At 34.4% G+C, this 72,089-nt stretch overlaps 6 protein-coding genes and 3 pseudogenes across 10 annotated transcripts; 5 read left to right on the top strand and 4 right to left on the bottom strand.

Annotated features, from left to right (window-relative positions):
- Positions 1-2,321: 2,321 nt before the first annotated feature.
- LOC143625394 (ATP synthase subunit gamma, chloroplastic-like) lies at positions 2,322-3,286 on the bottom strand (annotated as a pseudogene).
- A 21,917-nt stretch (positions 3,287-25,203) lies between these two features.
- LOC143625393 (heat stress transcription factor B-2a-like) lies at positions 25,204-26,654 on the top strand. Its single transcript, XM_077095734.1, has 3 exons — positions 25,204-25,319; positions 25,508-25,762; positions 25,921-26,654. Exons 2-3 carry the CDS (start codon positions 25,529-25,531, stop codon positions 26,503-26,505), a joined length of 819 nt encoding a protein of 272 aa, XP_076951849.1. The 5' UTR covers positions 25,204-25,319; positions 25,508-25,528; the 3' UTR covers positions 26,506-26,654.
- Positions 26,655-31,587: 4,933 nt separating this feature from the next.
- LOC143625348 (protein SRC2-like) lies at positions 31,588-32,325 on the top strand. Its single transcript, XM_077095700.1, has one exon. It carries the CDS (start codon positions 31,759-31,761, stop codon positions 32,323-32,325), a length of 567 nt encoding a protein of 188 aa, XP_076951815.1. The 5' UTR covers positions 31,588-31,758.
- A 1,495-nt stretch (positions 32,326-33,820) lies between these two features.
- Positions 33,821-35,128, bottom strand: LOC143625392 (uncharacterized). Its single transcript, XM_077095733.1, has one exon. It carries the CDS (start codon positions 34,844-34,846, stop codon positions 33,851-33,853), a length of 996 nt encoding a protein of 331 aa, XP_076951848.1. The 5' UTR covers positions 34,847-35,128; the 3' UTR covers positions 33,821-33,850.
- Positions 35,129-35,620: 492 nt separating this feature from the next.
- Positions 35,621-39,425, bottom strand: LOC143625483 (bifunctional UDP-glucose 4-epimerase and UDP-xylose 4-epimerase 1-like). 2 transcript variants are annotated; one of them, XM_077095798.1, is made up of 9 exons: positions 39,190-39,425; positions 37,180-37,229; positions 36,954-37,089; positions 36,762-36,863; positions 36,439-36,666; positions 36,279-36,360; positions 36,104-36,186; positions 35,927-36,018; positions 35,621-35,839 (listed from the first exon to the last, which is right to left on the bottom strand). In XM_077095798.1, exons 1-9 carry the CDS (start codon positions 39,373-39,375, stop codon positions 35,749-35,751), a joined length of 1,050 nt encoding a protein of 349 aa, XP_076951913.1. In that variant the 5' UTR covers positions 39,376-39,425; the 3' UTR covers positions 35,621-35,748. The 2 variants fall into 2 exon arrangements, with proteins under 2 accessions (XP_076951913.1, XP_076951914.1); XM_077095799.1 differs by lacking the exon at positions 39,190-39,425 and adding an exon at positions 38,191-38,250.
- Positions 39,426-47,763: 8,338 nt separating this feature from the next.
- On the top strand, positions 47,764-48,633 carry LOC143625347 (protein LURP-one-related 4 pseudogene; annotated as a pseudogene).
- A 1,359-nt stretch (positions 48,634-49,992) lies between these two features.
- Positions 49,993-54,903, bottom strand: LOC143625346 (uncharacterized). Its single transcript, XM_077095699.1, has 7 exons — positions 54,669-54,903; positions 53,530-53,730; positions 53,303-53,425; positions 53,174-53,202; positions 51,068-52,985; positions 50,734-50,871; positions 49,993-50,288 (listed from the first exon to the last, which is right to left on the bottom strand). The coding sequence occupies exons 1-7, from the start codon at positions 54,744-54,746 to the stop codon at positions 50,046-50,048; spliced, it is 2,730 nt and encodes a 909-aa protein (XP_076951814.1). The 5' UTR covers positions 54,747-54,903; the 3' UTR covers positions 49,993-50,045.
- Positions 54,904-63,819: 8,916 nt separating this feature from the next.
- LOC143625391 (ubiquitin-like domain-containing protein CIP73) lies at positions 63,820-67,435 on the top strand. 4 transcript variants are annotated; one of them, XM_077095732.1, is made up of 13 exons: positions 63,820-64,533; positions 64,673-64,790; positions 64,932-65,024; positions 65,124-65,248; positions 65,324-65,470; positions 65,558-65,627; positions 65,706-65,860; positions 65,957-66,121; positions 66,208-66,400; positions 66,481-66,531; positions 66,600-66,668; positions 66,752-67,136; positions 67,230-67,435. In XM_077095732.1, exons 1-12 carry the CDS (start codon positions 64,381-64,383, stop codon positions 67,105-67,107), a joined length of 1,695 nt encoding a protein of 564 aa, XP_076951847.1. In that variant the 5' UTR covers positions 63,820-64,380; the 3' UTR covers positions 67,108-67,136; positions 67,230-67,435. The 4 variants fall into 4 exon arrangements, with proteins under 4 accessions (XP_076951847.1, XP_076951846.1, XP_076951845.1 ...); XM_077095731.1 differs by having other exon boundaries at positions 64,932-65,248; positions 66,600-66,629; positions 66,731-67,136; XM_077095730.1 differs by having other exon boundaries at positions 64,932-65,248; positions 66,752-67,102.
- A 275-nt stretch (positions 67,436-67,710) lies between these two features.
- On the top strand, positions 67,711-70,590 carry LOC143625345 (LIM domain-containing protein WLIM2b-like; annotated as a pseudogene).
- Positions 70,591-72,089: the final 1,499 nt, after the last annotated feature.

The raw sequence follows: 72,089 nt of genomic DNA, 5'->3' as shown, positions 1-72,089 counted from the left end.
ACGAGATAATAAAAGAAAGAGCTAGGATGAAAACGGTCAAGCTCCTCGAGGTTCACCGAAAGATAATCCTAGTTGTTAACGATAAAGTGTGTTAAATATAGTCATAACGAAATATTAAGATTTATGGCGGGTTTCGTTGTAGTTAAAAATATTGATAGTTACATTTTCGATAATAAGGGTTATTATTGTTGTCACACACACACACACACACACACACACACACATATATATATAAAGATTATGGAGAAAAAATTAAAGTTCAATGACGAGAAACAACAAGCCTAGAGGTTCGGTTTATCCATTTTACGTTTATTAAAAGTTATGAACATATATTAATATGAAAGGAAGTTGTTTAAATGTGTTTAAAAAATAAATAATAAAAACCGGGTCCAGAAGGGCTCGAACCCGCGCCTGGACCGGTTCCAAGGTTTTAACACAGACGCACCAGCCTGTGTGTTAATCTTGTTAAGATATCAGTTTGCTTAAATAAGAACAATTATTCACAGAACCCTCCTTCAACAACCAAACCCTAGATCTTTAAATCGTTTCAAATGTTTAGTGTTTGTTAAAATTGATTTAGGGTTTTCGTTTGTTGAATAAAAACGACCAAAAAGCAATGTTTAATTACCGTTAATGCTGAAGTAATGAGGGAGAACGTTCGTTTAGGGTTTGCGGCTTTAGTATGACTTCAAATTTGATCTTACGCTGCTTATCCGTTGAAATTATGTTAGGGGTTTGTGTCGGCTGGTGGTAGAGGTGGTGTGTGCAAGTTTAATTGAAATATAATCGAGTATTTATAGTGTTACAAGGTCAAAGGAGCCGCGGTTCGTGTTTGTTAGGTTAGCTGTCAATCATTAATAGTTTACCATGTTTAAGGTGTCGGTAGGATCGGATTAAGGTAAGCTAATGATTTGGTAAGATCAATTTGTCCGAAAATTGAGGAACAAGAAAGGGGGAGGGGGGTCATGGTCGTCGGTGGTGGTAGAGAAAAGGGAGGGAAAGAATAAGATTTTGTTTATTGCTTATTGGTCCTTGATCTATGGCTTTGGATGCAAGATTGGATAAGTTGTTAGTTTGGGGGTTGATTTTGCACAATCTAATAACTAAAATCAAATAAATAAATAATAAGAATAATAGAATTTAAACGAGTCAGGTTTTCGGGTCCGAAAATTGACGAATGTTACAGATATAATGGTGAAAACACATTACCTACACTTGTTATGAAAAATCTATTTCTTATTACTAGCATAGGAGCCCGCGCTTCGTGGCGGGGTCGTACGTGTTAGCGATGACATATTTGTTACACAGTATATCCAGTGACGAAGCCTGGATGAAGTCTCGAGATGGGGGGATTTAAAACATTTGAATGTGAACGGGTAGATTTACATATGTATAAAGAGTTTCGAACGAAAACAGAATAATTTATAAAGAGTTTCGAACGAAAACAGAATAATTTACACAACTGGGCAACAAAACGAGGCGGGGGAGGGGGTCCCTAAATAAGCTTTGCCCATGTATCCATAGGACCTGTTGGGTTGTTGGTTTGATCAAAGCAGACCGTTTGTCACATGTGTTGAAGCACTCCAAGTAGTCTTGTTTCTTTCTTTTAGTATAAATATCTGATTACGTGCATCATCTAATATACTTTCGTGCTTCTGAATGAACTCAAGATCAAATGTGTCAGTTTGTTTCCTGTTTGCAACTTGTGAAGATAACACATACATTAAAAATTAAATACGTTTAAACTAAAATCCTTATAATATAAATAACCCAATTTTAAGTTTATTTATAAGTATTATAAAAACGGACAAAATTTCATTATTTCATATTTTATATAGAATTATTTATGAAAAACCACCATCTCACCAAACGTTTCTACAAAATAAGTCATATCAAACACAAATCACAGCCATATACTCACATCAACTACAAAATAGCTTATATAAAATGTCAATTATAGCGTTCACCGGTAGCTTGGATTGATCGACTACAAAATATCTTATACAAAATGTCAATTATAGCGTTCACCGATAGCTTGGATTGTTCAAACCTGTAACATTATAAACTAATTTGGTAATGCCGTTCTCACAATTTAAATCCCTAAACTTTTTTTTATCAACACTAAATAGAGCAGTTGGAGGATAAACTATAAATAATGACACTTTTAACATACTAAATCACATAATGGCTTCACATCACATGCTCTAAATGTATGATCTCAAAAACAAGACACAAATTAGCTTTTACCTCTTACAATAAAATTTTATGGTATGAGAGAATAATTAAATAATAGTTTATGGTATGAGAGAATAATTAAATAATAGTAATAGTAATACATGTTGTCATGGACTTGATAACGCTGGTTTCTCAGTTTTTTACACATTCATCATCATATTATTTCTAACACAAAATGATCCAATCAATTAACTATACCAAACATGATTATTTTCAAATCAAGCCAATGCATCAGCACCAGCCACAATCTCCAAAATCTCTCCGGTAATCTTCGCTTGACGTTGGAGATTATAAACCTGTGACAAGTTCTTCAACTCAGTTGCATTATCATTCACGTTCCCCATTGCAGTCACTCGTGCAGCGAGCTCACTCGATAATAACTCCTGCAAGGCCCTCAATATCTGACTTTTTAAATACAATGATAACAAAGCACCCAATATCTAAACCAGGTGTTGCTCGAATTCCAAAACTGGCGAAAAATCAATCATTTCAGTTCTAACCACATCGCGTTTAACAGTCAATTTACCCTCTTTTGTGGTCAACCTAAAGAACTCATCTTCAGCAGCATCAACACATACTCCATTAATGTCAAAATCTCTCCTTTTAGGGACAATGGGAATAATGTGTGAATCAAGGGATCTGATTTCACAAGTGAAACGAATTTTGTGTATAGAAGCTCGACTTTGTAAACTTCTTCGATTACAAATAAGTCAAACACATCGTCTGCGATCGCTTGAACTTATTTCGCGGTCGGGAGGTTGCTTCCGTCGAGAAACTTGTCAAACAGAATATTGTCGGTCATAATTTCATCCCTATCTGCTGCCACTGCCACGGGCGGGGCTCCATTTCCATGATAGTATTAGATTGCAGTTGCGGTTCAGTAGAGATGGCTCAAGGTTGATGTAATGGACGAATTCTGTACAAGTTAACTACTCTTAGTTTCAAGGCTTATAATTTATAAAGGTCACAAATAACAATGTGTAGATAAAAGTTACCTTTTTGAAGGCCATGACAAGCTTTGAGAGATTTAGATACAGTTTGGTGCATCTAGTATGATCTGTTTATTTTAAGAATATATATACAAAATTTGAAAAGCTAACAGATATACACATGAATTCATGTCATATAAAAGGTAGCCTGCAGTTTAGCAAGGGAGATCAAATTATCGCCACATATAATATTAGCATGATCATCTCATATAACCTTTGTAGGGTAAATGGTGGGCATCAACAAAACTATGAAGAACTACAAAACATAATCAAAAGAAAGTAAATTCTTCATATTTTATACCCTTGAAAGAAAGGGGTACGAAATAATTTTTTAAACAAGTTGAAAGCCAACAAATAAAAATCAAAAAGGTGCATGATTACGAAAGTACCGCCATCCAACCTTTTCGCCATTTCAGCAGTTGTTTCTCCTAGGCTCGTATGCTAGTGGGTCGGTTCCAAACAGGTTTACATAGAACTGACTATAAGCAAAATTGGATGCAAATGTAAAATACATACATACCTCAAATACTTATTTATTTGGACTGCAGACAGACCAGCAAAAACTCATCTGCAATCAAATTATAAATACAATCATACATTAAAACTGGGTTGCTTACAATCATATCAGGGGTCACGAAACCGAAATAAGCGAAGCGTGGCCAAAGCCTATAGAAATTGACGGTTTGGTTTTAAGTTTTTAAATTAATTTATTTCTCTGTTCGGTTTTAGTTTTGTTATCAACTAAAACCAAGAAACCAACTCGACTTTAACTTATTTAAAGTTTACAAAAAATTAATAAATGGTGTAGACCAAAAATGTTGGTTCTAAATGTGTAAATACCGAACGATCACTGATCAAAAAAAAATTAGACCCAAAGTTCCAAGCCCAAATCCATTTTTTGAGATTTTTTTTGTCCCAACTCCCAACTTTTCAAGCCTAATTAGTAAAACAAAAAAATCAAAACCGAAGCAATTGTAAAAAACGAAATACCAAAATCGGTCAGTTTCCAAAAGCCAAAAATGCAACCCACACCAACCCTTGCACAACCATAAATCCGAGAGATTTATAAAACCTTCCAAGATGGGGATTCAGAGGCAGAATGTATAGCCTCCTTAAAACTGATCCTTGTGATTTAAAAAATGAATGACCATGCAATTGTCAACACCTTCAAGTGGTACTCAAATGATGTTTCTAGGGCTGGAGAATGTGTTGATCTTGCCAAAAAATAAACAATATATATTTATAATTAAGTCTCAACACAAGATGAAATGTCAAACATACGACAAATTATTGAAAGAATTACAATTCAAAAACCTTACTCAACGATTGGCTAATAAAATTTCCACTTCAACCAAGAGGACTTCCTTTCAAAGTTGATATAATAGAAGATAAAAGTGGTTCAACAGCTTGATTAACATTTAACTCTGGATTATCTATGCAAGCATAACCCGGTAGAGTATTTGTTTACATAATCTTGGAAACCTTTTTAATCGCTATTCAGTAAATGTTCTTAGTAGATATGAGGTAACTGCATTAGAAAATATACAACAACATAATTGAAACTAACCGCGATTATGAGAAAGAGATCGAGAGGAGCTTGTTTGGCTTTAATATATCATCTGCGCAAAGATAGAGAAGAGCCACAAAAATCATCTGCAAGGAACCTTTAAAAAATTCAATTAATAAACCTTAACAAGTTTTAACAGAGAGATGAACACAAATGGTTGAATCATCTCAATCCCTGGATGAATTATTTGGATTAACAATATCAATATCTAAGAAATACGCACCGATGATGATGCTAAAAGATGGAGGTTGTTCTCATCGGCGGTTGGTTGGTGAACCTAAACCAAGTCATTAAATAACTGAACCTGCTAATGCTAAACCCTAACTTTGAATCTGAATAAGTTTGGAATCAAAACAAAAACCTCCGAACGACTGGGATCATGTTATATTATCATTAGGAGGTAAGCGGCGCAATAATTGAAGACAAATTCATTTAACAAAGCAACCAATGGTCACCGGAGCAATAAAACCACTACCGGATAATTTAACGGCGTCTCCCTGTTTAATTTTATTAAAGTGGTAGTAAAATTACTATCATGTCCATTTAAAATGTTTTATATGTAATATAGATATAGATAACATTGCTCTCTCTCTGTATATATATATATATATATATATATATATGACATGCTCGTTTAGGCTTGCGAGCCAGCTCGAGTTCAAGCTCATTTAAGCCCGGCTCGATCGAGCTTTTTCACGAGCCGATCTCAAGTTTGCACCCCTTGACCTAACCCTACACGGCAATGGCGAAGGATTCTTAGGGCCCGGGGTTCCCCCCCCCCCCCCCCCCCGGTTTTTTTATGCAGTGGTGTAAATTTAACCGTTTTCGTCCGAAATTTTTTATACGTTGTGTAAGTTTAGCCGTTTTCGACCGAAATTTTCTATACGTTGTGTAAAATTTAGCTGTTTTCGACAGAAATTTTTTATATGTAGTTTAAAATTTAGCCATTTTCGGCCAAAATTTTATATACGTAGTGTAAATTTAGCCATTTTCGGCTGAAAATTTGAGCCCGTCCCATTTGTTTGTGAAATTTTGAGTCCGGCCCCCGATGTCTTAGCCAAGCTTCACCACAACTACACGATCTTATGTTTCAAAGGAAATTAAGTCCAAAGAATATTTATGTGAAAAACATTATCTCACTTTATGTATATTCCATTCTTGATAATAATTTTAATTTAATTGATAAAACCAATTTTGATGGCCGAAATAATCTGATCCAGTAATATTCCGTTGATATACGTGTTTATGGTTCGTGACTTACGTTACATTTATCGGCTCCGCTCTGCAAAAAAAGGAGAAAGGTGTTGAACGGTATTATTATGATGGTTTGTTAGTGCATCTGGAATGCGAGAATCGATACCATCTTCAACAAAGGAATTGGACATCCTTGTAGGTCGTGAAAAGCATTAAAATGTTAGGGTATCTTTGGATAAAAAAAATAGGTTTTTGTTTAAGTTTTTATTATGGACCAATTGATGTAGTCTTCATTTCTAATTGTTGTTTTGTTGTTCGGGCCTCTAGCGTCTTGTTAGTTACGTCTTTTTTTTTCTAAGGGGGGGAGGGGTGGTGGATGTGATGAACTTTCTCATCACACACCCCACCCAATCAAATGGTACCACATCACCAACCTCAAGTCCATCACGTGTGATGGTTTTTTACTAGGGATGGTGGTGTGGTGTGATGGTGTGTGATGGTTTTTTTTAATAAATACTAAAATAAATAAAAAGAAAACAATGTTACATTAACTAAAAAATAAAACAAGATTACATTAAATAAAGACAACTAAATTAAAAAAATCGACAAAAAAAAACCTACGGCCCTTTCCAACCCCACTTGTCGCGTATCTCGCGTTTTCGTTGAAATAGGAGCGATTTAAAGGGTTCGTGAAGATGTTCGTGCGGTTGTAGGAGGAAAGTTAGATCAGCGTTTTTTTTGTTTTTCATTCAAATGGTTGATATACGTCTCCTCACGTTTCATTTTTAAAATATGAGCCTCTTTCCTTCCCTCCTTCGTCTCGGCCATTTCCGCCATCTTAGCCGACTTGTATTCGATGAAGTTTTTGGCCACCACTTCCTTTCCAAGTCTTGACGGTTCCCCATTTTTCTTACGATTCGGTCGTGTGGGTGTGGGTATGTCTTCGTCGGGATTGTCTTCGGGTTCCTCGTTCAAGTTCATGTTTGGCATGTTGCATGACAAGCCACCGGTAGACGTTGTGTAGTCCCCGGACTCGGAAGTTTTTGATCTTTTTGAAGAAGATCCTTTCTTCCTTGGAGCCGTTGGTCCGTTCAAATCGACCAGCGAAATCGGTTCCCACTTCGCGTGATGTCTCGCAATCTCCCACGCTTCCAAGTGGGGAAAATCCTTACATTTGTAAGCTCGGACATATTCGGCCAAAGCGTTCTTTGTGATAGTCGCCTCGCTCGCTCCGCTTTGTGGAGTTCGGGACTACAAAACATTTAGAAAAAATATATATATCAAATTATAAAGATAAAGTAATAGATTATAAAATAAATAAACTAAAATAGTTACCTCTTGGACGTAACAAGCATTAAATTTTGACATTTTTTTATTCAAATCTCCCCACTTGCCAATCATTTGATCCTTGTTTCGTTCAGTTGCGCCGGGAAGTTTCGAGAAATGTTCTTTAATATGTTTCCAAAACGTTTATTTTCTTTGTTGGTTTGAGTGTTTTTTTGATTCGGAGCAATGTAAATAAGCCTTGGTCAAGGCGACCTCCTCATCGGCCAACCAACGCCGAGCACCTCTTTGATGCGGCTCCTCATCCGCGGATTCATCTTCATCCAAAGTTTGCACTTCGTGACGAAAAGCACTTGCAAATTGATATATATATATAACATCGTTATTGTCTAGGGGATCGACGGACATTTAAGACGGTTGAGATGGTTGAGATCCAAACATTTGAAAAGCATTATTTGGGTAATTTTGGGTAGAAAAAGGGGGAACAAAAGGGTGGTTTTGATACGATTGGTTTTGGGACGGTTGATAATAACGTTGTTGTTGGGAAGGTTGTTTTTGGTTTTGGGACGGTTGAAAAGGTTGTGGATAATAAGGTTGTTGTTGGGAAGGTTGGTTTGTGTTGGGTTCGTCTTGTAAGCGAAATCTCGTCGGTTCACCTAGATTTTGTCGAACCTTTGGTCAGGTTTGGGTTTTCTTTGAACCCGACCCACGTTTCTTAGAACCCTCCATTTGATATGTTAAAAATGGTGTGTGTAATAGAAGATTTTGAGTTGGATTTGTGTATGTTTTGAAGATATATTTATATAGGTAAAATATGTTTTTTTTAATTTTCCAACGGCTACATTTAACAGCTAGATTTCTTGGAATTAAACCCATCACATGCGTGATGGTCATCACGCAAAGCCCCTCCATCAAACGTGACAAACTAGTGGTGGCGGTGTTGAAAAACCCACCACGCGTGATGAGTGATCCATCACGTGATGTCCCGTCCCTCTAATGAAAGTTGTCGTTTGAAAAAAAATATATAATGACCTTGGTTTTATAAAGTTCTGATAACTTCAATAAACCTTACATTATTCAACGTATCATGATTATTAAAATTATAAAAGACACTTGGTTGTCACTTAGCATGCTTCTTCCCATCCCGCGAAAGACATTAAAAATCTTGTGCCCTTTCTAGACATTAAGTTTGTCTCACTCTTGTCTTTATTGTCTAGTCTATTACTTTCTCTCTCTTCTTCACCTATAAACTCAAATTTATTATTATTATTATTATTATTATTATTATTACTATCCGAAAACCTTATATTATATATATATTAAAAAGTAACATTTGGTTACTCTTAGTAAACCATTATTCATCAAAAGTTTAAGTATTAGCTACACACGTGTAACGTGTTACTATTGAGCTACTATGTGTTCACCCTTCTCTCCACGTTCTTCCATCTTTGTCTTCTCTTATATGGTAACTATACCACCGCCTCTCTTATTTGAATTGGCCGGTATCTCACCGTGCTGCTACATCTGTCTTTTTGTCTGTTTAGTCACCGACGACGTTTACATCTCCGGTATGACAACGTCTCATATAAACGTTTCTTCATCGTTTTCTAGCGAGAAACTGAGGTGAGATTAAATTTGGTTTCACTTTGTTTAATTTAGTCACTATTGCCAATTTCTATATATATCAATACTAAATAGGTTCTCTTTGTTGCGTATTGTGCATTTCATATTATTGTCACCTTGCATGTTTATCAACTTATCTGACTATAAGTTGCTTGATTTGCAGAATGTTCCATTTGACTTGGTTCATTGGTCAAACATGGCAAGTGATTGAGAACCAGGTTAATAGACATCAGTTTTGTGTATGGCTTTTCATTTTGGTATACATAAATTGAAATACGCAGACATTTGCTACTACTAGAACCAAATAACTATTTGGAGTTAACTTTTGCTACATACTACAACTTTTTTTCCTAGATAGTTAAAGAAAATAATTATGATTGTGTTACTTTAATGTTTGATGTATGATTTAGTATTACTAATTGTGTTATGCGTAGTTACGTTTAAAGTCTCTAATTTTAGTTATCCGCTTGATTGTGTTTGGATAACGTAGGCTTTAAATTAGTCATATGCTTGGGTAATGTCGGTTTTAATTTTAGTTATTTGCGTAATTGTCTTTTGATTATGTAGGTTTCATTTTACTTATTTCCTTGAATGTAATGTAAGTTGCCTGTTTTGTGCATATTAGACTTTCAAGTTACAGACTCAAATCATCAATTTTAATGTAACCATCTTTTTTTATACACAGGTCATACAACTTCTTGAGATGAGGATCATAAATAAATAGATACCGGATACCCCACGCCAGACAACAAGACCTATGCTACTTGTTTGTTGATGTTCACGTACGTGCGACAGATAAATCCTAAGATATACAATATTAAATACCTTAATAGTTCAGATTAGCAACTATTATATGTGTGCATCCTCATGGTAGTAGCGAATACGTAGAAAACACCATCAACGAGCATCTTTTGTATGTTAGGCGGCATATCAAAGGCAGTATATTATGTACGAGTCATGCCAAAACTTTGCCACATATACTGTACCATGCACAACTTTGCTTCTGATTGTTGGTTATTTCCACTTTGGTAAAAACTACACTTCTCTTAATTTGCCTTGCTTCTTGCTTATATAAAATAAAATGGACGTTATGTACTCATGTACCTTATATACACATGCAAAAGAGTTCTAAAACATAAATTAACATAGCCATCTATGTTCAGTTACGACTTAAAGATCAACAAGAAGTACCCGCACACAACACGCGGGTCAAAAAACTTGTTGTTTTTAAAAGCGATTTAGGCGGTTAATGCTCGTTAAAGGGCATTTTTCATAACATCATCATCTTCTTTTAGTAAAAAAAATATATGTAATGGATAATTTCTTAATTCCCCTTCCATTATTATCGCTTCAAAACACATATGAGTTTTATTCTAAAAACGTCAATGACCTTATAATGCCCCAGGAATGGCGTAGGGGCTTTATCCACTCTTATAATGCCAAATTTAGAGTAGACATAAGGCTGTTATTAACAATGACATTATGATGTCATCATACTTCTGGTGCCCGGTGGTCAGCAGGTTTTCCCTTAGGGGTTTCCTCCTGAAGCGTCAAAAAATTGGGACGGTTGAAATCCCGTCACATGACACGGTATGTGTGGCTGTGTGCACCATCCTCGATGACTTACCTGAGCTCTTTTTGTTACTTCAAAAAAAGTTGAGTTCGCCATGACTTACCTAGGCTCTCTTTAATATGTTTTGGGCATCATTGTTACTTACAACAAAGTAGGCTCTCTAACGTATCCTAGATTTTTGATTTTGCAAAATTGTCCAATTGCAAGCCATGCTCTACTCAAGCATACATCAAACTCGATGGTAGGTCTTACGAGGGCTCGCTTTAAGGATTTGTCCATTTATGCCATACGATAATTGGCTTTTATTTGGCCAAACACAACTTATGTCGTCAAACATATATATACGTGGATATGAGCCCTAAGAGCCACACTTTCACGCAATTAGAACATACATTGGAGGAAAATTAGAACACAGCATGCACTTTCACGCAATGTGTACCACCCGGCCATCTCATAACATACGCTGGTGTAAATTTTGGATGGTGCCCAACGAAATTGTGCGACATTTGACTATTATGTGTTCTTGGGAGACTAACATGGTAGTTTAATCCTCATGATGTCATAAACCTATTATGATCAAGTGTTGAATATGGTTATGAAGTAGCGAATGCAAAGTCAAAGCCATGTTAACTTTGTAACTTGTTGCTTCAGCTTCGATATTTATCCGAAAAAAGACATACCGAAACCGATACTCTTTTTGTCTAAAGAAAAACTGTCATTAATATTCGTCGTATTCTTCCAGTTTCGTGTTCTCAATGAAAAACGCGTAAAGTTACACTATTGAGCAAAATTTTCAAATGAAAAACGAGTAAATTTACACTACTGGGCAAAAAAGAGAGGTGGGGAGAGGGATAAATTTGCCAATGATGGTATCGGTACCCATACCAATTTAGCCAACTTGGTACCCGATGCGTAGCGGTACCCAGAACGATTTAACAAATTTGTTATTTGTAACAGTACCAAGATCATTTAAGATTCGGAGGACAAAAAAGGATAGAGTGGCACAAAATCGGGTATCGTGCCAAATACTTGTATTAGATAGTATGCTCGCTTGGTCTATGATAGTTTTATTACGATAGTGCCAATAAACCCAAAGATTTAGTAAACGCCCATAATACTTGTATAACTTATGATACAAAAACATGACCCATTCCCACCAAGTAGACGATAGCCTTCTTGTGGTCGATAAAAATCAGGTTATAATACTGGAAATAAACGAAAATACAAAATAGTCAACGACTAATACAACAAACTAACATATTAAAATAAACACGTGTTGTGGTGGGGAACCGGCGTGCATTCGATCGATATCGGGTTATGTTACGAAACTAAACAAAAAGAAAAAAAACCGCAGCAAGCATACAAAAACATAATGGGTCATGCTATGCATACACCAGCCCCATGGTGTGGGAATAACGCTATACGGCTCGTATAGTGCCTATACGAGTCGTATAGCCCTAACCTATTGACCTGCGTACAAACGTGTCAGTATGGCAGCTTTTTGTAGTCTATACGAGCCGTATATACCCTATACGATCCGTATAGATTTTCCAGCTCGTATAGCCTACGTAAATCATCTAACCTATACGAGCCGTATAGGGTCTATACGACTCGTATATACAATATGTCAGCATGTACTTTGACCAGAGATTTTTAATTACTTTTCCGATCTATACGACTCGTATAGATGGTATACGATCCGCATAGACCAGGTATCAGATTTTCAAAAGGCTATATTTCAAAAGTTGAGTTAACACGAGCCAAAATATCTACACCAACAAATGAAACTATTTTTATAGCAATTATATTTCAAAAGCTTAGATAATTCATATATGTGTTAACCAAAATGGATTGCATTACCACATCTAAAAAGTCGTTACCCCGAAACGCTCATGTCGTAGGTTGTTATGTATATTTTTTATTTTGTAACCAACTCGGGTGTTGTTTTTTATATTTTTGTAGTTTTAAAATTGAAAAAAAAAACTATACTGGTCAAATAGACCCTATACGAGTCATATAGCCCTATACGAGCCGTATAGGGGCTATACGATACAAAAGAATAAAACATGACACTTCTGCTTGAAAATGACTTGACCATGCACCTATACGAGCCGTATAGAGCCTATACGACTCGTATAGGCTACCCTGGTGCATGAATAACCAACATGGTGTATGTATAACCCAAGCCAAACATAATACAACTGGATGGACAATGTCGACGCTAAATCGTATAAAAAGCAAATCTTATTTGGGTAAGTTTCTTAAATAAATTTTTTTTAAAAAAAAGAGAGAAAAAAAAACAAATATATATATGTGTATGTATTTATGTATTGTCTTAATATCCTTTTTTAATATTTCTTGAACACACTTTTTTTGTGTGTTAACCACTATGTATTTCTTTCTATAAATAGTCCCATCACTCTGCCCAGACTTTCATGGCTCATGTGAAGTTATTATTTTATTTAACTTTTTAGATTATATGTAGTTAAAATTTTTGAGCATTTTATGTCACGTGGCATTTCCGTAATTTAACATAGAGTTGCAAAAAGTGGCGTAATGAGCAAAACGCCACAGCACTCCTACATTAATTACATATATTCCCCTCTCTCCCCTCTCCACACACAGTTTCCATAAAATTCGAGCCGAACTAGCGTTTTGTAGGAAACGCTCCCTCGAAAACGCCAAGCCAAAACACGGGAGGAGGGGTGGCGTTTTGGAGTGAAAACGCCACAACGTTAAATGAGTACGCATGGTCTTAAGAAGTAATACTGTTACATATTTATGATATCAATGTCACAAAGAGTTTTATACTAATAATTCATAACGTTATGATCTCAAAATTTATAAACGTAGTTTTATTTAAAAGACTTTGTTTTCTTATTGAAAACGGGTTAACGACACAGTTTGTTGTCTGCTTGTCTTCTATTTTTCTAATATGGTGGGGATTTTATGGTGGAGGAGCCCACTGTAGAGGTGCACAAATCGGTTAACCGGTTAATTTGGTAACCGAATTTTTTTACGGGAAATAACCGGTTATACCGGTTTTTCAGGTAGGGTAGTAACTGGTTTTGACCGGTTAGAGAATCGGTTTTGACCGCTTAGACCTAACCGGTTAACCTGTTAATAACCGGTTTTTAATAAAATAATAACTAAAAAAGTCGGTTAACCGGTTTATAAATGGTTTTGAAATCAAATAATACAAACCGGTTAGTAACCGGCGGTTAGGATCGGTTAGTAACCGGTTAGGATTAGACCGGTCACTAACCGGTTACAAAATCGGTTAGATACCAGTTAACCGGTTTCTGTGTGCACTTCTAGCCCATTGTGGTGGATGGGCCCAATTCTTTGATTTCCAGCCCATGGGTCCAATTGTTAACTTTTGGGCCAATCAAAATTCGGAAAATGATCTACAAAATCATGCCATTGAAGAAGAGTTTGGAGACTTGAACTTGGATGATCAGAGTTTGGATTTTAGTTTTGCAACACAATATTTTATATGGATTTGTATATTTTTAGGTGGATTTGTTGTTAAAGATACATGATATGGTAATGTGAATGGGTTGGCTGTAGGAAATGGGCTGGCTGTAGGAAATGGCAATAATGGGCCTCTTATGGCAAATGAGAATGCTAATGGGCTGTAAGAAATGGCAATAATTGGCATGTTATGGTTGTAGGAAATGGGAATGGGCCTATGGACCTATTCTTTTTGCTACATATTGTGGCCCAAAATGGAATAATAGCTGGTGGGGATTTTATGGTGGAGCCCATAGTGGTGGATGGGCCCAATATAGAGGATGAATTTCAAAATATCTTTGATTTTCAGCCCATGGGTCCAATTCACGAAGATTTTTGGGCCAATTAAAATTTGGAAAATAATCTACAAATAAATCATATGATTGAAGAAGAATTTGGTGTCCTGGACTTGGATGATCCGGCATTTGAATTTTAGTTTTGTAACACAATTTTAGGTGGATTTGTTTTTAAATATACATGATATTGTAAATTGTTGATTCATGCTAATAAAGGAAACTTTTTGATTTTTGCATAGTTGACTTTTGCTTTGCATATACATGAGAACTTGTTGAAAATTGGTTAGGTTTATGTTAGAAGACACAATGCTAGTACTTGATGAATTATATTATAAAATGTTAATTTGACACTTACTAAAAGTGGAAACTGTGTTAGCTGAACGAAAGATTAGTAAAATAATGCATAAGTAAGTAATATAAATTGATTGTCAAAATGGTTGAATGAGATAACTAGAAATGATACCTCACCTTTAATTTGAATTGTGATTAGACAAATGATTAACTTAGTGTAGTTTGCTATTAATAGAAACTTTGTTGTTAAACAATTTGGAAATGCTTTAGTTGATTTAATATGGTTGTGCCATTCGAACATAATAGAATAGTTCAATAAATATGGATAAAATCTGGTTTGTAAGTGTTATATGTTTCATGTTAAATGACCAAACCATGTAGTTACAAATAGTAAGTTACGGCTTTAACACGCTAACTTGAAAATTGATTAAACTTGTATTTTAGTTCTATGTGTACAAATCTAGAAATGATGATACATTATATATATATATATATATATATATATATATATATATACATCAATTCAAATGCCTCCTCTCCAAGAAAACTTTTTACTTTTCCTCTCATAGCAAATACCAGGTTTAATCCCAGATTCGATTGAATCTGATCCCTAATCCAAGAAACAAAGTTGGCTGGTGTTGGTTTATCCGACGAATAGATATTCTTGTCTTCTTTTGAGGTACTTAATCTTTATGAGCTTATTATGTCTTCCACTTGTTTATTCTTAAATTAGGGCATTTAACAGAACCAGATCTGTTAATAATAATGTCAATTTTGAGCCATAACGCTACTGTGATAGACTTTTCAAATGCCCTAATTTTCATTAAATTTAATCCAATGTCATAATATTTTGTAAATTTTGGCAAGTTTCACCAGCAATGAACGAAGTTGAGAGTTTTAGGGCTCATAGAGTTACTGGTTATAGAAGCTTTTTGGGATGGACTTGTTGTAACTATTTGCATATTTTCAGGTTGGATTGAGGTGGAGAACCAAGAAAGAAGTAATATCTGAAAAAGGTACTTTAAAATTAGCTCAGTAGTTGTTTGTTACTACTAATATATTATTTAGTACATATTCCTGTTTTAAAACTTGAATTTTAAGTTAAATCTCTACATTTCTTTATGTTGATAATAAGCCCTACAATTGAGAAGTATGTGAGCTTAAATCTTGACGAATGGGCCATTGTAATCTAGGATGATGAAAAATCCAGCGACGAGAAACAGATCTGAGGTTTACGGGTCAAAGCTGAAGTATTCACTAAGTAAAATTCCGATTTGTGACGGGAGATGCAAAGGTTTCTTTTGATATTTGCAAATTATATAAAACCAATCAGAGTTGCTACTTGAAGGTGCAGTTTTTGTTTCTTTACTACTTTCTATTTACTGATTTTCTAAGATTTTTATTTTTTTTATTTGTTTACCCCACTGTTTTATTCTTAGAGTAAGAGGGTCGATTCCAGTTTCGTGTAGGCATATTGTTAGGTCTTCTGAAAAAGGTTCCAGATAAAGATTCATTATAATCTTATGCTTATTTTTACGGTTTCTAATTATTGATTTCTTAGATACAAAGACGTAGGCCCAAGTTGCGCCTTAATATGTCTCAGCCACAGTTGAAGCAATGGCTGCATTTTTCCAATCAGGTTTATAATTAACAATGATTGTATTAGTAGTTAATTTTGTTAATTCTTAAATAAAGGATTATGACTATTGACTAATGTATTAAAATTTGTATATTCACTGGACTGCAGAAAGAACATGCTATATTGTCTGTTGAGGTATATTATAACCAAATATAAATATCAAATGTTGTTATATAATAATATATGTATTATAATGTAAAGGATGTTATTTCATATTAGAGGTAAAGTACAAATTTATATGCTGAAGAACTTGTTTCAGATTATATTCGAGCTACTATTTCAACAGTAGTGTCAATTCATGATAAAGTACACTGCCTTGATTTCTAAAACTACAGTTAGTGTTTGTGGGGGGGGGGGGATATTCTTCTTTCTTAACAGGGGATTTTCTCCATCTCCGAGAGGGTAAATGCCAACAAATAATGCAGAGACATCCCTGACGTTACATGTATTTTTAAGTAATTTAGTTGAATTTAAATATAAATGTAAACTAAAAGTTATTAATTTATTGTACTCATTTAGTTTTTTAGCAACGTATCGTCTATGATCGTTAGTTTTTTGCTCATGTTTGTTCGTAAAGATAATGACTGTTCGTGTAATAAGTGTTTGCTAACAGTGTAAACAAACGAACATAGATGAACGGACATAAGTAAGCTACAGACAACTTAACGTAATTATTTTATGTATGAATTATTAAAAACTATATATTTTTTTTGAATTGCGTTAGTTTTTTTACATTGGATTCAAATTTGATACCGGGGATGGTGTTGTCAAAGCTGTAGAATGGCCAAAACCAAATCGACCTTTATTAAAATGTTGCCCGTTTTGACCTGAAGCCATCTTGACCGAACACGTTCTCATCCGTAACCAAAATTGACCCTTTTAAAAAGTGGCCCATTTTGACCTGAAGTTGTCTTAACCGAACACGTTCGGACCCGTTATCAGGTTGACTTTTTTTAAAATGGCCTGTTGTGACTCGCACTAAATTGAGGTTTGTTAAAAATGGTTTAAGAAGCTCTGGCATGCAATTAAAACAAGGACAAGAGTCTTAACCATTGTACCCTGCTTTTGAATGGTAACGAGTTTTGTATACTGATGCAAAGCCTATTTAGAGAAAAAAACAACGTCCATTTAAGGGATTTTGATTGAATTTGGGATAAAATATACTTTTAGTAATTATGAGTCTAAATGTATATCGATTTAACAATTTTTTTATGAGATTGCACTGAGTGTTAAAAATATTAAGGGTATTTTGAGATACTTGTGAATTCACTATATTCTTTGATTATATGCTTTGATTAATTTTATATATTTTGAGATTGCTCCGACCAATTGTTATTTTATAATTAAATTATACGCTTTGATTAATTATATATATTTTGAGAAAAATCGTAATCGAGCCTAAGCTTGGCTCGAACTCGTGTAGTACCTTAAACGATTTAAAGCTTGACGGGAGCCTTAATGTTGGAATCTTGATACATTTGGAATGAATTAACATGTTCATTTCTTAGCTGCTTTGTTCTACCTTTTGGTAATCAGAAACTGAATATTTAATAACTAAAAAAAATCTCATTTATCTGTGAATTAGTAATGGACAGTCAGACATAAAAACAAATGTTTAATGGATTGGCTAATATTTAGCATTAGTCTTATTTCAATGATACGAAGAAACTGTTTCAGCACCATAGTCACATTTATTATTATTATTATTATTCAAGAAATTATCAAATATGTTATTTTGTTGATTGTTCAGATGGTATTATTATTTGGGATTTTGATTTTCACCCACTTATTCAGCCAAGACATACACGATGGGTTTCGGCTGCATAGATGCTTCCCAAACATGCCTTATACCTTAAGGGCCCCTACTATATATTATTAGAGATGATTCAGATGACGGGAATTCCAAATGTTCATGGTTTGCCAAAGTGTGAGGTGATTGCCAATATTACTCTTTGTTTATCTTTTTTACTTTTGTTCACGGTTTAAAAAGTCGTTTCGAGGCGCGTCTTGACGCTTTCGTATTGGTAGCCTTGGTGAAAAAACACATTGTAACATCCCAATTTTTCGTTCGGATAATAATAATAATAATAAAATATGATAGGATAAGTAGGCTTTTAGATGAACTTAATTATGGACCAAAAGGGAAAGATGGGCCTTAGGTCCATGGGCTTAAGGGAGTATAAATACCCCTTAAACCCTAATCCTTTCCGTTTTTATCCAAAATCTACACCATAGCCTACACCTTGATAAACACACACACCATCCTAAAACCCGAGCCGAAATCCGAAAGTGAAAACCGGAGTTTGTTGGTGCTAGATCGTTCGTCGTCGTGAAGAACCAAAACAACATCAAGGCTTAACCGTGTTCGTAAACCGACTCATTTAAGGTACGTTTATAACTAGAAATCGTTCCTTTAGATCCGGATTCATTTAGGTAGTCTTAGATCTGTATATATATGATAAAAATGAGCTTAACAAAGCAAATCTCATTGAAATCCATTACAGTTTGATAGGTTAATTGATAACCTAAAAGAACCCGTAACCTATATGCCTAATCACACCCCTTAAACATTGACGTTTGGCCGATTTGATAGTTGGGGTTTGTAGGCTCTGTAATTCCGAATCCATTGATACATAAATCGTGATATTTAGTTAAGAAACGAGGGTTTAATTGCAGATCTGATGAATGTTGACTGTTTTGTGTTCTTGGTAATTTTGACTTTGACCCTAAGTCAAAGTCTGGATAAGAACAGGAATGATTCGTTAAAAATGGTTCAATTCGTTATGCTAGGTAGCGAATCAGCTCACCCAGTTCGTTACATTAGAATTAGGCTAACGAACTAGGAGCGAACCGGGTAACGAATCAGGTGATTCGTTACTCACCAATTCGCCAAGTTCCAATAACGAATTAGATGGTGTTCAGATAACGAATTGGAATAGCGAATCAGGTCATGAGCAGACAACGAATCAGATTGACAAACCAGGCTAACGAATCAGCTAATCAGACCATGAAGGATAACGAATTAGGCTGTGTTTTGTTAACGAATTAGACTATAGTCTGATAACGAATTAGGCTAAATTCGTTATAGAGAACAAGATGGCGAATTAGAAAATAATTTAAAATCCTAATGGAAAATGTGTTAAAACGGTTAATGTAAATAAAATTTTTCCAAGCTGACCTGGCAGCTCGACCCCAGCCAGGGGCTCTGCCCCTTAGACCTGCTAGGGGTTGCCGCCCCTAGACCCCGCTGCCAGGGGCATTGCCCCCGGATCCCCGCTCGTTGTGGGTAATAAATTAACTAGAAACGCGATATGAAAAGTGATAGTAATCAATACGCATAATTGTTATACAGCTAGCCGTGCACAGTCAAGAAAGGAGTAACCATTAACGGAAGAAGTAACCGAGTTCATGTGAGTTTCTAGCCTCATTCCTTGTTATGTTTTCGGGGCTGTGTGCATACTCGATGTGATAGTTAATACACTTACCTTAAGTGGTAAGTGTATGCCTTGTATGATTTATGTATGATGATTGTTTGACGTTACGTGAACGATCTTAGGATATTGCACGTACCATTAGGCTATAAATAAAGATATGGATATTGTGTGTAATGTAAGGATGATTGCTTGTCGATACGTGAACGACCTTCGGATATTGCATGTATTGCCAAGAATAGTGATGATTGTCTCCTTATATGGATATTAAATGATAATTTATATATATAGAGTTTCCTCTACGGATAATATATAGATTGTTCCTTTAATGGAAAACCCAGTGTTCCTTTAATGGAAAGCCCAGTGTTCATTTGATGGAAAACATAGTGTTCCTTTAATGGAAAACATAGTGTTCCTTCTATGGAAGTATATAGGATGCTCCTTCTATGGAGAATATATATATAGAGTGTTATTCTATGGAGAATATAAATAGTAGGGGTAATAGTAATAGTTCTTTTATTAGATATTATGTGACGTTCCTCTTATGGATATTTACACAAGGTTAGGATATGTATGTAGGTAAGATATCTGTATGTATTGTATGTTGTCTGATTAATTAGAACTCACTCAGCGTAGCTGACTTTTAGTATGCACGCAGGTGAATATGATTACAGAGCTAGCATGAGGTTGGCACATGGCATGGATTGAATGGCTGGCATATGAAGATGGAAGATAAATGATGATTTAAATAAGATGTTGAATATTATGTTTTAACGAAGAGATCAAATGTTTTGTATCAAATTATTAAAGTCAACATTTCCGCGAAAGTTTAATAAACTATGATTTGTAGAACTGTGTTTATGAGTAAATCTGATGTTAAAGTGAGGCACCGGGAACGGGGCCTTACACACATAAGAGGAAATTAAACCCGCAATCCGTTTATTTAAACGGATTGTGTTTTGGTCATTGCAAGTTGACCAGTATAACCCATTTATTTTTTATTTTATTTTTGTAGAAATTAATTGGTTGGTATTTTATACCAAATTTCAAAACTAAAAAGGAAAGTAACAAAAGATGCTATTATTACTGTGTAACTGTTTCAAATAAAATTCTATTTGTTTTAAAATTATAAATTTAAAGTATTAGTATGAAAAAACAATAAAAAATAAAAAAAACTTTTGGGTCATATGGTTATTGTTTGAATAAACCTGCAAATATGCATGCCATGATCGTGTTAATGTAGTTAACATGATGAACGCTTCAACTTATTATTACTATTTTATGTTATAAAAAATTAGAAAATACTACTATATTATTACTATTATCATTCATTTTTCCAGTTGAATTGCTCTTTGGGAGTACCCCAGTCCGGCTCAATGCTGATGGTCCGAGAGGCCGGTTTAATGGTGGTGCAGCAGCTCAGTCTCCATGCTAAGGTTTCATACTAAGGGTATTTGTAATTTGCTTAAAAAGTCACCCTTAGCCCCTGTGGGTAGGTCTTATCGTTATTTTCACATTAGTTTTGTTTCTATTATAAGTTGTGTCAATTTGAAACTAATATTTATGGTTTTTTTATTGTGCATATAACTAGAGGTGGGGGTTTTACCAAACAGGTCGTTGCTGGGTGTTGGACTGTTGAAAAGTTGCTTGCTTTTATTATGGCCAAATTTCTAGGTAAACGTTAATTTAATCAAGCCATCTCAGTATGAGCAGGTCTAAACCTTATGACAAGTAAGTTTGTTTTGCCTATACACATTAATTAAGATCAATAAGTAACAATTTTAATAGTTAATCGATAATGTGGAATTAGATCATAGTGTTGTTTTTACTTGATGACTTCATGATATTAGTTATACATATCTGGTAATTGTAGTATTCTACTATTTTATGAGAACTTCAATAATGTTTAGACATAATTCAAGAGTTTATCTTAAGCCAAGTGAAGGTGGCTCTTTTCTAATATTTGAATTTTAGAGGATTTTTTGATATGTTTGTTTTTATTTTGCAGTGTATTTTGTTTCTTTCTTTCCAATCTGTGTTTGAGCAGTAGTTATTTCTTATCAGAAGTCAAACATTGAGTGCAGGATTTTGGATGTAACCTTTTTTAATGTTTTTAAGTCGTAGGCGGTATGCATATTGGCAATATTATGGATATTTCATAAATTGTTTATAAAATCTATAGGATCATGTGTTGATGATAGTGCAGCTCTAAAATGGTTCATAACCAATCATTCACAAAATGGTTCATATTCTTAATTGGGATAATTTGTATATTGTGGTTAGTCATCAGATTAATTGGTAGATTGTAAACAACACATGTTTGGGAGATTGTATGGAAGTCCTAACAAAAGTAACACGAGTCCTAACATTTTTGAATGGCGCCGTATATTCAACTTTCCTGGGTTAAGTCCTAACAAACAAGCAATGAGTCGGGCCAAAGCTAGGCTTGCAAAGAACTTTCTAAGCTCAACCGGCACTCAATGTTGTTAACAACTTAAGACAACTCTTTTTCTTAAAAAAAAAAAAAAAAAAAAACCGTTCTAAATTGAACCAAAACAACTTTTTTTATGCAACCTAACTTGACTTGAATCAAAAGTAACACGAGTACTATACAAAATTGTTTTTGAAAACTAAATTGTTAATTATCGAAACTAACAAAAATACAATATTTAACGAGAGGGTTAATAAACTAACAAAAATCGAGTAAAGTATTGTAAATTGTCTCCGCCGCCGCATCGCGCGGGTATTTTGCTAGTGTGTGTGTGTGTGTATATATATATGATCAGGATCATGAGAGAACTTTTTTGAAATTAAGAACTATGAGAACCATTTTGAACTACAAAAAACCCAAAAATAAAAAAAAAATCATAAGATAAAAAAAACACAAAAATGAAAAAAGTATAAAAACCAAAACTCTTATTTTATCATCCTTGTTTCATAAAAAAAAACTCGGTTTAGCTAAATTATATACACATATGTATAATATATACATATATGTTCATTTACATGTTTTTATACACATATGTATAATTTAAGATAAATGATAATGTACATATATGTATATTACGTAACTAAAGATTAAATAAAATTATAAATATGTGTATAATACGACGTTTTTTTAATGAAACCGGAATGAAATATAAAAATTTTGGTTTTTTTTACTTTTTTTAAATTTTTGTTATTTTTTGTTTTATGATTTTTTAAAATATTTTTTTAAGGTGTTTTTAATGATCCAAAATGGTTCTCAAAGTTCTCAATTTGCAAAGGGTTCTCTTAGGATCCTTACCCTATATATATATATATATGATGCATTAAGTGATTGGTGTGTTTCATTAGGCTTAGTTGGTAACTTAAACGGTCGAAGAGTTTGAATCTTGGACGCAAACTGACACGAGTTTTCGGGACTGTTTTAAGAACAGCCCCTGAAAGTTAAAAATAAATATACTTTAAACAAAATCATGTATATACCAAGGACGAGTCCGTAAAAACTTAACCCTCACCGGTTCGTGTTGCGAAAGCCGACACGAAAACGTTAAAGTTGCCTTTTTTTTAAGAAAATAATAGAGAAAATGAAAAACAAAGTATGTTACGATAACACATAAAACTTACATATTTTTATACAAAAAGTGTTTTCAAAACTTAAAACATAAAGTTTCACAAGAAAAGTTAATTGGTTTGCCAATAAATGCGAAACCGAAAAATGCGTATCGAAAGACGGAATTTAAAGGCACATTTTTCAATGTTTTTAGAATTTGGACGGATAAGTTAGGAAGCATAAAAAACCGTTTGCGAACGCTGCTTTTGAGATAAATATTTAGTGAGAATATATGGACGGGTCTCTCAAGATTTTCAAAATTTTGGTCGGATTTTCAGAAATTCTTACACGTGTAAAAAAATTGGTTTAAAAATCTAGTCGGATCTTATCCGAATGTGTCGACTCAGTCCAAATTATGTGGACTATTTTAGGAATATTGGAGAATTTATGACTAAAACACATTTTCTTTCTTTGCAAAAGGGTTATATTGAGAATTTTCCCTAAAAAATCCCTCGAAAAAGAATTCAAAAAACTAATAAAAAAATCATAACTCAAAATATAAAACAAAAACAAAAAACTTAAAAGAACTAAAACGTTTCGTCTGTTATCCTCGTTAAAAAAAATTGTCCCGAAACCCGTTTTAATCTGTTTCAACCCGGACCCATTCTGACCCAAAACTGTTGACCCTAACCCGTTCCGACCCGAACCAAAACAACCTTTTTTTAGTTGATCCATTCCTACTATAACCCGTTTTGACCCAACCCAACTCATTTGCCACCCCTAAGTTCAAGGATACAACTAGTGAACGTTATCTATTCGCCTAATCTCCTGTCATCACTCGATACCGCCGAAACTAAATGGCAAAGGCATAAACTTTTTTTATCACTCTACGACTCGCTTATTGGTTGATAACATTCAATGCGATCTATAATCTGACCTATAATCTTGTAATATTATTCTAAAGTCTTGTTGAAAAAAAAGTGATATCAGGACAAATTTAAATAAGTTTTTTTTTCTCTTAAAGACCAATAAAAATAAAATGCATAGGTACTTGGCATGTAGTGATTCAATGGCAAAAGACCATTACTAGCTAGCCCAATCCAGCCATATAAAGCACTTGAGCGCCTCAAAGTATCTCCAATTTCGGGGAAAACCCACCCGCACGAATGCTACTAGTGGTAAAAACCAGACGCCCTCAAGATTGAATTGAAGATCACAGTTTTCCTTTATTATGCTACACATACCCTCTCGAAAGTGTTGTTTGTGGGAATTAATCATGGATCTCCATTGAAATCCAGACTTTCTACAACTACACCACATTTAATTTAAGAAAAAATGAACAATATCACAACAAATTTCATTAAGTTACATTAATTATTCATAATAAAACTCTCTGCTTGTGGTGCGCGTATATAATGTATATATGTGTGAAACATCAGGTGGGCTAAAGTGAAATTGCACCAATTTTGACGTCATTATAGAAAATAACGTTAAAAGTGGTGGAATGTTAATCAGACATCATGTGGTGTCGTTGATAGCCGAAAGACAAGGGTACATGCACCAATCGCCCGGTGTCTCGATGGTTAAGTGTCATGTGCCTTATGTCTAAGGCTTGATACAAAACTACTATCGAGTCGGGGGTCTCACCGGAAATAGTCTCTCTATTCCTAAATGGTAGATATAAGACTATCTACATCTTAAACCCTACCATAGTTTTGTTATCGATAGGATATACTGAGTACGTTGATTGATGATGAATTATTCATAATAAAAAGAAAAAATCAACCAATATAAAAAGAATTAATAACTTTAATCAATTACCATAATATTATAATTATAATAATATATTATTATTATTATTGTTATTATTATAATAAATAGTATAATTAATAATATCCTTTTTCTAGATTTTTGCACACACTTTTCCCTTATGTGGACCAAATACGTGTGTTTCTTTCTTTCTTTAAATAATAAATATCCATCCTTCTCGAACCCACGAATAGACCAGCCGGCACTTATTATTACTTTCCACCATCCTTCCTCATCCCTAATTTCTTTACTCTCTCCACCCAGAATCTTCTAGAACACCCTCCATTCTTCCTTCTTCCACCATCGCCTCCGGCCACTTTTCCGGCCACTACCCATACAGGTAAACTACTACTACTACTTATTATTATTATTATTATTCAACTTCTTAAGTACTAATATTGTTACATAGCTATTATATGTCACATAGCTTCAAGTTGTTGTTGTTGTATATGTGGATGCTTATATTTTTATCTAAACAATATGTTTTTCACTTGAGATTTAACTATTTATATTATTATAATTGTGTAGTGATATTTGGAGTAGGTTTAAATGACGACTTCACAGGTGGATAAAGCCGGTGAGTCGCAACGAACGATTCCGACGCCGTTTTTGACTAAAACGTATCAGCTCGTTGACGATCCGGCCTTAGACGAAATGATTTCGTGGAACGAACACGGAAACGCGTTTATTGTTTGGAAACCGGCTGAATTCGCTCGAGATCTGCTTCCAAAATATTTTAAACATAATAATTTTTCGAGCTTTATTCGCCAGCTAAACACTTATGTAAGAACCAGAACTAGACCCTACCAATAGCTTTGTTGTTGCTGTGTGTCATTTATTACAATGTGTGTCATTTATTACAATTTACAACATTTATGTTGTGACTTATGAATCATGTTATGGACTTATAGTTAGTTTCCTAACCTTTTTGTGTATTGTAGGGATTTAGGAAAATTGTATCGGATCGTTGGGAGTTCGCTAATGAATTTTTTCGTAGAGGTGAAAAATCTCTCTTAAAGGAGATTCACCGTAGGAAAATAATCACTACGACTACACAGTCTGCTGCGCCTGTTGAGGCAACAAATGCAATCCCGTTGGTAGTGCCGGTATCAACATCTGGAAATTCAAGTGAAGAACGAGGCGGATCATCGAATTCATCACCAACGGCTACTATGATTAATATTAATAATAATAGCCAATCTAGTATTTCAAGAACACATCTTATTGAAGAAAACGAGCGATTAAAAGAGCAAAATTGTAATTTGAGATGCGAACTCGATCATCTAAGAAGTATGTGTTGTAATGTGGTTACTATGATGAGTAATTTTATGGTGGGACATCAGGAGATAGAGAATGAATCATTGGAGAAAGTTGTTGAAGGTAGCGGTGGTGATCCGATGGAGGAAGAAAATACGTGTCCGCGGTTGTTTGGGGTGTCGATTGGGGCGAAGCGTGTGAGGAGGTTAGAGCAGGACGCGATTGGAGAACGACCCGATGATGAGATGCAAGAGCAAACATCAATGTAAATTTGGAGTTGTATTTAGTTGTATTAATTTGTATTCTTGATGTATAAGTCTAGACACAAGCCAAAAGAGAAATGGTAGTCTTCACATGAGTAGACAAGACGTTACATTGTTTATTTCATTTGTATAAGTAACATGACTTAAATGTTTGTAAACTTGATTTTGTGTTGTATTTAAGTATAATAAAAGTAAAAACACAACTTGAAAGCATATCTACCATAGTGAAACTGATATGTAAGGTAAAATGTTTTGTGAATAGAACAAAATTTGAAAGTTTTGACATAACTATTTGCTTATATTTACCAAGTTTTTATGCGGCTGGTCACTATATGTAATTAACATATTATGTATCATGATAGAAAATACATTGATATTAATTTTATGGATTTAACCTACAAATATGAGCAAGATGAGCAATCAATACGCATACCATACTGATAGATTCAGTATCCATCTTTTCTGATTTTCGGTATTAGTACAATAGTGAAACCATATAGAGACAAACATTTGATACCGAATGAGTAACTACTTTTCCAGAATTAAAGTAGCTTTGGTTTATATTGAATTAGACATCATTCTTGAAACAAATATTAATATGAAAATGGACATCTATTTTGGGATGGTGGGATTGAGAAACAATCTCAACTTATTTTTTCTATAAGTGGAAAAAATGTCATGACTATGTTCTTCATAGGTTGTATAAAACTTATAATAGTTTTTTATATATAAAATAATGAACTTATATTCTTTTAGACACCTATGCAAAATTGCAAATTGTCACATTGGTTATGTAGGACCTACGTGAATGCTGACATAATAAGATGTGAATTCGGTTCATGCCTTAGTCAATTATACATCTGAATTTATTTTATTGAGAGAGGAATTGTACATATTCTTATTGTCAATTTTGGGATTTTTAAGTTTGATAATTTCTCCGGTAAAGGAAGTAGGACGTTAATAATAATAATAATAATAATAATAATAATAATAATAATAATAATAATAATAATAATAATAATAATTTATCTATATTGTTTGTTTGTGTTTTCTTTAATCATACTTTACATAGACTAGTTAGTTGTATTCAACCTTAGATTATAATTTGTCGGCCACAAGATTCATGAACATGAATCAAGATAGTAAAAGTCAAATAAGTTGGGTTCACATAGTCCCATTTGGTTTGGTTTGGTTTCTCAAACAAAATCAAAGTCTAAAGTAGGGTTGTTTAGAGTATGATTGGTTCGATCGCTTCTGATGAAAGCTTTCTGTCGAACAACTAACTATGGCTTTAGAAAAAGATAAATCGACATAAAACATATATATAAGTTTGTGTTCCAAAATGAAAAATAAATCATGTGTTTAATAAAAGAATAAATTTTTTCAACCCATGTATAGGTTATGACTTATGACCCAACAAATAATAAATGTAAACCGTTGGTTCATTTTACACAGTTACAAGTTTCAAATTGCAAACCATCAATCGTTAAAACCACACTTTCTATATCTAATACCGGAATCCTTTGTTTTTTTGAATGACGGTATTCTATTTACAAGGCTACTTGCAAAAAATAGAAGACAAAAAAACAAAAACAAGGTACAACGAGACATAAGGATTAATCAAACATGCACCATTTCTCTCAATCGACCCTCTAATTTTCTTTAATCTAGACACCACCCATTGATAGGAAAGTGAGAACCTTTACTTCCGTCACTACTTTATTTGTGGTTCGCTTTTTAAAGCGGGAGCAGAAGCTGGTCCACAATGACTCGTAGAGCCCGAGGAACCAAGGATTGATCATTAGTAGAATAGGCTTTGTGATTCAAAATGGATAGCGGCGCAGCTTGTTGCTCGCTTACCCATTATCCAGATGTAGTTTGGTTTGTGTATAGTAAAACATAAGAAAAGTTTGATCTCAAAAAAATAAATAAATAAATAACACTAGCTGAAATTTTTTTGTTGTTGTATACTTGTAATGCTCAGTTGTGTTGGTTATGGCCTAGTTTTAGACAGTGGCGGACCCAGGAATTATTTTCTTGGGGGCGATAACGGGACTTAACACTGATCTTAAGGGGGGGGGGGGGGGCGATCGGGATTTTCACATACAAATAACGCTAAAAAAAAATTTAAGGTGGGCGGCCGCCCCTTACTCTACATAGGTCCGCCTCTGGTTTCAAGTAGAGGTGCACAAAAACCCCAAACCCAGACCTGAAAAAAAAACCTGGAACCGGGTTTTTTACTACCCGATCCTGTACCCGTACCCGACCCAACCTGTAAGATACCAGATAGTGTATGCATTTCAGTACCAAAACCTGTACTCGGAACCGTACCTGATTTGTACCCGGTAATACCCGAAAATCATAACCGGAGTTTTCCAATACCTGAAACCGGGTTTTTTAAATACATGATCTACACCCGAAATTACTCGAAAAATACCCCAAAAAGGTGCAGAGCCTTAAAAAAACTCAATCTATACCCAGAAAAAACCCGAACATAGGGCATTCAAATACACGGCTTTAGAAACACGGTTCTATACACGATCTGAACCCGATACATAAGGTCTGACTTTTAAAAATAATACTCGGACCCGAACTTGTCCCGAATATGGCCAATACCTAACAATTCATTACCTGATCATACCCAACCCGTTTCATTTGAAAAACTCGATTTGCTGGTTTTGAGTTATGGCCTAGTTTCAGACTTTCAAGTTAATTGTTACCTTAAATTGGGCTGGACTGACTTGAGCCCAAAGTTTCTTTACAAACATTGTTTAACAAACAACTAAACTCATAACCTAAATTAAGCCCATATAAAAACCCAAGCCCAATAACAGTTTCAAAGGTAAACAAACTTCTAACAAACGGATTAAACAAGCTAGGGTTTCGAAACAACCACTCAACGATGAAGATGAAGACGAAGAAGAAGAAGCTCAAAGCTTCATCTTCTGAATCACATACCGCCACGTCATCATCATCACCACCACCGGACCTCCACACCGCCGCCGTGAAACTCTCCGTGGCACAAATCTGCACCTCCGTTGGATACAAACGCGCTCAATCGTCAGCTCTCGAAACCCTAGCTTCTATCACCGTGACGTATATTCAATCGTTAGCTAAGTCAGCAGCAGGTTTTGCTAATTCCACCGGCCGTACGGAGTGTAACCTCCATGACGTCATCCGCGCGCTTGACGACGTTCATTATGACGTCGGATTTAACGGCAACTCGGATGTTATTAATAGACGGTTATGTAATCTCAGTGACTCGTCGATTCTTCGTGATATAATGAGATTCGTTCGTTACAGTAATGAGATTCCGTTTGCGAAGCCGATGCCTCGCCGGAGGATTGAGCTCCGGTCAAATCCGCCGTGTTTTGGCAACGAGAGTGTGGATTTGAGACTGAGACACATACCGATGTGGCTGCCGGAGTTTCCGAAACTCGCCGGTGACGGAGAGGAAACGGTTATTATTCCGGCGGGAAGTGAAGATGAAACTGTTACGGATGGATCAGTTAAGGAAGTGAGTAAGCTGCCGGAGAAGAGGAAGAAGGTGAGGTTTACGATAGGCGGTCGCGGTGGCGGTGGTAATAAAAATGTAATTAAAATTGGATCTGGAATTGATGAATCAATGATGATGATGATACAGAATCAATGAAGAAGATGGATTATTATTAAGTTGATTGGTTGGTTATATTATTATAAGTATTATAATTATAAATTTTATTAATTTTGAATATTGTTCAAAGTGTTGAATATATTTATAAATTACAATTGAAGTTCATGATTACTGTTTTGGATGACTGGTTTTTTAATAAATGTGTGTGAATCTGATGCATTAAGGGAGTAGAGGTCTCGAGTTCAATTCTCAGTGATTGTATGTTATTATTATTATGACACTATTTTAAACTAGTTATATTACCTTTCACTCCATACTGTATTCTCTTTATTTCTTACATGCCCACACAGACAGTCGACACTCGTATTGATCGCTTGCAAATTCCAAACGAATAGAGCAAACACTTTAAACGGACAAAGACAATTAAACGAACCCTTCGTTTAGAAAATGAACGTGTTAATGCTTGTTTTATGTTCGTTTGTTGATAGTATAAACGAACAAACATAAAATGAATTTGGATGATTGATGAATGAGTATAACTGAAATAAGTCATAACTGCTCAAACGCTAACTTAAAGTAAACTTAAACATCAACATATTATGTTGAAAATTAATAATACTATATTAAATTGCTATACGTGATATTTTGATTTCATAAAACTAAACTAAGTTGTAAAGTCTTAAATATTTAAACGAGTATATCAAACTTAAATTAGTGAACACAAATCAATGTAAACAAATGCATATAAACAGACTAACATAAGCAAATGAAAAATATGAAATAGTGGTGAATCATGGGCCCTTGTAGACATGCACAAAACATGTTATATCCCAAACGGTCCGGGTTAACAATTGTCTACGTTGGTCAAGGCACTATCAAAATTGGTTCGGAAGAAACCGAATCAGATTTTAAATTGGTTTAAAGGCAAGATTGTTCAACCTGATGAAACCGGTTTGGGACAAAAAAAAACGGATTTTTTTGGATGTTTTAAAATCGGGTTGGATCCAAAGTCCAAACCAGTTTGAGAGAACGAGACGACGAACCATTATACAAACTAGCGGGTTGGATCGGACCCTAACCAGTTTGAGCTAAACCAGATTTTTTGTTTAGTGGGTCGTGTTATAAACCGGTTACCGGGCCCAAATCGGTTTTTTTACCCCACTAGGCCTATGAAGGCTATGAGTGCCACTCTGGCCCAGCTAGATCCAGTAATAGTAGAGCAGCCCAACCCAAAAAAGGAAACTTCATATGAAACAAAATATTTTATTAAAATTATGTATAACATTAAAAACACTTCATATGAAACTTCCAAAATGGAGACTATCCACAAGTTTTGACACTAAAACACATCAACACCATCCACTAAAAATAAGGAAACTACTTACTCACTCTCCAAGCACCTCCCTAGAACCACCACTACCACCACCCTCACCTCCCATATATATATCTCAACATCCTATCACCCCACCAACCTATTAGACGGGATTTCAATCATCCTCAGTTTCTGTTATTTAACGCTTCAAACCTGACTTAAAAATTCCCTAGACGGAAACTCCAAAAATAAGGTAAAACCGCTTCAAAGAAGCAACCAGGCTATCACTAAGTCAGAACGCCCATGATCACCAACCATTGATAAATTATTATCAATGGAGATCACTATAATATCAGCCCAAGGCCTTAAAACACCATCTTTATTTTCTCATAACCTCCAACCATTCATCCACCTCACCACCACCACCTCTCCCACCGGTGGACACCACACAACCACGGTGGACCATGAAGGTGGAGTGAATCCCACTTGGGGTGACAAGTTTGATCTTTCCAATATTATTGATGCTAGTAAATTTTTCTATAATAAATGTTCATGCATTTATTTATATTTATACACCAACCGGTTGTTATTGGGTCCTAGGTTGTTAGGGTGGTGTGGGATTCCGGTGGCGGATATCGTCGATGGGATGTCGCCGGTGGGGACGATGAGGCAGTTGAGTTATAGGTTGAGGAAGAAAGATGGTTCAAAGGGTCATGGTGTTGTTAATGTGATGGTGAAGTTGGATAGTTCGGTTTTTCGAAGGAAAGGTGGTTCGGATGTGCGAAGGTTGCCCGAGGTGAACTTTGGTCGGGTGGCGATTGGGATTCCGGTGAGGACTTTGCCGGCGGTTAATGATATAAATGGTGTACGCCACGCGTCCCACCGACATGTCCCACGGTAAATCAGATAGTATCAAAGTTGAATAGTGCAGTAAATTAAATGGTACCAAAGTTGGATAGTGTAGACGTGTAGTTAGGCTATGTGTAGTGAACGAGCTATAAAATGGGGCGACCTGCGTCATGTGACGCCCAGTCAGCAATGAGTGAGTTTTTGTTTTAAGGGTGCAATACTGTTGTAGCCCCCTCCCCTTATCGCCATGTCACACACACACACATATATAATATTAATAATATACATAAACAAAAGACAGGCGACGAAAACTCATCGCCCCCTCCCCTTATCGCCTCGTTTGTCGCCCGGAGGGGAGGGGGTGTTCAACTTGAAAATCGCCCCTGTCGCCCCTAACAAATCGCCCACTACACACGGCTTTGGTGGGAAGATATAATGATTTGTGAGATTAAGTTGTCGTATTTAAATAGTATAATTGTAATCTTTAAGATAGATGAACAATTTTAAATGTTTGTGTGAAAAATTAGTTGATTTCTATTATATTATAATTGTTTTGATAAAGTCAAAATTTGTTTACCAAGAAATTGTGAGGAGAAAAAAAATATCAACATCTTGAATGTGATTTGTTATGAAACACGGTTTTAACTTTCAAGAGGGATGACTTGGTCTAACTACACAAATACAAATATGAATTTGGTTAATGGGTAGATGTTGCTTTCAAACTCAAGATCCACATATCAAAAAAAAAAAAAAAAGGTTGTATCTTAGTTTCCTTGGATTAACAGCATAAAACAAAAATTAATATACTAAATTGTCATATGGGCAATTTAAATATGCTATTTTGTCTAACTAAAAAATAATTAATGTGATTGATACAAACTCATATAGCATGTGATCTTTTGTTGTCATGTTATACGGCTCATATGATCTGTATATAGTGGTGGTGTCTCGTGAACAACGCTCTACACAAAATCCATTACGACTTAATGAATATTTTGATTATAAAAGAGTAAATTATAGTAACGGTCTCATTATATGGGTGAAAACTGTCGTTATTCATTAAGGTGTGTAATGGTCTCAAAAGATGTCTAATTCTTTTTTTTTAACAATTTTCTATTGTTTATTTGATGTACTGTTGCTTTCTATATATAATACAACACATAGTGCATTAGTTGAAAAAAATAATTTTGTGTTTTAGATTAATAAAGAGTTAACTGTAAACTACTATACTAAGGATATGCGACTATGTGTAGTATGTAGTCTCACAGTCTAATCCATGTGAGTGAAAGGTGTTGTCATGTCATCGCAACGTAGGCACAAGTGCTTTCACTTTTCATATCCATTAAGATGTGTAATGGTCTTACAAGGGTTCCACTTAATTGTTCTTTATATATATTTTTAAAAAGGAATGCAGAAATGTGTGCTTGTGATTAAAAATACAATAACCAGATAATCAATCAACAAACAAATTCCCAATCAATATAACAAACATTACACAAATCTTGGATGTTCACAAACCAGAATCAAGCAAATTTCAAGAAATGCACATCCTGTTTTATTAGAAGAGCTAAAACTTATCAAAGATTTATGACTTTGGTAACGGGTAACTCGGTATGATCAACACTAGTTTTCTGGATATTAATAAGCTTAAGCAGACTACCGACGGCCAAAATCGCCTTCGGGTTAATATCATGCAGTGCCCGCGCATACAGACTTCTGCACGCGCGACATGCAGCTTCATGCAGTTCTTTGTTCTTGTTCTTATTGATACCCATCAAACAATGCCCTAATATCCTTAACATTGGTTGCAACATTTCCCATGGCAACAATATCCTCCCTTCATTCTTGATGTCACTTTCTTTTCCTTTTATTTGATCATCTTCTATTTTACCCTCATTTGGGAAATCTTTGAAGTACTCTCCGTCTTGGCCAGCCCACACGACGCAAAACTCACAAAAATCGAGCTTAGATTGAGCCGGTATATCAATGATCTTGCTATGGTAAAGCTCGAGTGCCACCCCAATGATTCGTGCACGTTTGGTGGACCGGATGGTGCCTTGTGGCTCCAACCCGGGGGACACGACAACCAAGTTAAGCTCGGTTGACGCGGTCCGGTACGGGTGTCTGCTTTCATGGTAAACACTCGGATGGGAGAGATCTGAGATGTTTATCGTGATCGCCTGCCCGTTCCGTGAAGCGGTTTCGCTGGCGTATATTGCCAGCAAAACCGCTTCGAACCCAGCCAGGGGTTTCCTTTGCGGAATCCGTGAAAGGTAAACCCCGGCTATGATGGGGAGGAAGCGCAGGACGACGAGCTGGAGGTCGGGTTTGGAGGTGTGGAATGTGTCGTATAGCCAGCGGCATAGCTGGTTGTCCCCGGCACCCGAGTCGGGTTGTCGAAGGTGTTCGGATATTTGCGAGGCGAGATCAGGGTCATTGAGGAGGGAGAATGCGGGTGAGTCGGAGGACGAGACGTGTGGTGGGACGGAGGAGATGATGGTGGACAAGGATTGGATGGCGGTTTGGGCTACGGAGAATGAGTCCGACCATGAGACTCGTTGTTCGGTGGACATTGGGTGGTTGTAGGTGGTGGTCTGTGGTGGTGGTGGTAATGTTTTCGGTGAGATAATGGTGGATCTTGATCTGATATGCTAATGTTAAATGGTTTTACAAGTTATGAAATATGTTTAAAGTGGATGTTAATCTTTTACCTTTTTTATTGGATTAACACTAATGATGGGATATAGGCAATTACCACAAATAGGTAATCTCTAACAAATTACACAGAGATATTATGTGAGCAATTAAGCACCATTAACATTCAACTTTTAACATATACTATTCCATATTTGACACTGATAAGTTATAAGAAATTACACCTAATATTATGTGACAAAAAATTTAGGCCAGACTACATACAATGGTTTTAAAAAAGAAAGCCGAAGCTGGCTCGGTTGTTCGAGAGGTCTTGATGGTCCGGTTTTGGTGGGGTTTTAAACCGATTGTTTTTAAAAACATATATTGCATTAAATAATTAAAAATATTGGGGTTATAAAGATAATACAGATAGGAAAACTTTATATTCTACTTGCTAAATGTTAAGGATCCGTTCGGTTTACATGGTCGGTTTCAAGTTCCAAAATCCAAACCATAAGCCTAACCGTAAACTATCAAAGATGTCAAAACCAAACCATATGTGTATTCGAAACCACAATAAATCTAAGTTAATAGTTAACTAGTTTAATGCAACCTTAATAAACCATGATAAAGAAAGACTTAAAACCAGAAAAGCTGATGGTAATTTCACATTACTAATGCACCACACATTCTTGACTTGACTTTCAACATTGCTAAAACCATATTCACAATTCACAAAAGTAACCATATGTTTTCACAATTCATGCTAAAAAGCAGAAACAATATTATTCAGAGGAACTTGCAACTACAAGATAACGAGATATTATACCCTTGCGTATCATTTGGTTGTCGGTTTCTTGTATCCCCACGGGTTCTGTTTCGCCCAGTTCCACTGATCCCTGCACATCTCATCAATGCCATATTTTGCCCTGAACAAAACACACAACATATTAGTTATTAGGCTAGACACATGATGTTAATATTTACCCGAATGAAAAAGGCATTTAATTACGTACTTCCAGTTGAGCTCACGTGCAGCTAAGTCAGTAGATGCATAAACTTCTGTTGCATCTCCGGGCCTTCTCGGGCAGAATTTAATAGGGATTTTCTGAAAATAGTAAGTTTGTTAGTGATACAGATTGTACAATTATTATAATGGAATGTGACATAGAGATGGTTAAAGTTATGAGGACCTTTCCAGATGCTTTCTCAAAAGCAGTCACCATTTCGAGAACAGAGGTCCCACGACCGGTCCCAAGGTTACATGCAAAACAACCTAACAAACATGATATATGTCAGCATAAAAAAGGTTTAGATGATGAGGTAATGAAGTATAACCATTTGTATAATATAACAGTTGTTGCTGACCTATATCTTCTTTAGTGAACAGCTTTTGAAGAGCGGTGACGTGACCATCAGCTAAATCCATCACATGGATGTAGTCACGAACCTGTTATCATCAATCATAACCAATTATATCACATTGTTAATATTTAATAAAGTTATTTTCAATTCAATATTTGCATACCGCAGTGCCATCGTTCGTGGGGTAATCATGACCATAAACGTTCAACTCTGGTAATCTACCAACAGCGACTTGCTGGATATAAGGCATGAGATTATTTGGGATGCCAATCGGATCTTCACCGAGTTTACCACTTTCATGAGCTCCAACAGGGTTAAAGTACCTCAGCAAGATTATTTTCCACTCGGGATCTGCAGCGTGAATATCTCGAGCAATCTCTTCAAGAAACAACTAATCAAGACAAAAGAAGAGGTTAAAATTATGTCTCAAGCTTAAAAACTCACTTACGCAGCTGCAGTTAAGTAAATAAAACAGGTTAATAGTACCTTTGTGCGCCCATACGGATTCATTGCCTTCAATTCAAAGTCCTCAACACATGGAATTCTCTTGGGCTGTCCATAAACAGTAGCAGAAGACGAGAAAACCAACTGCACAAAAACAATCAAGATTAATATTAGAACTATAACTTATAACAACAGATTTGTAAATCCGAGACCATTTGCAGATTCAAGACAGACCTTTTTGCAGTTGTACTTGGCCATGACTTGGTACAGAGTAATTGATCCAATCAAATTGTTATCAAAGTAACGAAACGGATGAGCCATGCTTTCAGCCACAGCTTTGAGACCAGCAAAGTGTATCACAGCATCAAACCTACAGACAATTAAATATCAATTTTAGGGATTAAATAACCATATGTAAACGGTAAAAGCACTAAATACTTTTACATGAAAATTAACATACTTATTCTGAGAAAACAACTTCTCCAGATCCTCCTTATTCCTGATATCACCCTGCAACCAACAAGCACCACCAAATTCAGTTCATATTACTGAGAAGTACTAACATTCTTGGACTGCAAGACTCAGGAACATAAGGTAATGGTGTAAACTACATATAACAGTTAATTTGATCATCTACCATATGTTGCGATCAATTTTACTTCTAATTAAACTAGCATTTAATAAGACAATATGTACAATTACTAGAGCACACAGCAAAACACAGAGAATCAACTCTAATTTAGCCTAAACACACAAACACACAGTAAACAATGCAAGGGCTTCAAGTTGCTAAAACCTCATACAGTTCAGCGAATTCTCCAAAAACAAACTCCTAAGACTAGTAGATAGAAATTTACACATCTCAAATTGAACTTTCGGTCCAAAAATCTCTATAAATCTCACATCATTCATCTAATTTTACTTCTGATTAAGCTAGTATTCAATAAGACAATATGTACAACTACTAGAGCACACAAGTCCAGCAAGAATTCAAATCAAATATATCATATACGAATTAGAAGAGAAGTTTTTGCAGTTTTAGGTCACTGACATCTAATCCTTTCAGATTATCTGTATAACACACAGAATCAACTAAACTAAGCCTAAACACACAAACACACAGTAAACGGAAATTATTCAATTCAGGCATCTCAAATTCAATTTCCGATTCTAAAACCTCTATAAATCTCGCAATATTCGTCAAATTCGGTACAAAATCAACAAAAACAGCAAGTTCATGAACTAACATGAAATCGAATATTATCAGCAAAACACATAGAATCTACTATAATTAAGCCTATACATACAGTAAACAACGCATATTAGGGCTCCGAACTAGTAAACAGCAATTATTCAATTCAAGCATCTCAAACTCAACTTCCGATTCTAAAACCTCTACAAATCTCACATTACTTGTCAAAATCAGTACAAAATCAATCAAAAACAGCAAGTTCAGGAACTATACCAATACCATATGAAACTGAAGATTATTAATAAAATACAGAGAATCAACCATAATTAAGCCTAAACACACAGTAAACAATGCAAATTAAGACACCGAATTAGTAAAACAGCAATTATTCGATTCATGCATCTAAAATACAACTTCCGGTTCCAAAATCAGATCAATTACAGCAAGTGAACGAGATATACCACATGAAACAGAAGATTATGAGTAAAACACAGAGAATGAACTATAATTAAGCCTAAACACACGTTAAACAACGAAAATTATTGCTCCGAATCAGTAAACATAAATTATTCAACTCACGCATCTCCAATTCAACTTCCGATTATAAAATCTCACATGAATCATCAACTTCCGTACAAAATCAATCAAAACCAGCAAGTTCAGCAACTATACCACATGAAATTAAAAATTATCAGTGAAACACACAGAATCAACAATAATTAAGCCTAAACAACGCAAATTAGGGCTTCAAATCAGTAAACATCAATTAACGCATCTCAATTTCAACTTCCAGTACCAAAACCTCTACAAATCTCGCATTACTCATCAAATTCCGTACAAAATCAGAATGAAACTGATGATTATGAGTAAAATACAGAGAATCAACTATAACTAAGCATAAACAACGCAAATTAGGGCTAAAATTGAACTTACTGTACTAAAACTTCTACAAATCTCACATTATTCATCGAAATCAGTACAAAATCAACTATAATTAAGCCTAAACACAGATTAAACAACGATAATTATTGCTCCGAAGTAGTAAACATCAATTATTCAATTCACGCATCTCAAATTCAACTTCCGATTCTAAAACCTCACATTAATCATCAAATTCCGTACAAAATGAATCAAAAACAGCAAGTGAACGAGATAAACCACATGAATTCGAATATGACAAGTAACACACACATAATCAACTATAATTAAGCCTAAACAACGCAAATTAGAGCTCCGATTATAAAATGATTACAAAAACAGCAAGTTGAGAAAGTATACCACATGAAAGTGAAGATTAAGCGATAGCTGAGGTCCGACGAGATCTCTAACTCGATCAACAGCTTCCACAACGGAGTTATCAAGGTTATCGATGACCGTAACCTTGAATCCTTGATGCAGCAGTTGCACCACAGTATGTGTGCCGATGAATCCAGCACCACCGGTAACCAGAATCGATGACGTCATCGCTTAAAAGTTTGTTACAGAATGAATGCTTGCTTGGTAGTGTGAAACTGTGTATGTGAGAATGTAGAGAGAGAGTTTGTTTGTTTGTTTGTTTTGGGATAAGCGCGAAGGATATGTAGTGTGATGTGTGTGTGTGTGTGTGTGTGTGTGGGTATTTATAGTGGTGTGGGTGGGTAAAGAGGCCGTTAGAAATTATAACTGATTTGGTTAGGCGGTTACAGATTATTACAGATTAACCTTTTTGAATGTAAGAAATAGTAGATGAGATGGTGGACGGGTAAGAAAGAGACCCGGTGTTTAATTGTTCGTGAATTTCGTTTATGTTCGTTTATTTAATAAACGAACGAATATGAACAAAAATTTGTGTTCGTTTATTCTCGTTCGTTTATGTCGTTTATTTATGTTCGTTTACATATTAATAGATATTATCTACGTAATGATTTTATATTTATTCAGTTGTGTTCGTTTATGTTTGTTTGTGTTCATTTATGTTTCTTTATCTTAGTTAAGTTTTGTTCGTGAAACGTTCGTTTAGAATTTATACGAATGAACACGAATGTTTTTATAGGCCTACATAGTGTTTCATGTAACTCAGGTTCGATTTTTCCCCCGACATGTAGTTTTAGAGGCACAGAGACTAGACGAGTATATGACATTCACTAATTGGATCTTTAAACTGAACGAGTTTTATCTCACCGCACTGTCGTGCCTTAGGTGAGGATTTTCCCGGATTGAAAAAGAGTTAATTTAGTCAGTAGACAATTTAATTCGTTTGTCGTTAAGAAAAAAAAGAGAATGTGAGAAATAAAATTGTTACGGACTTAAACTAAAAGTTTTTATAAGAGTTTACTTAAATTGACTTTTTAGTGAAACGAACGTTGAATTAAAGGAATTTAAAGGAATTAAAGAAAGTTAGTTGTGTATAGGAAATTGTGAATGTATTGATAGATGTATCAGTACTGCACGAGTATTGGTAGCGCACGCGTACCAACTACTAACACCCATTGTAAGTTTGTAACTAATACAAGTCGGGTCCGTACATGTATATGTACTGGAACACAATTAATACCAACGAGTATCAGAATGTAATAAAAAAAATACCGGAACGTATAGTTGTTATAGCCCCTACCAACACCCGTGACGTCACCACCATAACCCCAATTATCACCACGAGTGGTGGTGGTCGCAATTGTGGGGTGGGGTGGGGGTTGGGGACGTGAGGTAGCGATGACGGTGAATAATTGAGATCTTATTTATTTTTGTTTTGAATTCTTTTAAATTTTGGAATTATTGCTAGATTTCTTTAAATATATGATTTTTTTTAATTAATCTTAACTTCTTAAGTCAGCCAAACAAATTAAGAGATGAATTCATATTCTAATTTCTCTAAAGTTTATTATTTTTTCCTGTTAAAAGTTTGTTGCATATTCAAAACATTATTTCTATAAGTTTTACTCTTAATAGATTAATTGTTGATATTTTTAAACAAACTCTCACCCACTTCTAGGAATATTCTTTGTTTCGCAAGCCGTATACGACATCTCAGATTTCAATCATAAGCATGATATGATCGCACCTTATCCGATGTTATGTATATTATTAATATTAATATTAACTAGTTAAACACCAATACAATATTTCATAAATATTTCATTAATGTCATGTATCAACATCACCGAGTAGTCTGTGTTGTACGTTTGGAAGCAACTATTCTTCGAAAAAAGCGTAATAGCTCACTAATATGTATCAGGGCTCAAGTTATTCATTAAAGAGACGAGACCTTGAAAGCAATTTTTTCAAGTGTAAAATGAGTCTGTTAATATAAAAAAAATTTGACGATAAGACATGGGATATGAAAAGTGAGAACATGACAAGACCATTGGTATGTTCTATTGCGCGTGTACATGCCATGTTCGTGAGTGTTTTTGGAGGACATGGCTGAATACATCAATTTCAATTTACCTATGTATTTATTTATAATAAATAGTAGTTTTAAAAATTTGTAAAAAGATATAAACTTTCTTAAAAGTTGTAACAATTTTGAAGTTTATTATATTTGTTCAGATATGTTAATAAGGATATATATAATAAATGCATTAATGGAAAAGTTTGTTGGTGAATGATGAAGATGTTATTTATTTTTTTCATGTAACTAGACATGTTTATAGATAAATAAGGCCCATACACTAATTAACAGATTTTATATTTTATTCAAAAACAGTGTATTAAGATATATATATATATATATATATATATATATATATAAACTTGGAAAGGTACACATGCCAAAAAAATGGATAAGATGATAGGATACTTCTTTTTTGAGCGGGTCCCACAGGCCAAATATATTACTAAAGTACAAAACATGCCCACTATAACCAATTAAACCTTTGTTTTCTAAGGATAAGGATAAATAAAACTATCAAAATCATTAAAACCATAATAATAATAATAATAATCTATTATAGACACCATCTCCAATTACAAAACATAGTAAGGCAAAAACATAATTATTCACATAACATGTGCCACTAATAAGAAGGTATCAACTTTTACTATAGGAATTAAGATCCACCCATATTGACTATTTTAACACGTCTCAAAGCGTCAGCGTCACGTTTTCTTTTGATGATGAAATAACGGGACAACTGACCATTGTCGGGTCCCACTCGGCATCAAACATGTAGACCAAACGTCTTCCTAAAACTGGTTGAGGTAGACGAGAGTATGATGAACCGCGATTAATTGATGACAAGCCTAGCGTAAGATCAAGAGGGCTACGACAAGAACTTTGACCATTTGACCGCCTTAAATAGTTCGATCCGGACCCACTATTTTCCAACACATTGATCAAGTTCTTGAGTTTTGGTGGGTTGTGATTAGTGGAACCAGGTGTTCCTAGACTCGTTCAGGGTTGGTTGTCAAGTATCGGCTGCAGCTTGATGCGCTTGTGGGCAAGTATAAATATGGATATGATTTAGAAGTTTTTGATGTAGTTATAGACGAAGAAGCTACATTCTTGGTGTTGTTAGCTCGTGGGAAGCTGTTAAGGTACAACGTTCACGACGGGAGTATTAAGGAGTTACACAACGAGTGCTTTGAACTAACCCATCGGTACATCGAAACCTTGTCCTCAATCTAGACAACAATCATGTTTGTTTGTTTTCCTTTTAAGGCGTTTGAACGTGTGTTAAAATATTAGTTTATATTTGGTACTAAATTGAATAGATTCAAAAAAAGGTTGAACTTCAGGTCAAAAATGGTTTAGAACGAAACAGAAATTAACCTCATTAGGACATAAAGATGAGGTTAGTTAAGACACTTGAACCCGTTTAACCTGTTAAGAAGGTCCAGTTTGGCTCGGGTTTAAAGTAGTTCAGATTGAAATAGGAACTAACCTCACTTCAGAAGAGATATGAGATTAGTTATAGTTAATATGCATTAACCCGAACACGTCTCGCGTACTCATGGATTGATCCGAACACGACCCGTTGAGTTTTTGTTTGATATGCTAGTTTTTTTATTCTTGTATGGATGCAAATAGATCTTGTGGACAGGTGGTTATAGTTCAGTTTAAAGGAATATTTTTTAGTTTATAAATAAATATCACTCCCTAAAACTAATATATTAATAAATTTATTTAATTACGTGGATGAAATTAAAAAATATATATATATTAAACACCCAAACGGCTATTTCTCAAAACAAACCGGTTCAATTTAGAAACTGGTTTCTGAGTAGAACTTGTCAAACTGATCCAAACTAGGTTGGTTCGGTTTAGAACCGGTTTAATCGGTTTAAAAACGGTTTTAACCGAATTTAGGTAAACGAAAACGGTTTTAAAACCGGTTTATTTGTAAAAGGTATGAACCGCTATACAAACTGGCAGTTCTGTTCAGTTTGGAGACCGGATTGACTGAAACCGATTTTAGATATTAACCAGTCTGGTTTGGTTTCCGGTTAACCGGCTCCGGACCGTTTTTTTTTACAACTTTACAAACGGCCGTATGCGTTTCGTGATGGATAGATTACTAGATTGGGTACCTAAGTCCCCGCCGTGTAGCTCACTTGATTAAGGAGGCGTGAGACTTGGAAAAATAGATGCACAAAAGTAGGAACACTTAAGCTACAAAAGCCCACAAGCCCACACATGTAAGTTGTCAATTAACTATTAGTACTTGCATTTAGAGATGCACAAAACTGTTTTTTCAATACCTGGTTTCGGGTATGATCAGGTATGGAGAAATCAGGTAGTGTCCATAACCGATTAACTGGTTTGGGTATAGAATTGGATGTTAGCTGGCTTGAAAAATCATACCCAGCGTCACAGGTTTTGAATGGGGTATGAAACCGGGTACCTTATACTTGCATATCATGTGTGTACGTATGAGCATGGTTAAGTCCTAAACATGTTTAAATCATCCAGCTTTGGTTTTAACATGTTTAGATAATTAAATCTCATTTTTAATTAAAATCATCAGATCAGTTCATTCCTAGGTGTATATTTTGATTCAACAAGTTCTTGTACACATATTGAAACTTTATTGTCAAACAACTTAGTGAAGTTCTTAGACTTCGAACACATGTGTCTTGCAATGGTTCAAATATGGCGGTGAGATGGGTTCGATGTGATGGTCATAAGTGGACGATGATAAGAAGTGTTCAAGCGTCTTGCATGAGCTAGATAGTTGGCGAGAATTTATATCTTAGCGAAGGGCATGAAACGAGTTTTTTTTAACTATCATTATTTACATACATATTAAGCGCTACATATAAATGTATTATATGGTTATCTACGGTTCTATTCTAGAACACACCTAAAACAAATAAACTTTAAATAGGTACATTTTAAATAGACATGCTCTAAAGTGTGTACAAACACTATTCTGTTTTAAGTTTCAATAATAATATTGATAATATTAATAATAAGTATTATGTTAATTAAAATCATTTTGAAAGTCAACTTCATTATTTGGTTTCGGTCCAACAAAGAGAGCCGTTGAAAAAATTTGTGTGTTGGAACAACCTCTAAAACATCAAAAACATGTGATCCTATAAATAAATGTTACTAACTAGAGAAGTCATGAAGTTCTCTTCATTTATTTTTTCAAGATATATGTGTGTCTTATCGACTCTAGCCTGTCTTTATGATGTAGTGTTATGATCATATACAAATAACTTTGAACGTAAGAAGTATAAAAATAATTGAAGTAATTAAGTATTCCGTTATAATTTTGAATTAAAGTAATTATTATTATTTTAGTTCAAAACTTCCGGCCAGTGTTTCTTATGTTCACATATTAAAAGTATTTGTACGAGATCTCATTCTTATGTGTGTGTGTGTTTTACTTTGATAAAAAGAGAACTTAAAAAAAATCGTACAAATATTTTTATCTATTCCTTTAAATATTATACATAATATATGTGTTACTCATTTTAATGTATGTTTCACTACATATTATTATCTTACGATTTAAAAAAGAATTATTAATTTCCAAGTTTTTTTAGAATTGTGTCACAGTATATAACATCTAGAGATTGAAATACCGAAAGAGGTTAGGTATGGAAATTATGCCATGCAATTTGAGTTCATTGTATTTGAAAAATGAAATCCATGTTATAATATATTTAACGAACTAGTAATTCACAGTAGGGACGGATTACTTGGCAAAGTACACATTTAGTGCAAAATTTACTTTTCCTTCTTCGTTTTATGTATCAGCTCTTCTTAACAATTTTTTTACCTCGCGTTATCTAGCAACTTTTCTTCAATATCTGCCGCTAAAGTGTATTATCTGTGTATATGATGGATGATTCATGCATGGCCCATGCAGCAGACATTGTTTAACGTTAGTGCCTAAAGTGTTACATGAAAGGTCACTTGTAATAGAGGTGTTCCCTTGTATCAAAAGACATGAAAATCTAGTAAAAGTCCTTCATATTCTATGTACATACATATGAAACCAAAACTTTGCAATCATATAGCTAGTCAAATTCAGATATTATTATATTACTCTTTACATTAAGTGATAAGTCATATTGTCCATCTAAAGAGTTATACATTCATGTATATTTTGAAAAATGCTTTATTTTGTATATTTAAAATCAAGCTATATATATACCATCTTATTTATTTTAACTAGGCCTTAAAGTTTTAGTTCTTTCGTTTGTACAATTATCAATATATTTAGAATGATCATATTATAATTGTTCTAAACTAATTTTGAGAGGTTTATACATAAAATTAAATAATTTATTATTACATATATATAAGATATGTATGTATAGATATATATTGTTTAGATATATAAAGAAAAGATATAATGCAATAATTGCTTAACGTACATTAGGTACAAGAATACCTATATTTATGAAATCGATCCACGAAATCACATCACAATATCTCGAAATCATCAATACATATCCAATTAATCATTGGTTCACCAAAATAAATAGTTTTGGATCGTTAATCGATCGGTTTTTACTTTTATTCATGAAAACCGTTAGCGTTTTAGGTTTTGGATGGGCATTTTGGTATTTCTGCCTTTGAGCGTTTTTGTTTTTTGCCTTTGAGTGTGTCGCGTACCTATCGTACGTTAAACAATTATTGTACAGTAACCTCACCCTAGATATATAAATCACTAATTAAAATTATAATAGGATATCATTAGACATGTCCTAACAAGTCCTTTTGGAAGGATAAGCATCCCACCAAACATAAATTAAAACATAAGATGATGTAAAGACTCACTCTCCACAATTAAATAGATTATTAAGCCCTCCTTTATCTCCAAGGTATTAAACTATGTAAACATTGTTATGTATAAAGTATAAACAACTCAAATAAAACAAATAGAAGCAACTAGCTTCAAATAAAACAAACAAATTATGGAGCATTTGGCATTATATGGGTGAAGAAACACTAGGTGACCCGGTACAGATTATAGATAATCTGGGGGTTAAGTAATGTTTCCCACGGATGAGGTCTAGCTGAGAAGGCTGTTCTTCAGGAGACCTGCAAAACAAACACCGTAAGCTCGTCACTGAGAAGGGGGGGTTCCTCCTTGTGACCACCCTCCGGCGTGAGAATCAGACTAGGTTGCTCTGAATATAAGTGTATATTAAGAGATTGTTAGATAACTGGATAGCAGATGCTCTTACCATTCCGAGATGTTGGAGTATTTATAGCCGAAGGTAGGTTTCCAAGCAGGTACAGCCGGCTGAATAGTATTCCTGTTCTACCAACAGTGGACTATGCACAGGCCATACTGGTTGGTGAGTAGGTTACGGCCAACAGTGATAAAGTCGGCTGCACTATTCCACCAACTGTAGATTATGCACGTCCCACCTACTGTGGATTGTACGCAGGCCATGCTGGTTGGTGAAAAGGTTACGGCCAATAGTAACACTATTCCACCAACTGTAGGCTGCGCATGTCCCACAGTAAGGGTTGGTGAGTAGGCAGCGGCTAATAGTGACAAACAGTACTAGAGGGTGCTCATCCTCGCACTGTTGTCGGTGAGATGTCACCCTGTGATTGGCTCATGGGTTGTTCTGGTCAGATCGTCTGTCCTATCCATACCTTGGTAAGTATAGTACAAAAGATCTTTCAGAATCATACAGACTGGCTCATTTAGGCGGGATTGTTCATGCCTTGCTCATTCCTTCATGTGACTACTGAAGTATCTATTGTCTTGTGCGTGTAGCCCTGCTGTCTGCGGGTAGCCTTCCCTGATGGCTTGTATCCGCAACTGCGGGAACAGGCGGGGTACTTCACCATTGGGAGGCTTTCCCTGCGTGTACAGCTTGCGTACTGCGCGTAAGGTTCTATGAGCATGGTGGGTCCTGCGGGAGCAGATGGTCTTTGCGCCGACGTCCCTGTTCAAGGTGAGTCTTGCGGGACCAACTGGGCTCTGCTGGGACCTACCTCTTCAATGGGCAGATAAAGCTTCTATATCATCCCGAGCATTGTAAGAGCGTAACGAACATAAACATTTATACAATAATATTTATATGTAATCTTGAAATGGTAATGATTGAAAAAAGCATTAAGAAACATTATTTATTATGCATGATATTATAGATAATTGTTATTCATGAAATAAAAATCAAATATAGTACAAAGTTGAATTTAGCATACAATATAATGATAACTGCTAGACAACTAACATAAATATCTATAAAATATCAAAAGCTAATAAGTTTGATTTCAAACTCAATTTTCTAAAAATATTCTCTATTATATATTAATTGAAACTAAAAAGTGCAAGTTAAATGTTGTCAATTTTATATTGTTAATAGTTGAAGCCCATCACTTGTATTTCTGGAAGTTATATTTATATAGATGCTACTTGATGCTTACATGAAATACCTAATTCTCTTCCTAAAATGGCTAAAATACATCCTTGTGTACCTTCTTCATCTTCTTCATGTTCAATCCAAAGAGAAACATATACCATATGGATGAAATCACTCGTGCTAAACTCAAACGGGTATACGGTTTACAATTCCAATGGAGAAGTCGTTTTTCGTATAGATAATTACGATAGCAAGTGTAGAAGCGAAGTTTATTTGATGGATCTTCGTGGAAACATCGTGTGCACAATACTTCGAAAGGTACATTCGATTTTATGATTATTAACTTAATTTCAATTTCAAAATGTTATATATGAATTATGATCACTTAGAATTGTGACATATTGTTTTCATTATGTATTAAAAAGAATTTTAATTTAATACGAATTAGGGTTTTATTTAAGTGATACTGAAACCAAATGACTTTGTTTTCCAAACCATGTTATAGAAACTATTGCGGTCCGGGCTATGGGATTGTTATAATGATAAAGATTCTTGCAAACCATGGTTTAAAGTCGGAAAAAGTCTGGGCTTTTTCAATCATGACTCGGTTTATGATGTTTTGATTGGAACAAACGAAGCACAAAGTATAAGTAGCATGAATCATAGAATTGAAGGATCGATTCATGACTTTGAGTTCAGGATAGTTGGTGGTGAAGGACAAATTATGGCCGTGGTGAGACTTGATTAATTAAATTTTAAGTTTACATGTGTCACGTTTTATTTCTATATTATAAATAATAATTGGTTTTTCTTTTCGTGATGCAGATACAAAGAAAACTATCATTTTCAGGCGTTGCTTTAGGTGAAGACGTTTTGTGGGTGATCATTGAGCCACACGTAGACCATATATTCGTAATGGCTTTAGTAGCGATACTTGGATTAATTTGTCACAAAATGTAGATGATAGTTTGTCAGTTTTGGTGTTTATACAAAAAAGAATACATGCACTTGTATGTGTAAACTAACCAAAGGAGAGCTCGCTTACTAATAACATGTCGCATGATACTGGTAAAAATTCTTTAATGTGTTATGAAGTATCTGATACTTGTTTCTATAATCTTTTATCCTATCTGTATATCGTCCACACGTCTTAATTCTATTATCTATATGTTTTTTTTAATATCGAATCAAAGTTTGCTACATGAATGATGAAATTTATTTTGGTTTTATTCGTAGTCCATTTTGTTAGTCGGTTATCCATTCAAATTGTTAATAGTTGCATGCAATAAGTTTATATTTATATTTTTTATTATGACTTATATAATCAAAAGTACTTTTAAGAGACAAAAAAGTGTGCATGACGTGGGTGCACCTCCCTTATATGAATATATGAAGTTCTTTGTTTTAAATGTGTTCTTGATCTATTATTATTTATTGGATAAATAGTTGTTTATAACTATACTTTTATAACAATAATAATAATAATAATATTTCACAAACTTGTTTGTTGACATCCTTACATTATATTACTAACAAGTTATCACAAGTTATAACACATGCACTAATAACACATCCCATGTTAATAACCAATGTTATAATAGCTAGTGACCATTATAAATTCTTACAACCTTCATACATGTTAATAGGAGATCAGATTTATCTGTTAAACATATAAATAACTATAGTAATTTTTATTGTTCTAATTTGAAGTAGAGTTAATTACACCATAAAACTGAAACGGTGTAATAATAATTACTCTTGTGTTAGTGTAACAACATTTCTTATGTTAAAGGTTGTTTGTATCTAGGGATATAAGTAATAATTTGTTATTACTTATATTACTTAATAGCAAGCTAGGTAAGAAACCGTTGTATGAGTTGAATAAAAGAAATATTAAATAACTAGTAACAAAAAATTAAGGAATTATAAAACGATATTTATGAGTTGAACATGGTTCAGTGGGTCGTGTATAGTAATTTTTGAAATAACTAGTAACAAAGATTTAGGAAATATAAAACGATAATTATGAGTTGAATAGGGTTCAATTGGTCATGTATAGTAATTTTTACACCTAAAATCCAAAGCTTTGTTTTTAGTAGGATTTGTTTTGTTAATTAAAATGTGACTGATTGATTGTGACGCAATGCCCGTTTACGTAGCCACTTTATTGTAATCGTTTGAATGCTTTTAATATATTATTACTAATGTAGAGAGAAACAAGAAACTCATTTCATATTGTTACTGAACCTAGTTTTACATCAAACTTCTAAAGTTCAAAAATAATAATAATAAAGAAAAACAAACACATATCACTAAAAAACCATTTATACCAATTTACATATTATTATTATTATTATTTAGCATGATGCAAATTATCTTTGTACCATCAACTTTGCATTCTTGAGGTTTCTAAGACTCATTACAAGTTGTTGTCTTTCACCTTCTACTTCTGCAAACTTTAGGCTTATTTCTGAATATCTTTCTTGCATTTCCTTTAATTCTACTTCCATACACTTGTTTTTATTTAATAGTTCCGTTACGTCTGGTGACGCCTTAAACGTTTCTTGTTTTCCGTCGGGTCCAGTGGCAGGGTTTGGATTTTGAGCTGTAGATATCTGTGATTGAAAACTATAATTAATCATTCATGTCACATTTTTTGAACATTTTATCAAAAACTAGGGATGTGTATGAAAGTATGAAACTGAAAAAAAACAGACGGAAATAAACAAAAACTGACGGTTTGGCTTTATGTTTTCGTAAAAAACAAACCGAACGTATAGTTTTTTATTATTTTTATTTCAAAATTTATGTAATTTATAATAGCTTAATATATAGTTTAACCTAAATGTTTTAGCCCAAATGTATAATAAAAAAAAGTTAGGCCCAAATTCAATATTATTGGTCAATTTTATTTTTTCGGCCCAAAATTTTAGAATACGGAACATAATCCAAACCAAAAAGTCAAAAACTGACATTTCGTTTTTTTGTTCAGTTTTAGCCCAAAACCGAACCGACCCATGCACACCCCCTATCATAAACCGTGTCATGTTAAATAGTTACCTGTGGATTCTCAATGTTTTGATCAAGATCCGTTACTCGTCTTTCCAAGTCTTCAATTTTACGCATAAGATCTTTTTCTTTCTCCAAGAATAAAGCTTCGGCGCGTTCTAATGCAATTTCCTTGAGATTTATTTGATTCTGTTTATAACAAACTTCCAAAATTAGCACAAACATACACAACTTCAACTCATTTACTTAGGAACGGGTTAATTTGAAGTTACTTTTTACCTTAAAGTAAAAACTTATCTAAAGTCTACATTTTTAATACATGTAACAATGAAATACTAGTATAACAATGAAATACAGATTGTGAGACATGAGTTAGAAAATGCACCTCAAGCAGTTTGACTTTTTCTTTCAAACCGTTGACCTCTTTCGGGCTGCGATAAACAGGAGCGGTTTTATTACTATTATTATTATTATTATTATTATTATTATTATTATTATTATTATTTTTTGGCATTGGTTTGCTTCCCTCTTTGACCCTTTTCTCCATACTACTAATAACTTCATCTTTCTTCTTGAGATCACCTTTTAACTGAAATAACTGTTTTTTCAAATTTTCCTTCTCTAACTCGTTTTCTTTACAAAACTGCTTCATGTCATTGCATCTTGACTTTAGCCTCTCTATCTCTATTTTCAGCCTCTCAACTTCATTATCTTTCTCAGTTTTAACCTTTTTCAAATCTCGAAACTCGTTCTCCAAACTCTCGAGTTCCACCTTCACTAAACGAATCTCGGTTTCACGGTCACTTAACTCACCATCAAGATCCTCTATCATGGTGTTATAACTAGCTTTTTGATGTACTAACTCTTGTGATAAGTTTTCAACCTGGTTTGAAAGTTCAGCCACTTTGTCTTCGTATTGGCGCCCGATATGGTCAAACTCTTGTTTGACTTTCTTGAGTATCTCTTCAAGGTGTTGTTTCTCTATCCTGAGTTGAACGGCTTCGTCCATCGCTTTCATAGCTGCGTTTTCGTTTCCACGAAAAGCCGATGTCATTTGTATCGATAACTTTCTGAACTCTTCTTGAAGTTTGCCGGCTGTACTAGCGTTTTGAAGTTTGACTTTTCTTAAAGTCTCCTCCGCTTGAATGGCTCGTTGTTCTTGCTCGACTTTAGCACGAATTAAATCTTCCGTATCCGCCTCAAACCTCTCGGCTTGTTTACTTAACTCTTCTTCCAAATTCTTGACTTGTGTTTCCATTTCTTGAATTGAACTAGATTTTGATTTAAGCTCGTTGTGTAAGTTTTCAATCTTTGATTCGAGTTCGTTTACAGTGGCGTAAGACGTTGAACATTCATATTGCATCTTTAACTGTTCTTGAAGTTGACTTTGTTCCAGTTTGTAAGACAGGTCATGGTTTTCCTGCTTTAAAATCTCGTAGTCGAGAGCGATATGCTCCATTTGCGTTTCTAGCTCGTCTTTATCTCGTTTATATAACTCTATTTCGTTGTAAAGATCGATTATCTTTTGCTCTTGTAATAATGCATCTTTCATGCCACTATGTTGTTTAACAATGTCTTCTAACGCCTTTTGATCTTCGTCATCACTCTCGGGTTTAGCGTTGACTTCTTGACATTTTGACTTTGATGTTGACTTTGACTCGAGCATCTCGTCTAAGTCCCGAACCGCGAGAATCAACTCTGCGTTTGACTCTTGTGTTTTCTGAAGCTGTAACCGGAGATTGGAATTCAAATCCTTTTCATAATTCAGTTCTTGTCTAAGCTCGTTCACGAGAGCCAACGAATCCCCTCCCTCGGTCAACATATTACTGTTGACTTTGACTTTCATCTTTTCACACTCTTCCTTAAGTGAAACTATCTCTTTCGAAAGATCTTGACTTCTTTTGCTCTCTTTAACAATCTGTTTCCGAAGAGTTTGAATCTCCATCTCCGAGGCCTCAGCTTGCCGAGCTAAAATGACTAATTCGCCCTTGAGTTTTTTTATGACATCTTCTGGAGACCCCTCTTCATCTGTACTTAACTCATGAACCGAACTGTCCAACCAATCCCGTTTAGTGCTCTTTCGTTCGGGTTCCCATGGTGTATTGAGTCCCGAGCTGCTATCGGAACCTGAAAGTGTGATGTCGGATACACTCGATGCACCATGATCTCTGCTAATGTTATCGTGTGAAATGAGACTTACTTCAACAGAATCACTTTGAATACTTTCTTCTATATCACCATTACTTAAATGAACCTTATTATCTTTGTCACATTCATCCACATTTTCACTTTCATTAACCTCGCTGCAACGGTTTTACGGTTATACGTTAAACACCTCAAAAAAGTTAACTAAGACATCATGAAATGATTAAAATTTAAAATTTCATCATCGTACTCAGTATATCCCACCAATAGCAATGCTATGGTAGGGTCTGAGGAGGGTAAGATGTAGACAGCCTTACCTCTATAAAATCTTAAAATCCATTTTTACCTTTGATCTTGCACTCGTTGAATCGATACCTAGTTTAACGTTAAACAAACATATACAACCATTAAACATGAACGACTAAACGAAACAATCCACCGACAAAATATTAACAAAATGATAAAAAGAACTCACATGCAATACACTTGAGGATTTTGCATATTTGAGAGGCAGAGAAAGAGAAGCAGCCTTTGCAGCCTCACTATACTTCGAAAAATCAAGTGACGCTTCGCCAACAACTCCAAAAACCGAAGTACCCTGCAAAAAAAAAAAAAAAAAAAAATTAATGCATAACATTATAACTAATATCTAATCAAGAATATTCAAGATTTTTTATTAGGAAGCATGAATATAATTTGTACCGTTGCAACAATAAACCGATATATTTTCTCGTTGATCTTTCTGGTTTTGTGATCTTGTGTGAACTTCACAGTTTCAAAAAGTGGTTTTTCCCAGTAACAACTTCCATCTTTAACTTTTGTTTTTTCTAGTCTTGCAGTTGGCTTTCCAACATCAATAGGTATCACAGCTATTGTTAATGCATCACCTCCAATTGATGCTAACTACATATACAAAAACAATAATCATATTACAATAACAAATCTAAATATTTTTACCATTTTTCATAAAAGTACCAATATGAAAATTAACACATTTAGAGACATTAAATTTCTCTTTTTTTTTGAAATAATATGAAAAATTAATTATATAAATTAGTTATTCTTAGAAGGAGAATGCCTACTAATACATATTATATCGAACCGAAACAAAAACCGACTGTCTGGTTTTATATTTTTTTATATTTTTGTAAAAACAGAACTTTGGTGTTGCATGTACTAAAAAAAGAAAAACCGAACCGAATTTCCAGATTTTCATTTTTTTTATTTAAGTAATTTATAAGAATGTAACTTAAATATATTATCACAAATGCATAACCATCAATTATTTATTAATTAATTAATAAAATGATTTAGGCCTAAATTCATTATTTTTGTCCAAATTTTCAAACTCAAATGGCAAAACCGAAACCGACCCAAGTTTTGGTTTTCACCTTTTCAGTTTAGTTTTAACCCAAAACCGACCCAAACCGAATTATACACACCTCTAACTTCCTCTCTTACGCCCTGTTCTTGAGTTTCTTTAAAGGAGAGAAAGGAAAGGAAAACTAAGGATGCTTACAAAATGAGTGTTCTTGAGTTTTTTTTAGGATGGAAAGGAAAGGAGTAGGAGGAGTTAGGAGGAATTAAATTAATGTATTTTCTCAATAAGTTATCCTCCAAAAAATGGGATGATTACTAAGGATAATTTCATTTCCATTAATTTCCTTCCAACTCAAGAACACACTTAATTAAAAAAAATATCTTTCCCTTCCCTTTCTTATCCTTCCCTCTCCTTTCCTTTTCTTTCCATGGTTAAAAAACTCAAGAACAAGACGTTAGTCATTTTATCAACACCTTATATGAACTAATTTGATGAAAAATCATATACTCCATATACTGACCTGAGTTGCATGAAACTGCAACTTGAACACAGCTTTGATCTTGTTCTTGTCACTCCTCCATCTAGCAGACTTGAACATTGTATCTCTATATATGATATATCTCACTATCACTATCTTAAGTATATAAAGTTGACATTTTTATTATGTGTTAAAAGTTAAAGAAAGAAAGATTGTACATTGAAGAACTTGTGAATGTATTTATGAATGAGAGCTTGAAAGCTCACAAGAACATAAGGTGTAGATCTGTAAAAGATCTTCAGTTTCTCTCTCTGGGTTGATATATTTATTTATTTATTGATATATTTATTTATTAATAAACAAATAAATATTTTTTTAATAAATAAATAAATATAAATTGGAGTGTTTTGATGGTCGGGTATTTTGTATATATATTAGCGTATTAATTATGTAGTTTTATTGAATATATTGTTAGAACTTTGGTACTTCATACGTGCTTTTGTATTTCAGGTAATTGATCGTTAAAGATTCTAAGTTGGAGACCTGTACGAGCATGGAATGATAAGATATCTTATCATTCCATGCTCGTATAGGTCTCCAACTTAGAATCTTTAACGATCAATTACCTGAAATACAAAACCCGAAAACCGCGAGTTTGGATTTAGCCTAAATGGGTCCTGGACAGTTTCGGGTTAAACCATGGACACAATTAGCCAAAGGGGTCGGAATCGAGTCAAACCTTGGTCTTTGTTTCTTTCTTTTTTTTTTAGTTTTTAAAAACTTGTTTTATACCAGTTGAGTTTTGTTACGCCAAATTTTTAAAGTTTCAAAAACCAATATAGTCTAATCATAATTGCTCAAAAAGATAAATATAATTAGACTAATGATCGTATAAACCAACAAATACATATGCCATGTAAATTCATGTGTGTGACACGATTTTGGATACATGGTGTATCGGTTTGCCCACCACACCAAAGAACATTACCTGTTTAATTAACATCCGAACTAAAACCAGCGTACGCATAACACATTTTGTTTAAACCGTTTTTCCTAAACATGTCAAAAGAGTTTTACGAGTAGTAATCAAGTTGTAAACATGTTAATCAGGTTGATGGGTTGTACATAATGGATTATAAAAGTAATAAATTGAGTCGATCTGTTTGATTACACAGGCTACTGCGCCCACATGTTTAATCCTAAGTCCTAAACACAATCCATTTATCAAACGAGTTAAACAACCCAACGCTTTATTTCCCGACCCGACACAATAATCAAAACCGCAGTACAAGATGATTGATTGCATCTTTTGAAAGAGAGACATGCTAAAAGCTGTGGGATAATTATAATTGCATCATACAGTAAGTTATTAAGTCTGTCACACATTATGATTTACCAAAACTTGCGCAACAAGCAGAGGAATAATATTAAAGTTGTGAAAACTGCTGAATAATTTTAATATCATCGTGCCTGTCACGGATTCTGGTTATAATATAACTAATAACTCTAATTATTATTGTTTACTTTAAAACTTTGAGCTTGTATAGTCGTATTAAAATATATTACTATAGTGTTTGACACAATGATATATATCTGGTCAACTAAAGTTATCGGGACAACTCAATTATTATATGCACGTACAAAGAAAAATCACCCCCCACACACGAATATATTACGCTCTTATGGGATTGATTTGATACCGTAACGAACTTTAATTACGTCATTATTTTTTCTTTGTTACAACGGTGTGTCTAACACATATGTATACAACTTCATGTACGCATATTATTGTAAATATATGTGTAGTTAATAATTGACAGTCAGTTAGTCACACATGTAACATTTTCATTAAATTTATGCATGTACACGCTGGGTACTCTCAAGTTTCAAACCTAACTATATATATGTATCTAAAATTAAAAACTTGATATTAAAAAGATATATTTTATATACTTGTGAATACTCTTAATAATAGTTTTATTCATATGGGTTCTTCGGGTTTCAAAGGTTTAAATATTGACCCAAAATTCAATCCAAATGTCTTACGGGTTTTGAGTATTCTAGAAAAGAAAAATTAAACAAACTACAATGCTAAAATTAAACAACAAATTATTTTTTGCTCTTAACGTAAATAATTAAATAAAAACCAACACAGCTTGATAATTAGACAATTAAAAAGAAGAGTAAAACAAAGTTCAGCCATAATCATCTTCAAAAAGGCGTGATATGGTAGTTCGATTACGGTTGCTAATAGTCATAAACGGAACAATAAACAGTCAATCCATAATATGTGGAATGACAACAGTCGATTAGGGCCAAATTACGATAAATTTAGTGGTTAAGGCTTAGTCTGTTATACTTAAAAATATATTTTGTTTTAAAATTAAAAGTTTATTCAGGTTGACCTGAAACACCTAAATCAGACCCAAGAACCAACCTAAATTACTTTGGCTCGGGTTAGTCTTTTCTTGGATTCGGGCTTTTCGGTCGGGATTCAGGTGAAAAGTGACTTTTCCAATAATATTATATATGACATATGGATGGAACATAATTAGAAAAATGGAGGGTAGAATTTGGCTAAAAACAGAAACATTAATGTACACTTGACCTCTTGATCATGTGTATGTGTATGTAGTATCTACCAATAACTTTGCTTCAAAGATGGAACATGGACCAAATATGTTAGGACCAAAACAGAGAAACACCAACACGAGTCCTATATTAAAACGTATATGAGCAGTCATATCATTGTCCCAGACCAGAACATACTCTACCAGACTCACCACCTTATTATTTTTGCCTTTTAAACTTTTTTGAGTTGTTTTAAGGTTTAATATATATCTCATACTTAGTAGATTATTGTTGCTTTAAGTGATATACTAAGAGTTGATACCATAAAAAGTAGTTTAGTTTTCTTATTATTATTTTAAGTTCTCTCTATTTAATTTAGTAACTTACTAACTTGTTAACCATAAATTGATCAAACCATGATAAAGTGGTGTTCAAAATTTTTGTAAAAGGAAAAGAAAGTTATACTATCTTGTAGAGTTATAGTAACTTAATTAAAAGTAGGGATGAGATCGGTACCAAACAATATTGTAACTGAAAATGAGTTAGAGTATAAACTGAATACCATATGTATTGATTAATTCAGTTCAATACTGGTATCATTGAAAATATCGAAGGGTACCAAAACCGAAGACATGAAAAATGATACTGGTGCCAATACAATTACCGATGATATTCGATCGGTATAGGTTTGGAGTGGTGTGTAAAAAATGTTCCTCCATATTTAAAAGTTGTGTTATTGTTTAGAGAAAGTTAAAAAGACGTGTATTTAGACATGTTTATGGACTTTAACGACGTTTTCGTATATCATTTACAAGTTAGGAGATTTTAATATACAAAATTCGGTTGGGTGATTTTTCACATTTTTCAAAGATTCTTTTGTTAGTCTATTTTCAGGGAAATGTACAACTGTTTATATTGGATTTTATGGTTCTTTACTTAAAATTGATTTTATACACAATACATAAGATTATTGTTGAGTCATTAACAAATTTAATTTGAGATGAAATAATTTTGATATTATTTTGAATCATATATTTATCAATTTCTAAAACAATCATATAAAATAATTATTTACAAAATCATATGAATTATTATTTATTATTATGCAGACAAGGTGTTGCCTGTTAGGTCACCCATTAAAGCCATGGGCTAGTCACCAATGGGCTAACACATAACCCGTTATATATTTAAACCCACATGGTGTGGACCACAGTCCTAGTAGGCCCGATAACAACTTATCATTCCTTTTATTGATTCCAAAATTTATATTTTTTTGTACTTTAGTTCCAACACATTTCCAATTACAAAGACACATTTTCATGAAATATTAGTAAAATAACTTTTTTATCAATAATAATAATGAAAATAACCGGATCGGTTTTAAAACTGGTATATATTAGGCCAGCGGCAATTGGTTCTAGTCTGAAATAAACGAAAGGCTGTGTGTTTTCAGAAAATGAAACATCACAATGTTGGGTTGAAATGACACGATGCTTTATGAAATAGTGCAATAATTTAGCGGTTACCAAAAGTTCTTATTGTTGCCTTAGGTCCATGTATGAACTTTGGTACTTGTGATGGTTTTACTTTTACTAGTGATAACTAGTAACTTGGGTCAATAGAAACTCGGTTGTTATTTATAATTGGTAGTTGTTACTCGTTATTAACTGCGAAGTTCCTACTAATGGTGCAATATACACTATCGTTAGAGCAATTTACCAGCCGGTTAGATCATGAATCAAGTCCACATGTGTTTGCTATTGATAGTCGATTTTTGGGTCTCGTGGGTAGATCAGAAGCTTCTAGAGTCCATACCCTATTAGGGGCATTGTGCAATTTTTACCTACTCATTAGATCAGTAATCAACTCCATAAGCATTTTTTAGTGATAATTGTTTTTCGGGTCCCAACGAGTAGATTAGAGGCCTCCAGACTTTACCATGGACGCTACCCCTTTAGACCATCAATGTTTGTCGAATCCAGAAATCATAACATGCAATAAAAGAAAATTAATCAGATTTCTCTGTTAAAATGTACATATAAATCACCTCTCTTTTCAATTTTGATTATCTTCTTAAATTAAACATTCATTTTTGTCTAAGTATGAATGTGATATTTTTCGGTCAAAATCTTTGTCAACGAATTATCTGTATTTAATGAACGTTGAAAACATGTTGTGATGTTTAGTTTAAAATAGAAAAAAAGTGTTTGGTACTTTGTTACATTTTTTCTATTTAATTAACTCACTCATTTATCTTACCAATCAACCAAACACATTATATTTTCAAAGTTTTATCTTCCATTTAATACATATCGCAGCACGCAGATTTGGACGTTACATTAACAAAAAACAGCAAAACAAACATGTTTTGGTACCCTATTGATTATATTACGACTATATTTTATTAGCAAGCACATCAAAATTGAAAAAAAAAAAACTTTACATACCTAGAGGTGCACATCTTAACCAATTAACTGGTCACTAACCGGTTTCTAACCAATTCTTTATTTGGTTAGTAACCGGTCCCTCTCTAACCGGTTTCTACCCAGAAAAAGTAGCGCTTAGTGACTTGTTTTTCATTTTGGCCCAAGAACCGATTAATATCCGGCTTTAAGTTTTTAAAAACCGTTTTTCCCCATTAATTACCGGTTATACCGGTTATGGTTTTGTGCTTGAAAACCAGTTACTAACCGACTTGATTAACTGGTCTAACCCGTTAATTAACCTTTTAACCAATAACCAGCTATTAAGTTAACCGATTTGTGCATGTCTACTCATACCGCAACACACGAGTTTAATCTATCTAGTTATCTTATATCCAACTCAATTCTACAACAACATTCATCAAAAAGATTGGTCATGACTCATGAATCATGATATTATAATCATATAAACTACATAGATTACAATATTAAAGAACAAAATTTATATCAAACTAACAATGTAAACGAAACTCATTATTTAAGTGATGATATTCAACCGGTGACACCATCAGTAACATAAGTGCTGCCATGATCCCAACCGGAAAGAACATAAACATCATGGGCGGAGGCGGCAATGGCGGAAGTACTAGTGGCACGACCAAAAGCGATGCTGTTACGATAACTAGTAACGCAACAAACTTCATATTGATACTCTTTAGAGTCCGTTTCATAAACTCGTGTGATTTTATTCTATGTGGCGACTTCTGATTGGCGAAAATGGTTGTGACTTGTGAGCATTTGTTAATGAAAGATGAGTTGATTATTTATAGAGTTTGTAGAGAATCATATGTTTGATATCATCAAATCCCAATGTGATATTTTGAGCATAAGATCTGTCTACCAAATCATCATTTTTTATTGTATAGTATTTTTGCATATCTTTTTTTAATATTATAAAACAAAACCCTTGCAAAGTTCAAACACACTTGCAAAGTTCAAACACACTTGCCAAAGTTGATATATATATTTTTTTATTATGTGCAAATCTTTTTTCACGTTTAAAATTTGAATATGATTGAGATTAATGTATTTATATGTCTACATAACAATTATATACTTATTTAAAACATGTTTAGAAAACTAGTTAGTTTTGTTATGTTGTAAACTTTTGGTTTTATGATATGTTGTGTTTGTTTGAATATTTGATGTTGTACACGAAACCAACACGACTGTCCAGAACACAAACATTAGCGTAAGACGCGCATACAAGTGCATAAAAATGAGATGCTTACGTAGTTATGTACCTCGGTTTTGTAACGCGCATCTGCTGCAGGTATGTTCACTTGTGCCTTCCAGTCTTGAGAGCTAAACCAACAAAAAGCGCAATGATATAAGTTCATGACAATGACCGAAACTATGCAATGTATTCAGACAATACTCGATATAAGACATTGACATCAGAATCTGATAATCACATAGCATCATCTATCAAGTACCGTTAGTATATAAAAAATATAAGAGTCTTTGATTGGTTTACAAAAATGAACCATTACCATTTTATTATGTTGTGCTTGGTTAATGCAAAAATGCATATGAATGGTATGAATTATTATGTTGTGTTGTTTGTTAGCCAGAAAAAAGACGAATGAAGAGAATACAGATGTGTTAGTGGCCGTTGGAGGAGGAGAGATTTGGATTCTTTATGTAATAAGTGATTTCATTTCGCTGGACATTTAATATTAACCTTTTTTTATTCATTCGCAACGGTTATTCCATTCCGACGTTTTTGAGTTCTGTATACATTATAAACTTTCTAATTATTTGCGTAAAAACTAGTCTTTATTCATAAATAAAAAGTCATTAAGGAAGACTGGTTACGTGCACCATAAGTTAATTGTTCACATCATTAAAACATATATGATAGGCTTAAGTGTATATGAGAGTTATATGATTATATCTTGGCTTACTCGATACAAAAAACTTCTGACATGATAGGGAGATATTTGTAATTTTGTATAGTAGCAATGCTTTACTATTCTTTATAATTATATAATATAAATGTACCTACGTATTCTAGCGGTGCAATAATATGGTTTCGATTGGTAGTTTGGTATCATAACAAAACTAAAAAACTAAATTTATAGAAATAAAAACATTAACATGTAAAAAATTAAAATACTTAAAAACAACATTTATTCAGTTTATGTTTGTTAAAACCGAGCGTTGTCGGTCCATAGCCTTGCGACGGTGAGTCAATGCAAATTCGGCTGGTTTCGGTTACATTTATTATGGTACATGAACTAAAAAAAGTTTGATAAAATCTTAACATTGTCGGTACCAGAAGGTGTGTCGGTAAAACCCAAACGTTGCCGGTCCCAGCTGTCGTGGCAGTTAGTCGATGCGAATTTGGTCGGTCTCGGATACGTTTGTTACAGTACCATAACTAAAACAAAAGGGCTGATAAAATCTGAGCATTGTCGGCCCCGATCGTTGCGGTGGTGAGTCAAAGCAAATTCGGTCGGTCTCGGTTGCGTTACTTACTGTACCACAGTTAAAACAAAAGGTTTGTAAAACCTGAATGTTGTTAGTCTAGGGCTTTGTGACGGTAAGTCGTCACAAATTTAATTTGTTTCAATTATGTTTGTTACGATACGGAAAAAAACAAAAGAAAAAACCAACTTCGTTCAATGTTGGACTACCACTTGGCACAATAAGACGCCTAGCGTCTAGCGGCACCAAACTTTCATTATATATATATATATATATTAGATAAAAGACGGGTCGAGATATTGTACAATAATGTTTTAATGTACGATAGGTACGCGAGACGCTCAGAGACAAAAAACAAGGCAAACATACTAAAACGCTCAAAAAAGCTCAGCCGGAAACCTAAAACGCTCAACCAAAACTAAAACGCTCAAAATGGGTTTCGTGAAAAAAAGTAAAAAAATGATCGATTAACGATCAAAAACTGTTTTTTTGGAGAATCAATGATTAATTGGGTATGCATTGATGATTCCGAGATGTTAGGATGTGAGTTTATGAATCAATTCGTGAAAAAAGGGATTCGCATAACTATTGTACGTTAAGATTGTAATGTATAGGACTTGCCATATTAGATATTAGGTAATAGATAATATAATAATATTTATTCTTTGTGTTTCAAAAGTTGTATACATATATATACATACAGCAGGTGACAGTCAACACACAGTCCTCGTGTCGTGCTTGTTTACACCGTCAATCGTTCCGACGACTCTCCGATCATCGTCTCTCTGTAAGTCTTCTTCATAAACTTGTACGGACTCTTCGTTATCTCAGCTCACTTAATAATAATAATATGTATTATTATTATTATTATTTACAGTTTACAATCGTACGCTTATATTGACGTGAATGTTACGTTTATCGCTCATTTTAGACATATACTTCGATTTGTTGTCAATCGCACCTAATTATTCAGTTTATTTGTAACATTTGGTGATGTTTTACGTGAAAACCCTAGCTAGGTTCATTTAAACGCCGATTCTGGTTATGCGTTGTGGAAACCCTAAGTATTGAGCTGTGTGATTGAAAGCTGGAACTGTAATGTTTAGGATTAGTTGTTATGTAGAGTTAAGAGTGAAATGTAGAGCTGTAAACGGACCGTATGTTAGCAATGGATCGTTTCGTTTGTTTAATAAATGTGCGAACATGAACGGAGGTCGCGTTTGTTCATTCATGTTCGTGAACGTTAACGTGTTTGGTTATTTACGTTTGTTAATGTGTGTTCGTTAATGTTTCTTCATTAAAGAGATATAAATGTTCGGTGAACTGTTGGGCGGGAAGTTCGTTTATAACCGTTACGTTTACGTTCGTTCGTTTAAGAAACATGCAAACATGAACAAAGGTTGTGTTCTTTCATTTATGTTCGGTCATTTACATTTGTTAATGTGTGTTTGTTTATGTTCTTTCATTAAAGAGAACCAATTGTTCGGTGAACTGTTGGGCAGGAAGTTTGTTTATAACCGTTATGTCCGTTACGTTTAAGAAACGTGCGAACATGAATAAAGGTTGTGTTTGTTCATTTATGTTTGTGAACGGTCTGTTACATGTTCGTTTATTTATGTTCGTAATTGTCTGGTTGTTTATGTTCCTTCATTAAAGGGAACCAAACGTTCGGTGAATTTTGCGGGAAACTCGTTTATTTCATAATTGAATGAAGTCATGAACATGAACAAGGAATTTTGTTTGATTAACTAAATAAACGAACACGAGTAGAGGCTATGTTCAGTCAGTTGCGTTCGTGAACGATTGATAATGTGTTCGTTATGTTTGTTCATAAAAGGTTTTTAATACCTTTTAATGACTTTCCCAATCTTGTTATGTAGATTTGAACAAAGTTATTAACTATAAAACAAAGATATATATATATATGAGTATTATGTGATTAATTTGTATGTAAAGTTAACATATGAAGATGAATGTTAAAAAAAACAGCACAGACTTGGTAGCTGGACTGGAACCGTTGACATCGACCATTCTTGGTTAGCCAAGTTAAATAAAACGTTGCTTGTGTTCATTGGTGTTCGTTCGTTGTTTGTATTTGTGAACCATTCATGAACGAGTTCATTTCCTTAATGAACGAACTCGAACAAGAAATTTTGTTCGGTTAGCTGGTCGTAAACCATTTGCTTGTCCGTTAAAAGCTTGTGAGACGTATATGAACAAGGTTTTGTTTACTTGGGTTCGTATACAGCCTCTTTCTGATTGTTCTTATTATGTATTCTTGGCTTTGTATCAGGTTCAACCGTCACATGGCAGATGTACATGTGAGCACCAGCGATGTTGCTGGTGAAAGTTCTGAATCAACAGTGGACATACATATCAAGACACTTGATTCACAGTTGTATGACTTTCATGTTGATAAAAATGTATACCCTTCTCTTCCTCTTTTTAAGCGTTTAAATTTTGTATCTATGTGTTGCTTTTAATGTATATAGCTCGTATATTCAAAGAGATTCCTCAAATTGCTCTTTTGACTATTTTTCTATATTATTGTCAATATTTCAGATGTTAGTCTCAACATTCAAGGAGAAAATAGCTAGTGATGTTGGCCTCCCGGTTACACTGCAACGACTAATCTTTAGGGGCAGGGTTCTGAAAGATGAGCATCGTCTTTCTGAATATCGTATCCTTTTTACATGATGACTAGATGTGTTTCAAAGCACACAGATTAATTTAATTTGCTTATAAAAAATAAGCTGACTGGTTTAAATGTTAAAGAAGTTAAGATCATGTGTTCTCACTTGAAAGCCTTGATGATTTATAGACGTTGAAAGTGGACACACATTGCATCTTGTGGCTAGACAACCTTCTTCTGGTTCGTCCACTGGGACAACAAGTGCAAGTGGTGGTAACACAGGTTTGGTTATCTCTTTATGGCATATTAAGAGTTATAATGTTATATTACATAATTGTAATGAGGGTCACACGCATAATGTCTATGTGGTAACTTTTATAGCTACAGGACAAGATGCTAATGCTGCTGGTTTACGTCCTCGTATTGCACGTGTTTCACATAGTATTTTATTTGGGACATTTGGTGGTGGGAGCCAAAGTCTTGGTGGGGCCCGTGATACTAGTCCGGTATGCTGATGTTTTGTGCAATGTTGTTTAAAAATTGGTGGTATTATGTTTCAAAACTTCTTATTTTGCTTCTAGGTTATGTCAGCTGTTTTTGATTCATTTGGAGCTAGGGACGCTAATGTCAACAATCAAAGTCAACCGAGAGACCCTAGTCAACCTGCACCTCAAGGGACACAAAATCCTTTAGGAACGGGAATAGCTATACCAATACTCGCTATGGTGGTAATAGTTTTAAACTTTATTTTCCACCTCAACTGTTGTTTTTTGCAACTTACTCTATTGTCTTACATGTTTGTGTGTGTATTTCAGCCAATTCCTAATTCATTGCGCACGCTTTCTGTGTTTATGAATCGTATGGAGCAGGCATTGTCACAGAATGGTACTGACTTATGAACTATTGCTTTGCTTCTTTATATTTTTGAATAATAATAAGTTTTCATTTTGGGGCTCTTCACAGGGTATCAACCAAATCAACCTTTAAATGGAGCTGAACAGTCACCAACTGTTGAATTGCCTTCTAGTGCTCGTGGTGTGCCATTACCTGCAGCTCTTGCAGTTGTTATGCGACATGCACAACGCCTTCTCAGTGGGCCCATTATCGATTCTTTATCTGTAATTACTACTGTTTTACCTGGTTTTAGTATGAATACAAACCTTTTATGTGCTTCTGAGTTCTGATTGTTATATGTAATATGCTGCAACATGTAGCATACTGCAAGCCGGCTAGAGGAAGAGGAGAATTGCACGGACCCCACGGTTAGAGCTCAGATTCAATCAGAAGCAATGCAATCAGGGCTTGCTATGCTACATTTAGGCTCTCTTCTGCTTGAGCTCGGTCGTACAATGATGACTTTGCGTATCGGACGGTCTCCTGTATGCCACTTTTTTTTCTTTTATTATTACTATCGTCATTAGATGATATTTTTGGTTTGAAATTGATTAGGGTTTGCATGTTGCAGGCTGAATCATCTGTACGTGCTGGACCTGCTGTTTACATATCTTCATCCGGGCCTAATCCTATTATGGTTCAGCCCTTTCCTCTACAAACTAATTCACTGTTTGGTGGTAATGCTATTGGCGTCAGTTCTATGGATTTCGGTCCTGTTGGTATGGGTGCTGTTCCAAGAAACATAAATGTTCATATCCGTTCAGGTATGTAAATGTAACTACTTGTACCAGCCAATTACCGTTTTTGTCACCATTGTCCCTCACAGTTTGTAAGTTTTTCCTAGGAATCGGTCAAAGTGGACCAGTCAACGAAGGACAACCTGCTAATGGAGCAGGTAACATTACCGCTATCGTTTTATGTACTAACAGACATCTAACCGTAAAATATCATCTTTGAATGTAGCTATGAATGGAACTAATTCGCAAACTAGGGGTAATGATAGCACGGGAAGTGAAAATCAGGCTTCAGCAGGTATCATGTCTAAGCATCTTTTGTTTAATCGCTGCTCGTTAAACGAATTTGTTTATGTAAAGTTAGTTATTTTGTAAGTACAGGCCAACCAGAAGGAGCTGCATCTGGAGTTTCAAACCCACCCGGGATTGGTCTAGCAGACGTGTTCAGGTATATGTTGGGTCAACTAGCTCAGAATCCTGCAATGAGGAACATAGTCGATCAAGCTGCTCAAGAGATTGACGATGATCAAGATTTGGAAAACATGTTTGCTGGTATGGGTGGACCCGGCAGCGGTGGTGGTGATGGTGGCTTTGATATGTCAAGTATGATACAACTGATGATGCCCATATTTGCACAAGCTTTCGGTGGTGGTGGTGGTAGTAGTTCTAGTTCTGATTCCGATTCTGCTTCAACTCCGTCTCAACCACCACCTTCTATGGACCGTGAACAGCGTTAGTGATGTTACAAGTTATAACTGATCCTCAGGTTTGTTTGTTCTTGACCCAGTAAAGAACACATTCATAATAACACAAAAAATTTGGTTATTGAATATCTAAAATCTTTTTTGTGCGATTTTAGGCTGAATAGGAGCGGGAATGACAGTAGTGTTTTTTGTTTATAATTATGAAGTTACGATCGAGGTTTTATGAAATCTTTGTACAGATTACCCGAATCATTAGGTATTGGTCTCTTGATATGATTGTTGAAATGGTATATCTATAACTTATTAACTTATCAGGATTACAAAATGCTTGTTTAATCTTTCCCGAAAAAGATTATTGATTTTGGCGGTTAACGTTATGATATTATAGCTAAAAAAAGTCTTTCGCTCGTGTCGAAATTTGATCTTGTATTGATATTTGTATGATAGTATTTAAACTAGAGGTACCCAAACCATGTATTTATATTCAGGAACCGGATCGGGTAGGCACCAGTTCCAGGTATAGTCAGGTACAGGGTTTTGTGAGTTTTTTTCGGGTAGGGTTGGTCCGGGTTTTGACTGGGTAAAGGTGGAACTGGTTCTGGCAAGTCCGGGTTGGGTAGGGTCCGCTTCGGGGAGAAATCCAATACCAGGTTTTACTCGCGGATCGGGTACGGGTAGGAACTGGTTCTGGGTCTGGTCCATAATTGGGTATTCTGTGTGCCTCTAATTCAGACGTTCGAGGTTTGTTACAAGATTGGAAATATTATGTGTATTAGTTTTCCTATTATTTCTCAAAATTATTGATTCCCAATTTACAAAGCATGAATCTAGCTCAACCTTTGATGCCAAAACAATCTTGGCCACTCAATAACACAATTTCATAATTTAATGAACAACAAACCATTTAAACCGATGTCCTAAGGAAATAAAATAATAAAGCTTCCCAAACTTACATTTTGTGTGTTGAGGTTTTTTCTCCATTTTAGTTTTGGTTTGTTTGTCTATATTGATCAAGGTGGTGAAAAATGTCTTTTAGCGGGACGGTGCAGAAATGCAAGGCGTGTGATAAGACTGTCCATTTCGTCGAATAGGTTTCGACGGATGGTGTTCCGTATCATAGGACATGTTTTAGATGCGTCCAATGCAATAGGAAACTCGTGGTATGTGTTAGCTTATATCTGATTAACAAAAGTTAATGTGTTATTTATTTACCTGACAATCTGAGTTACACCATTTATTCACATTAGCGGATCCAATGTATAATTATGAGACTCAAAAAACACAAAAAGAAATTGTAGTTTTTAGTTATACGAAAGAAATAATTGGTAAATCTTGGTGTTTTTGGTACGTTAATATTGCTCTAGTGCCAATAGTACTACTTTTCCTATTTGCCATACGAAGGGCCAGGGTGGCACTGTCCCCAGCCTTTTGCGCGATAGTGTAAATTAATTTGTTTTTTGCCCGAAAATATGTATTCATAGTGTAAATTTACTTGCTTTCAGCCGAACTAACTCTCTCTATATATTTCCTATCGACCTCTGTCCTCTAAGACGTTCGTAAATTAATTTACAACATCGCATGTAAAGAACCAAAATGTAATTTGTTCGGTCACATATAACAAATTATGTTATTTCATGTTAGTTATTATCGTTTTTTTTGTTTTGTTTGACCGACTTAACATATGTTCCTGTAATAAACTATCCCGGATTCACCAATGTCTATCCAACTTTTTGAAGAGATTCAATTTTTCTGAAAAAAAATAAAAGTAAGAATCAATTACATCAATAAAGATGTAATTAAGTTTTAGAATATTGTTATTAATTTTATAAATTTGATGTGCTAGATTAGTAGGTACTTCCAATTGGATGGATCACTCTATTGCAAGCCGCACTTCGATCAAAAGTTCAAGGAGATGGGAGGCGCCTCCAGAATACCATGTGAGCTTCCCCGCTCTATATTAGTGTTAGCCGATTAGGGTCCATCGGGTGGGTAACAATATAGGGCCAAAAAATCCGGGGCCCAAAATTTTCTCTTTTTTTACATATATTGAAAAAGTTATTTTTCAATTACTTTATTTACCATTTAAACACAAAAGTAGTATTAATGTAGCTTTGGCAGAGGTAAGGGTAAATAGGTTTATTTAATTCTTCAACCGAGATAAAACGAGCCAAGTTTGCTTTAGTTATTATCGTGTGCATTTTATACGTGTGTGTATACATATAACTTCATATTTTAAGGACCATTTTAATAGTTACACAGTACATCCGAAATCTCATAAACAACTCTGCATCTGACCTTCACATGTATAAGCAACATAACCTAAACATGTCTAGGTAAACAATACAAATTAAAACATATATGAACTAATTAGCTTGATAGTTTTTATGTACATAACCAACGTATATGTAACAAGCACAAGTTTAAACTCGTACGTAAAATACAAAATGATTTGTATTTATCTCACAACAATTTAGTTTTTTTAATTATTCTTTTTTTTATATGTACATATTTTTTTGGGTTATATTCTTCTTTTGTAACTCAATTTATTTTTGTTGGTTTCAACATCAAACAAAACAAATGGAATGGTATGTAAACAATCTCTTTTCAATTTAGACACAACATTACGTAAGAATGTAATATTATAATTGCATGAATATTAAGCATTGAAGTGTGTTAAACATGTAGGGAAATAACCCTAACCCAAGCAAGTTGGCTAGCAAACTCTCTTTAATGTTCTCTGGGACTCAGGATAAATGTGCAGTTTGTCACAAAACTGTGTATCCAATAGAAAAGGTTTGTTATGTTTTTGGGATATTAATAGTTATAGTAAATTATAAAATATTAGTTTAAGTAACAAGCGCTTGCACGTTTCGAACCAAAAACCAAAACTTTGGTTTTTTTATTTGAACTGTTCGGTTTTTGTTTTTTCAGTTTTGCAATTTAAGCTTTAAAGTTTTGGGCCAAAAACAAAACATGGCCTAAAACAATGAATTTAGGCATAAATCATTTTGTTAATTAATGATTAACTGATTATTATATATTTGGGTTAAAATATTTGAGTTACATATTTATTAAATTCTTATCAACTACTTAAAATAAAAATAAAAAAAAAACTTTAAATACGGTAAAGTTTTTATTACATGCAAAACTAAAATTGAATAGTAGGTTCGGTTTTACAAAAACATAAAAGCAAACCGTCGGTTTTTGTCTCGGTTAAGTTTTTTCAACTTCATGCGCATGCCTAGTAAGTAAAATGGTGGATGGATGTAGGTAACGGTGGAGGGAGAATTTTACCATAAGCAGTGCTTCAGATGCGCTCAAGGAGGTTGCAAACTGACGCCGTCTAATTACGTTGCTTTAGAGGGGAATTTATTTTGCAAGGCACATTTTTCTCAGCTGTTTAAGGAGAAGGGTAACTACAATAACCTAACAAAGGTGGGATCCATGAAAAGGAATGAATCTGTTGAAAAGATCGTGGAAGAAGTCATATCCGAAGAGAAAGTACCAGCTGAATAATTAAACTCATGGTTTGTTATGTTCATGACTGATGTGAGATTTGTCTAAGGTGTTACATAATGTATCATTCGCACATGTTTCTTTTTCTTAAATATTAAATAAACATCTTAACCAAAGTAAATTGATGAATATGATATCTATAACTAATTTTATAAACATATTTCTTATTCCTGTTAAATATTTAAATATATGTAAAAAAATAAAGTCACATAAGATGATCAAAGACCTAAGTAACATCTAGTGCTCGAACCAACATCTTGATCTAGTTTGGTTTATTTGTAAATAAGCTTGAAAATTAACACTAACTTTTTACGTAAAATGACCAAAGTACTCTTAAAAGATAAAATAACGATAATTTATTAAAATATGTCTACTCATCTAACTCGTATCGTTTATTTTGTAACATCAATATTGTTTTTCGTATATATTCCGAGACGAATTTCAAAATCACGAATTTATTGAAAAACACGAGAACCATATGGTACACACGTACGTAATACTTTAATACGTTGGATATAAATCATCCCACTTTCTCACACTTACTATTTTGATTATTTTGTGTACACCTTTTAAAGTACTAACATATAATGAAAGTGTGCACATTTCATCTTTCAACTCAAAGATATCTATCCATCGCATTTGGTATAGCGGTAAGACTATATGTAGTTAAGGAGCTACAAAATTAGGCGTTTTATGGCATTTGACGTCCAGTCAGTAAATGGTAGGTTTTTATTTTTGTAGCCCATATATATATAAAACAAAATGATGTTTGGGCGATGACTGCTTCTCCCCCCCTCCCCACAAAAATCGCCCATTTGTAGCCGGGGGGGGGGGGGGGTGTTGTAGCCCCTTTTCGCCCCAAAACCACACTTGTCGCCCACCACTACACACACCCTAAGAGACTTGGATTCTTTAGTGGAGACCTAAGTTTGATCCCTTGTATCATTTTTGGTGAATTAAGATAATGAAGGATTTGAGCTAAACATTGTGCAAAATTGTGAGTTTGAATCCCAAACCCATCCTAATTCCGTCCTACCGTGTGTTACTCCAAAGAGTTATGATCTTGGGACGGTACAATGGCTATCAAGTGGCAGCCGAGAGAACAACCAAGCAAAACTATGAAATTCATCATAGATCCGGTTAAAACAATATAGTTTAGTCTGAATGAAACAATAAAACTTTTTAAATTAGAAAAGTAAAATATAATGACCTGAACAAAAGAAAGTCGTCATTCTTGTTTAAACAAAAGAAACTCGAAAATATCTTGTACTAAAAATCAAAAGTTACAAATTTTAATTTTCAAGATTCTAATAATCACAACATGACTATGGTGCTTATCTTGTAAGGCTGAGGGGTGTGGGGGGCGCGAGAGGGGGCGCGAGTGGGGGCTCCAGCCAATAATATTGTGACGTGTGGCAGAGAGAGAAACTTGATAAGATGGGTGTTGGTTGTGGTGCTCGCGCCCCTGGCCCTGGTGTGGAGGGGCGCGAGAGGGGGCG

This window comes from Bidens hawaiensis, unplaced genomic scaffold (genome assembly GCF_021521415.1).
Source record: "Bidens hawaiensis isolate Kalapana, Puna unplaced genomic scaffold, B.hawaiensis_p1.1 tig00004105_1, whole genome shotgun sequence".
Classification (NCBI taxonomy): Eukaryota; Viridiplantae; Streptophyta; class Magnoliopsida; order Asterales; family Asteraceae; genus Bidens; species Bidens hawaiensis.
The sequence above is the reverse complement of the archived record's forward strand: the minus strand, read 5'-3'. Positions and strand labels throughout refer to the sequence as shown.

What these genes read in the sequence shown, in the direction of transcription:
- LOC143625392 (XM_077095733.1), bottom strand. Translation starts at nt 34,846, where the DNA reads ATGTCCACCGAACAACGAGTCTCATGGTCGGACTCATTCTCCGTAGCC.
- LOC143625483 (XM_077095798.1), bottom strand. Translation starts at nt 39,375, where the DNA reads ATGACGTCATCGATTCTGGTTACCGGTGGTGCTGGATTCATCGGCACA. An exon ending in GTTCACTAAAGAAGATATAG is followed by an intron (nt 36,187 to 36,278) that starts GTCAGCAACAAC and finishes CATGTTTGTTAG; the next exon opens with GTTGTTTTGCATGTAACCTT. An exon ending in GCACGTGAGCTCAACTGGAA is followed by an intron (nt 35,840 to 35,926) that starts GTACGTAATTAA and finishes TGTTTTGTTCAG; the next exon opens with GGCAAAATATGGCATTGATG.
- LOC143625346 (XM_077095699.1), bottom strand. Translation starts at nt 54,746, where the DNA reads ATGTTCAAGTCTGCTAGATGGAGGAGTGACAAGAACAAGATCAAAGCT. An exon ending in ATCGGTTTATTGTTGCAACG is followed by an intron (nt 53,426 to 53,529) that starts GTACAAATTATA and finishes TTTTTTTTGCAG; the next exon opens with GGTACTTCGGTTTTTGGAGT. An exon ending in CAACGAGTGCAAGATCAAAG is followed by an intron (nt 52,986 to 53,173) that starts GTAAAAATGGAT and finishes AAACCGTTGCAG; the next exon opens with CGAGGTTAATGAAAGTGAAA.
- LOC143625393 (XM_077095734.1), top strand. Translation starts at nt 25,529, where the DNA reads ATGACGACTTCACAGGTGGATAAAGCCGGTGAGTCGCAACGAACGATT. An exon ending in TTCGCCAGCTAAACACTTAT is followed by an intron (nt 25,763 to 25,920) that starts GTAAGAACCAGA and finishes TGTGTATTGTAG; the next exon opens with GGATTTAGGAAAATTGTATC.
- LOC143625391 (XM_077095730.1), top strand. Translation starts at nt 64,381, where the DNA reads ATGTATTCTTGGCTTTGTATCAGGTTCAACCGTCACATGGCAGATGTA. An exon ending in TACCAATACTCGCTATGGTG is followed by an intron (nt 65,471 to 65,557) that starts GTAATAGTTTTA and finishes TGTGTATTTCAG; the next exon opens with CCAATTCCTAATTCATTGCG. An exon ending in CCATTATCGATTCTTTATCT is followed by an intron (nt 65,861 to 65,956) that starts GTAATTACTACT and finishes TGCAACATGTAG; the next exon opens with CATACTGCAAGCCGGCTAGA.
- LOC143625348 (XM_077095700.1), top strand. Translation starts at nt 31,759, where the DNA reads ATGGAGATCACTATAATATCAGCCCAAGGCCTTAAAACACCATCTTTA.